The sequence below is a fragment of the Abrus precatorius genome, unplaced genomic scaffold (assembly GCF_003935025.1).
Source record: "Abrus precatorius isolate BTA unplaced genomic scaffold, Abrus_2018 Scaffold2, whole genome shotgun sequence".
Lineage (NCBI taxonomy): Eukaryota > Viridiplantae > Streptophyta > Magnoliopsida > Fabales > Fabaceae > Abrus > Abrus precatorius.
The window spans coordinates 12,568,176-12,640,264 of NW_020874362.1; the positions used below are offsets into that span (position 1 = coordinate 12,568,176).

At 31.5% G+C, this 72,089-nt stretch overlaps 3 protein-coding genes across 4 annotated transcripts; 2 read left to right on the top strand and 1 right to left on the bottom strand.

Annotated features, from left to right (window-relative positions):
• The first annotated feature begins 11,392 nt into the window (after positions 1 to 11,392).
• On the top strand, positions 11,393 to 14,812 carry LOC113858526 (proteasome subunit beta type-7-B). 2 transcript variants are annotated; one of them, XM_027491209.1, is made up of 9 exons: positions 11,393 to 11,438; positions 11,561 to 11,721; positions 11,814 to 11,955; positions 12,038 to 12,134; positions 12,216 to 12,285; positions 12,385 to 12,489; positions 12,786 to 12,884; positions 12,981 to 13,068; positions 14,456 to 14,812. In XM_027491209.1, exons 2-9 carry the CDS (start codon positions 11,581 to 11,583, stop codon positions 14,527 to 14,529), a joined length of 816 nt encoding a protein of 271 aa, XP_027347010.1. In that variant the 5' UTR covers positions 11,393 to 11,438; positions 11,561 to 11,580; the 3' UTR covers positions 14,530 to 14,812. The 2 variants fall into 2 exon arrangements, with proteins under 2 accessions (XP_027347010.1, XP_027347011.1); XM_027491210.1 differs by lacking the exon at positions 11,393 to 11,438 and having other exon boundaries at positions 11,512 to 11,703; positions 14,456 to 14,587.
• A 29,748-nt stretch (positions 14,813 to 44,560) lies between these two features.
• LOC113859480 (alpha-L-arabinofuranosidase 1-like) lies at positions 44,561 to 48,020 on the top strand. Its single transcript, XM_027492243.1, has 17 exons — positions 44,561 to 44,713; positions 44,786 to 44,840; positions 44,962 to 45,167; positions 45,256 to 45,377; positions 45,453 to 45,606; positions 45,696 to 45,765; positions 45,931 to 46,076; positions 46,155 to 46,200; positions 46,285 to 46,337; positions 46,424 to 46,568; positions 46,672 to 46,790; positions 46,885 to 46,956; positions 47,043 to 47,146; positions 47,236 to 47,292; positions 47,386 to 47,581; positions 47,684 to 47,827; positions 47,925 to 48,020. The coding sequence occupies exons 1-17, from the start codon at positions 44,561 to 44,563 to the stop codon at positions 48,018 to 48,020; spliced, it is 1,938 nt and encodes a 645-aa protein (XP_027348044.1).
• Positions 48,021 to 65,465: 17,445 nt separating this feature from the next.
• Positions 65,466 to 69,130, bottom strand: LOC113859482 (cytochrome P450 724B1). Its single transcript, XM_027492244.1, has 9 exons — positions 69,030 to 69,130; positions 68,486 to 68,813; positions 68,060 to 68,212; positions 67,708 to 67,953; positions 67,533 to 67,619; positions 67,334 to 67,412; positions 66,793 to 66,901; positions 66,481 to 66,618; positions 65,466 to 65,577 (listed from the first exon to the last, which is right to left on the bottom strand). The coding sequence occupies exons 1-9, from the start codon at positions 69,119 to 69,121 to the stop codon at positions 65,466 to 65,468; spliced, it is 1,344 nt and encodes a 447-aa protein (XP_027348045.1). The 5' UTR covers positions 69,122 to 69,130.
• Between the last annotated feature and the right edge of the window lie 2,959 nt (positions 69,131 to 72,089).

A 72,089-nucleotide genomic window follows, 5' to 3' on the forward strand; every position in this document is an offset into this window, starting at 1 on the left:
AATAAAATTACATAAATGTTTTATATTAAAAAGAATTACACAAATATCTTGTTTAGCATTTAAAAAAAGATAATTTAAATTGATTTTCTAACTAAACAAAAAATGGTTTGAATTGACTTCAAGCTAACTTCACTTACGTGACTGCGCTGCATTCAGTGAAGAAGAGAAGTCGACTTGAATCGACTTTGGTTGAGGAGGAAAGTCAACTTGAATTGACTTTGGAAGGCCTTAGAATATGACTATAATAGACTTCTGTGTGCTGATATATAGTCATGGCTAACCTGGGAGGAAGAAACATCTTTCAAAAGAATTCCCTAGGAGAAAAGAAGAGAAAGAAGTCTAATGTAACTACAATGGAAATAGATAATAATCTAAACTAACTTAATTTTGTTAATCATATTATAAGTAAATTGTCAATATAAATAAATACTTTTAAAAAATAATTTAATTTTACTTTAATTTAATTTGTCATTAATTTTTTAATTATATAATTAAAAAGATTTGTAAATATTAATTTAATTATTATATATTTAATTAATTTTCTATTATATATTTATTTTTTATAGTAATGTATTATATGATGTATATTGTATATATAAAACATAATGTTTATTACATATTTAATCAATTATCAGTTATAAAATTGTTAGTGTATCAAATATTAAGATTTTTACTATTTGTTACAAGAAATTTGATCATCGTGGTTGACTCAATGTTCTTTAATTGATTTTCCCTTTTCTACAAATAAAATATTTTATTTTATCTAATATGACCATTGGAAGGGTACTAGGATGGAAGTTGAGACTTTTGTGTGCATTCTAATATATTTTGTGTCAGCAAAGTTATGTACTTTTGTATACTTTTTTCTTTCATAACTTAATTCAAATATCTTGATCGCATGCTTATTTGTGGGTCTTTTATGTATAATTTTTTTTTATCTATTTCATTTGTTTGAACTTGTTTAGGTTGCTTTATTATAGAACTTGCATAAGTTTGACTCATGAATTTTTTTAAAAAACTTGACTTCATCCAAGCATGTAATAGTACTTGTTAATTGGAATGCTTTTGTTCTTTAAAATGGATGTAAGGTTTACACATTGATTTGCTCATGAATCTAGTTTGTCAAAACTTGTTTATGTGTGATTCTTGTATCAATGTACTTCTAAATTTTAATTTGTGGCTAAAAATATTAAAGTTTGAAAAGTAAGTTCAAGCATACTTCTTTGAGTTTTAGTGGAGTGGATATCACTTCATCAAATATTTAGTACTTTGTACCTCTATGATAATCAGTAAGATAGAGTAATCTTTACTAAAACCACCATGATGAATTTGTGATACATATAATCTTATCTTGATGTATTTAAGTAATTATTAATCTTTGAAAATTTTAAAAATAATTAAAGATAATAATTGTTAGTTTTTCTTTTCATGTTAGATTCATTGTTCTTCTTACCCAAGTTATAGAGATTTAGTATAAGAAAGGATGATAATATGATTTATGTAATGAGTGTTTCAAGAAACCTAAAGAAAATCAAGACAAATTTTTATTGTAAAAGTTATTAGTAGTTTGTCATTCCTACTCTTAGATGCTTACTATCTTATGAATTATTTTTGAAATACAAAAATAAAATGATTGTATCATACAAGAATGAAATAGGTTTAATGTGCATATTAATGTAATAGATTTTACTCAATATGCATCTTTCATAATAATATTTGAAATTAATAAAGATGGCTCATTTATATATGGTAATAAATACTTCCTCCGGTCCTTTTTATAAGAAACAAGGCTCTGATACCAGAGAACCCTGAGTGGATCAAGGATGAAAAATAAAGATTGAAAGGAAAGTAGGCAGTAACAAGACTATTAAATTAAATGCAGAAATATGTAAATGCAAAAATTTAAAACATTAGAAACTAGAACGGCGGTAGAACCAACACAGATCTAGTGGAGGGGAAAGAGAAGAAAGATGGACGATGGTAATTTGAACAGAACCAGCTAAGAGAGAAAATTGTATAGAAATAAGATTTTATTAAAACTGAAAGAAAAGCTTACAAAGGATTGTATCACTCAAAGCTTCTCTCTCTAAAACTCTCTTGAATGACTTAATGAAAGGGTGTCTCACAACATGGTCGAAGACTCCTTTTATAGAAAATTAGAATATTATTTCTACAGTTCCAACTAATAATAGGAACTATTGGTTACAGTATCGATTACAATTCTTGAATATCTATTCCGAAGCAGTCATTTTCATTTTGATAAAAGTCTTCAGCAATTTTGGACTGAGAATCCTTCTTTGTAGAAGTTTCAACTTCATCTTGAAGAAGAAGTAGGACATATTTAAGATTTTCCTTCAACTTTTCTTTTGAATTAATTCTTGATAATAAAGCTGCAATTCTGGATTTCTGATTTAAAAATTGGAAGGTTGGTAGATTCGCAAGCTTTATTAGCCAAGGATTTTCTGCAAAGAATTTATTTACTTCTACAGGTCTAGCATGATCTGCATTAAATTAATTCCACCATTTTACGAAAGAATACCTGTGAAGAATGGGGAATATGTCTCTTTTCTCTGTCTTGTTGTATCTATATTGTCATGAGAATACCCAGGCAAGAGCAAAGTAAGAGAAATATTTGAGGTCTGTTGGAATTCTTGAATCTTGGGCATACCTATTCTTGAAAGTTAAATATCCTTCCTTTGCTGTAGAAGGAAAATTTTCTTCTATCGATCCAAAGTAATCCCACCATTGTAGGAACCAATTTGAAAAATTAAAATTTTGATTCTTTTTTAAGTAGATTAACCAAGAATTTCGATTAAGCTTATTTTGAAACCAAAAAACTCTGGTCTAGGCATCAATGTAGTCCCAATAGTTGTAACCTACTAGATCAAAGGGCTGGGAGAATTTTTTTATAAGAATTTAAATTTTTCTCAAAGTTCTTTGGATTTAACACTTTGAGGATTTGAATTGTTGAGTGGGTGATGATGGATGGATCTTTCTGATCTTTGTAATGTTTGATGGAAATAGAATCTGAATCCACTAAAATAAACTCATAAAATTGTCTAGTTTTATTCAAAGCATAAGGTCTGAACTGAAAACCAGAAGAGAAGACTTTAGAAATGGCTTTGTAAAGATTTTTATGCTAAAATTCAGGTTCCATTTGTAAGACTGAGGAAAAGTTTCCCTTTGCTGTATAATGTGATGGATTTTGGGGTTTTTTAGAAGCTTGTATCTGTTTTCCTTCTTGGAGAGTAACTATTTTACTAGTTTCTCCAGGGAGGTTAACTGTTTGAGTTAAGGATTGGACAATGGTGTTTAGGCTTGTTAAGTCTAATTCCATTTCGTCTTCAGAGGCAATATCTACCCAGGATTTTTTAGGTAAACTACTCAAGCTTGCTTGTTGGATGACTAAGAGTGTACTAATTGGTAAAGCATAATCTACTTTTGTTTGCTTGGATATTTTGGATTGGGATTGAGAAGAATTGGCCTTGTTGGTTGATTCTTTTTTAGGAATTCCAGATTGTTGGGTAGATGACTCAACAATTTGGATAACTTTCTGGATTGATGACTCAACAATTCAGAGGCATATCTACCCAGGATTTTTTAGGTAAACTACTCAAGCTTGCTTGTTGGATGGCTAAGAGTGTCATAATTGGTAAAGCATAATCTGCTTTTATTTGCTTGGATATTTTGGATTGGGATTGAGAAGAATCGGCCTTGTTGGTTGATTCTTTTTTAGGAATTCTAGATTGTTGGGTAGATGACTCAATAATTTGGATAGCTTTTTGGGTTGATGACCCAGCTGGAGTAGATGACTCCAAAGAATTTGATTGGGAGTTTGTAGAGACAGACTTTGCTTTTGCTTTGTTAGGAGTCAGAGCTAGTCTAACTCTTCCTCTGGATGTTCCTCTTCCCCTTCTATCCAAGATTATTAATATTAGTAAAAGAAACTTCATCTTTTAGAAAGTTAATCTGATTAACTTTCTTTTAAATAAAATTAATATTTAAAGTAAAAGATTTGCTAGAAAATTTAAATGTTATTTGCTTACCTAAATGATAAGTTGAAATTCCTTCTTTTGAAATTTGAAGCGAAAAAAGAGCTTTAATAAAAGGTGTTTCCAAAATAACTTCATTTTTTAAATTTTTAATAAGGAGAAAGTTTGTTTCTACCTTAAAACCTTGATTTTAGATAATAGCTTTAGATAATTTATAATTAATCTTAAGCTTTGAACCACTCGCAGTGCTGAGTTTTTTTAGAGGTTTTCTCAAAGTATTTAGTAGGAATTAATCCTTCTAAAATACAATTTGAATCAACACTTGTATCAAAGATAACCAAAGTATCAAGAACAAAATCATCAATAATGATTCTGATATTAATATAAAACTTTTGAATTTTGACCCTGTTATTCCAGTTGTGAAAGAATAACTTGATGAATTTGTTGTTATTCTTTGATCTCACGAATCCCCCTTTTGAGATTTTTAATCTCAATCAGAAGATCTTGAATAGTAGTTGGTTTTATATTATAATTATTTTTTTAATCTTTTGAAAATATTAGTTATATCAAACTTATTAGATGTGAAAAGTCTTTTGGTTTCTGTTTTGTTTCCAAAATGTCTTTAAATTTACTAAGAAAATTTTGTCTTTCTTAAGGATCAGAAATAAAATTGATAGCTTCAAAAAGAACATCTTGTTCTTTTGTTAAAACATTGATTTTAGGAATTTCATCACTATCAAAAGAAGACATTTGGTCATCTTATTGAATTTGATTGATATCCCCACTTGATCCTTTCACAGAATCATCATCAGAGGATTCAATGAAAAGGTTGTTGATTTGATCTTCTATGGAAGGATCAAGGTTGAAATTACTAATTTTTTTTTAGCCTACAGTATTTACTGATATGGCTAGATTTACCACAGTTGTAACATGTTATACATGTTATTGGTTTTCTAGGAACATTTTTGGGATGACATCTTTCCCGGTTTTCTTATAAGGTTTTTTTATTATACTTCCTTTTATAAGGTTTTTTATTTGCTTCTACAGCTTCTTTCTTAGGAGTTTGTTCTTTTTTTTTAGTTGAACAAGGGGGTAGACTGAAATTGTTTATAGAAAGATCTTAAATCTTTTTTATTCATGGCTCTCTCCTTGGGTAGTTGTCTCTGAATCTTATCTTCTTGATAGACTTTTAGAGCTATTTTTGTGATAATAGTATGGAGTTGATCATAACTAAGACTATCATAAGGAATTTCTCTATTGACAGATTGATTTCTGAGTTTGCTTCTAACCAGATCTCCGAAAGATTTGGAAAGACCAACTAAGAATTTTTCTTTCCAAAAAGGTTGTTAATTGTCTTCTCTAGTATAAACTCTGGATAAAAAGATATCTTTATACCATTTATAGTTGTCTAAGGTTCTACATTTAAGGTTGGATAATAACTCAGCAGATCTGTCTCTCCATAAAGATAGATCTCCTAAGAAATGTTGGGATATAGTGTATAGGAGAGTATACACTGCATCAAGGAGCTGCTCATTATCATTAACAATGACTTTTCACTTATCATCGATTTTAACTGCAGAGAGGATATTTTCTCTATCAGTTTTAGTGAGATAATTATCCCACCATCCTTTGAGTTGGCCGGAAAACCCTGCCATTAAGATATGGACAATAGTATCTTCAGCATAATCATGATTGGTATAATAGCCCATGGCAACAATGGACATGTGTTGCAAAGTAGAAACAATGTTATATTCTAACTTACCATTGATGTTCCAAACATAGATGTCATTTGAATTAAAACTTTGGATATTATGATCATGACCTTCTTCTAATACTAGATCAGGAGTAGTGGCTCTAGTGTAATAAAAGTTTAGAAGAAGATTTCCAGTTCTTACTATTTGTATTCACTGGATTGATATTTAAGATAGAATCTGTTTCAAAAAATTATTTTGAATCAGCTTTGGAAATGACATTGACAGTCTTAGAGAGAGACCTAGTTTTTGGTTTGGCACTAGACTCTTCAGAAGCTTGACGGGTGTCAGGCTTGCTAAGCAACTCGTTCTGGTTCTCCTTTAAGGCTTTCGATTTTTATTTCTGCCTAAGCTCTAAGATTTTCTGTTTAGCTTTGGCATTAATCTTAAAAGGTTTGAAAATAAGTTTCTCTAGAGGAGCAGAATAAGATGTTTCTTCTTCTTTCGGATTGCTAGCAGAGATCTTATCTCTGTTGATCTTATCTCCTAAGACTTGAAGATATTCATTGTATAGTTGGCTTGTTCCATGAGGCCCTGAATATCACTAGAAGTGATATATTTGTCAGTATTCTTGGTTTTGAATGGAATTGCCATAACAGGATTGCCACTATTATATTTTAATTTAGGCAACTAGAATTACATTGAAGGAGGAAGATCACTTTAAACTATTTGTCTATCTTTGATCTGTCAGGAAATAACATTAGCAGAGGAGGTACTAATAATATCTTCCTGCCAAAGATAATCTAAATTGTCTTGATTGGTATAAGCATGAAACCAATCAAAGAAAGGAATATTTTGCTCAACTTTCTCGAGAAATTTATAAAATTTCTCTTGGATGTTGGATCTATTATTACCTTTTTAGATCTGAAAAAACCATTCTCTCTGAGGTTTCCAGTCCTCATAATAGAAATTTTTCTAAGGGTTTCCTTTGTAACATCCTCGTTTTTATATTTATTATGATAGCATTGAATGTTGGTTATATTTGTGAAGTTATTCGAATTTTAGAGAGTTTAAATGATGTAGGTTGCAGGATATCTCGATGTAGCGAGATATCTCTCGCTGTGGCGAGAAGAGCATTCAAAAATCAGGCATTTTGATGCTCTCTCGTTGTAGCGAGGATGCTCTCGCTGTAGCTAGAATGACAGACAACAAAGTGCAATTTGTCTGATTTTTTCGCTACAGCGAGAGGAGGGCTCGTTGTAGCGAGAATTTATCGCTGTAGCTCGCTGTAGCGAAAATGTCGCGAGTCTAAGGGTATTTAAGGGTTTCCAACTTAGAAAACTTGGATTATAATCCAAGTTTCGAGCTCTCCCTTATTCTCTCGACCCCTAACCCTCTCTTCTTAGAAAATCTCTCCAAAACCTCAACTTTCTTTCAAATCCAAGCTTGAAAACTTTATCAATAAACTCCAAGTAAGTTCTTGGATTTTTGTTTTCTCTTTTTGGGTGTTTTCTAAGTTTCTCCTTTCTCAAAATGTTCTCTTTTGTGATATCTAGGAAGATTTTGGTCCTTTCACCTAAAACCCTTCACAAAATCTCTTTCTAAACTTTGTCTCAAGGTAAGGAGAGTTCTATTTTGTTATTTTAAGCATAATAATTATTTTGTAACCATGTGAGTACCTTATGTATGTGTTTTAGTATAATTCTTATAATTGATTGACATTGAATTTTTATGAAAAATATGTTTGGCTGATTTTGGGTGTTAATTATATGTTTGAGTAGTCCGTTTGTTTGGAATTTAGTTCGGAAGTGCTTTACTAAGCACAATCTCTTATTGAATAATGAGTTCAGTACGAAAGGGAGTGTGAGATAAGTGTAAGAAACTGAATGGTTCTATTGTGAATAGTTACAGAGATATACTGGGGGTATAAAGTCCGGAGACGATAGGAAATCTGGGGGAAATGTAAGGTGGTAAGCGACATTCGCATAGCTGTACACATTCTTTCTGAGAGCGAATGCGCCACATGGCCTCATACTCGTTTCCTGACTAGATTCCTGACTATACCTTTGCTAAGAGGCCCGTTATTGTATACGTTGTATCCGTATACATGGGCTAACCGGCGACTATTTATCTAGTTGTATAGGACCTTAAGAACTGCTGAAGGCATCGTATAATTGTTATCACAATGCACTAAATGTCCGTATCCAAAAGAGAGCAACTTAATAATTATGAATATGTGTATGTCTAATATATTGCTTTGAGATTTATGTTATTATGATTCCTTGTATTCCATGACCATGATGGTGCTGTTATATTAGTCTTTAAAGTAATATTATGTTTTAAATGATAAGATAGGTGCTCATTCTTACTGATAATTTTAGGGAACCAGGATGACGAATCCGCAGGGAAGAGTTAGGCAGGTAGATAGTTCTGGAGACTTTAGATTAAATTACGTATTTAATGAATACCAGCGTGTAAATCATTTTAAATTTGCTGTATTGGTAGAGAATAACCCTAGGGCTTATGTCATGATAGAGATGGATCTTATAGTATTCCATTCAACTTTCCTAGGAGTAGGATACACCAAACCTTATGTGTATATATATATAGGGGTACAGTTAGAACCCCAACATGACCACGACTCTCTAGGAAGACCTACCCGTTGGACCTTTGAGCACGTCACGAGGACAAAGGTTAGAGCTGACTCTGGCGACAAATATTTGGGATCTGATGATGACCTAGACTTTGAGGACTTAGCCGAGATAGAGAGTTGAAATGCTGGAGATGAGTATAATTGAGGCTGCTTTGGAATCCTTTTTGTAGTGTTTGGTGTTGTAATTATTATTTTGATCTTTAGATACTCAAACATACACTCTGTAAATTAATATACTGTATTGTGAAGTTTATGTATAGCCTTTTTCTTCACTTTTGATTATGGTAATTTCGGAAGTTTTATGCTATTGCACTATTCTATTGATTTTAATCGAAATATTTGATTAAATTGTAGTAATTACTTTCAGGAAAATTTTATGATATCCGAATTTCATATTGAAATTGAATTGAAAAGGAAAATTATTTATATGTACTAAATTTGAAATAAGGACGTTACATCCTTATCTATAACAAACTTATGAGACAATATCATAAGACTCCTTAAGGGAGGAATAAGTTAGAGATTAGATACTCTGATTTTTATCTTCCTTATCGGAAGTTTGATAAACAGTTCTAAGAATACTAGAAGAGGTATCTAAACCTTGTAGGTTTATATGAGATGGATCATGAGCTACAGATCTAGGTATCTCAGATCTAAAAGTTTAGAATCTAGAAGAGAATGATCTCCTAGTAGATACAAAATCAGATTGTCTGCTAAAAGCATCAATCCTAGAGGAGAAAAAGTTTCTCCTATTAAAGGTTATCTCGACTTTCTTAGAATTATTCTGAGAAATATCTTGAATTTGAGGAGTAGGTTTAGGGATACAGGGCATAGCCTTGTCCATAACCCATTTCTCAGGGAGAGTAACTTCACCCCATTTGATGATTCTAGGAAGAGAGACATTAGCCTTTGTCATATTAGTGATAAACAAAGTAGTCTAACCTTTCTGAGGCTTGAGAATGACTCTGGATGCACAAGATTTCATGACCTTGTACTGGATCTTATAGATAAGAGCTGTGGGAATAGATCCATCTTTCATGTCCAAACTATGAAAGCAAATATTGAAAAACAGAGAGTCTTCGAACTTATTGTGACGAACATCTCTGAGACACATTAAGACAACGACATCTATACCTATGTCTATTAAAGGTTTAATTGCAACTTGAACACATCCTATATGGAGGTATTTGTATTTTCTTTTGTAGTCATTAATCGAATGTTTCGACAGTACGTGAAATTCTTTTCCTATGTCTTGACCTAGGGAAATATTATTTTCAACAGTCTTGATAATGTAATCAGAACTGTTTCTTTTGATTTGTTCTTCAGGAACATATAATGTATCCTGAGAAATTTCTGAAATAGTCCAATCGTCATTCATGCTTTGATTGATTTCTTCAAAGTGAACTTCTTCGTTGAAGAAGTTATGTAAAATTATATGTTACATAACTAGATCTAGAAGAAAAAGTTTTATATATATATATATAATATAACATAATAAGTCTCTCTAGTTTCTTTTTTCATTTCTTCTGTTACATTACAATTTTATGATTAGATTTAGATGACTTTTTGTCCTAAAAACTGATCTAATCTGAAAACACCTTTGCCTCAACCAATATATGGTGGTTTGTGTTGAGAAAAGTTCTGAGTTTATTTGGCATGATATAACTAAAAATATCAAACACATTATAAAAATATAAGTAAGATACAATAGAATTTTTGAAATTTTAAATAAAGGTAAAGAAAAATAAATCAATACTTAGTTTAGATTTTTGGTGAACCGGTTTAAAACTAATTTTAAAATCAATTTTACAAAAAAATTAAAATTGGTTTTAAACTCATTAAGAAATAGTTTTTCTTTTTTCTTTTTTCTTTTTTACACCTAGTTTTTCCTATAATAAACTTGTTTCAAATTCAATTGATGAACTTGTTTTTAACTGATTTTAAATTTATTAAGAAATGCTAGTTTTTTTTTAATTATTATTAAAGAGGAGCCTAAGCCCAAAAAAAAAGGAAATTACACATGAATAGTAGTGGGGGCAGAAATCCCTATAGAATGAATAAGGAGATCCTGATACATATCTTGTTGAGGAGAGTCATATAGGAATAAACCTTATTTTGTACTGTGCAATCATGTTTTGACCTAGGACGGGTATTCTGGCAGTGGACAATGAACTAAAAGAAACTAGATCATCCTGCAATCTTCTATATGGATGACATGAAACAGTGAATTCCCTTAAACGTTGAGGAAGAGTTGGAAAAATCAACACAATGCAAATGGAACACAATTTGGGTTGGATTGGGAGAAACAAGCACCATTTTGATGATAGTTTTAGTAGACCAGTTCGTCTTCTCATACAAGTCTCAAAATAAAATGCTTCAAGTAGGTTCCACTGTAAAAAATATATTGCAGTTGGACATTAAATGGGCACCTCCTCTTGTAAATTAAAATTGGTTGTGGAGATTAATTCGGAATTCTCATGTTATATTAAATTTAGTCCCATTATTTCGTCATTGTGCTGATTTTATTTTTTTAATCTTTATACTTATGCTTTATTTCAGTCTATCTGTATAAAATATTCCACAATTTGACCTTTTCACATTATATGTCATTTGATGTTTTGATCATTCCATTTAAAATAAGCTGATGCAATTACAATTTTAATAAGGTAAATAACGGGAACTAATTGATATATATTCTTATATATATAAAAACTAAAATAAAGCCTATTTTTATATAAGGTCTAAAATAAAAAAATTAAATATAGACTAGAAATAAAGACCAAAATTATAATTCAACTTAATATATATATATATATATATATATATATATATATATATTAATCATATTTAATGATAGATAAACAGCAGTTGAGGGATAATTTTGCAAATCTAACATCTATTTGGGGGGACTGTTTTGCAAAGTTCAGAAAAGTATCAGCAAAGGTAAAAAATGAATCCAGACCATTCATTAGAATATACATATATGGCATCTAACGCTCCAAAATACGCTTTTCTCTTGGCTTAAAGCCGAAGGCAAGACCCAACACAGCACAACACAACACACGAAGACTCGCTATCGAAACACTCTTGTGGCACTCGCTGGTATTCTGGACAACACATTCCTCTACTCGCCCTAGATTTTCACAGCATCGCTTTTATTCTATTTTGTTTTTGGTTTAATTCGGAGTAGTTTTATGGTTACATTTTGGTGACTTGATTTGTAGGGTCAGTTTTGATTTACGATATGTCTACAACGTTAGATCTTCCTCCCAAGGGTGGATTCAGTTTTGATCTATGCCGAAGAAATGAAATGCTTGAACAGAAAGGCCTTAAGCCTCCAACCTTTTTGAAAACTGGCACCACCATTGTCGGTTTAGTTTTCCAGGTTTGTATTTTACTGCATATTTTATTATTTTAGTTTTAATTTGTGTAATATGGTCTGGTGCTGAATTTTCCTGCACATTAATTTTGTCTCAGGATGGTGTCATTCTTGGAGCTGATACTAGGGCAACTGAAGGACCCATTGTGGCTGATAAAAACTGTGAGAAAATTCATTATATGGCACCCAATATATATTGCTGTGGAGCGGGTACTGCTGCTGATACAGAGGCAGTAACGGGTATTGTTCAAAATGATTCTTATTACCCTTATGGATTTGTAAATAAAACCATTGAAAATGACATGTTTGTTGTTTAATCTAGATATGGTTAGCTCACAGCTGCAGTTACATCGTTACCATACCGGTAGAGAATCAAGAGTTGTTACAGCACTGACTCTTCTTAAGAGACATCTTTTCAAGTTGAGTTTGGAACTTGCATACTAAGTGGATTTTCTGTGTGTGTCAACTTCTGATTCTGACTTTTTTAAAATATTATGCAGTTATCAAGGTTATGTCTCAGCTGCTTTAGTTCTTGGTGGGGTTGATATCACTGGACCTCACTTGCATACTGTTAGTTCGTTGCTTAAAACTTTTCTTTTATGCTCAAGTTTCCTTGTTTTGAATGCGTGTGGTTTGATTTCTCACGCCTTTTGATGACTTGTTTTGCAGATTTATCCCCACGGCTCAACCGACACCCTCCCATTTGCTACAATGGGATCAGGTTCACTTGCTGCAATGTCTGTATTTGAGTCCAAATACAAGGAAAGCTTGAGTGTAAGTAAGCGCTCAGAAATCACGCTTTCTTCAATTGAGCTCTTCATTAGAGTATTTTTGAGGAAAGACACCCTTAAAACCTCTTAGACAAGGGCATTTGGTAATATTCTGTCAAAAGTTGTGTTATCTATAATCTCTTTTCAGTGAAATGGTATGAAGCAAATATGTAAATCTGGAAGTGTAAATGTAAAATTTGCATTATATTTTATTTATAGTTGATACTGGTAGTGTTTGTAACTTCTATCATGTCAAAATATTGCAATTTGATAGAGATTTAACTTGCTGATGTTCTGCAGAGGGATGAAGGTATAAAGCTAGTTGTTGAGGCGATATGTGCTGGTATATTTAATGACCTGGGAAGTGGGAGTAATGTTGATGTGTGTGTGATTACTAAGGTTAGTGCCTTGATACCCAATTCTATGAGTTATTCTGCTAGGGTTGTAATCTAACTTTAGACTCTGTTCAATTTCTTCATTAATGACAAATCACAGGGACATAAGGAATATCTGAGGAACCACCTTCTACCAAATCCTCGCACCTTTGTCAATCCAAAAGGCTTTACCTTCCCCAAAAAGACAGGTTGGTTGTGAACTTAACTAATTTACTACACTTGCAGCTGCAATAGCACTGTATTGTTTTTCTTTGTATTGTGTGTCAACTGTCAATAGGTTGCAGTTATACTTGCATAACTTAGTTTCTTACCTTCTAAAAATGTGATATTGGGAATATAATGTTGTGAAGTATCAAACTTAGATAATAGCTCAACTTATATAAGACACACTCAACTTATAATAATGTACATTTTACCTCCTTGTTTGTACTTAAAATTTAAACAATCATCTGCCTGAATGGATATAACATTGTGTAAATTGCATCTATTGTTGCTACTTGTTTAAATAAGGATTTGTGTATGTTAAGAGAAAATAAAACGAAAGAGCATTGAGTGAATCCATGTGTCTCAATTACACACCGGAGCATATATTTATACTAAGAGCATTAATACAAGGATTAATTACTGAGATATTATGGCTACCTAATTACCATAATTACAGGAATATTATTTTCTTAAATACAGCATATCATCTCCCTAATTACAGCATTATTATAATTACATATTTTCATATTTGCATATTTTTAACAGTGTATTTGACATACACTTTTCAAATTTGAGAATATGTTAGATGACTTAGATCCCAATCACCAGGCATAGATTAGGTGGCGTGGAAAGGGAACAAGGTTTACGGGTCATGTATGGTGGGCTGAGAAAAAATGCGACAGGTGATCATTATTGGTATCTGCAATGTAGAAACCTGCACATGTACAGGATCGGAAAGGAGCCAGGGAAGGGAATCAGTTAGAGCAGGGAGAATGGGAGAAGATTGTGGGGAGGAGGGTAGAAGGAGAGGAAAGCCATCTATTGTTTGAGTAGAAGGAAGTGGAAAAGGAGGGAGTGGCCTATGTTTGGTAGTGACAATCATAATCTCTGTATTCAGTATTGGAAAGGCTGTGTGTGGAAGTTGCTAATAAACTACCAATTTGTTTCATCTGGTTCCTTGGACACAAAAAAGGGATGGGCCAATAAACAAGGCTACATGTAGAGGTTGTATGCACAGCACCATGCATGTCATACACAATTCCGTTAACTGTTTAAATATAATAGTAATTATGTTTGTATTATCCAAATCTTGCAATTTTGGGGGCTGATTGTTTCAATTGGAGGTGACAAGGATGCAAATTGCACATAGCCTTAATTTGAAGAGTCTTTAGATAATATATGCCCATAAAATTGTTTAAATAAAGAAAACTTCCTACAGGGGATTGTGAAAATAATTGAACATCAAATGATAGGAATGTCTGATTGTGTTTCCTTATTCCGCTTCCTTTATTTTTTGCTGATTAAACAGTATGGAGTATGTTCCTTTTGAAATTGATATTAGTCTCTACTAATTTATATTCTCCATGACAGAGATTCTCTTAACAAAGATTACCCCTTTGAAGGAGAAGGTGGAAGTGATTGAAGGAGACGCTATGGAAGAGTAGCAAATAATCCAAAAAGTAATTGGTGTTTTGAGTAAGAAACTTGATTAGTGCGATGATTGTGATAGTTAATTATTATTGTGCATTCAATACTTCGGCTTTTGTTACCAAAAAAATGTGTATTTAATTAGATTGTTGCAAGTTATTTCCTCAAATTTCTTCATTTGGTAGGTGACTTCATCTCATTTCTAGTTTTTGGCTAGAAAATATTTCACACCAAATAGAGGAAAATAAGCACTATGTGTTGGATATACAATTTGATTGACGAAAGACGTTACATGTTTTCTTTTGGTTTTTCAAGTATTTGTTATATTCAAAATTGACAACTTTGAGAGGATGTTTTTGTTAGCAAGTGGGGAACTAAAGGAATCAAGTCACATGATGGAAACTTTTGAAAATAAATTTAATGCAAGTAACATCCTTTAAGGACCAAATTGGATATCTATTACTCCGAATAGCACAAGAAGTGAAGAATTAGTTCCACAGAAGTTCTCATAGCAGGAAGGATAAAAAATAAACGAACTTTCTACTGTAAGTTATAAATAATTTTTCTTTTTAAATTTGAAAAAAATTAAACAGGAATTTAGCAAAAAAATAAAAATAAACAGGAAGCATCAGAGAAATAAAAGTTCTTTTTTAACTTATAATAAAAAAAATATTTTTTTATATAATTTTTTTATAAGTCTTCTTTTAAAGTTTATCCAAATAGAGCTTATAATGTTTACTTCTGAAAATAAGTTATTTATTTATTTTATATTATTTAGATTGACATGTTTTCATATAAGTTTTATAAATTAATTTTATAAAATGAAATTTATAAATATTTCATTGTATTATTCTATTTTAATGTGTAATATAATTTTTGAATATAAGTAAATATTTAAATTTAGATAATATACTTATAAATGTTTACATTATGTAATTTTTTATATACATAATATTGAGACTATAAGATGATTTAGTAGGTTTTTGGTGAAGTATAAAATGATTTTGAAAATTCAATATATTTAATTTAGTTATTAAGAACTCTTAAAAATTAACAAGATCAACAAATATGATTGCAATAAAATATTAAGACTATGTTTAGTAAGTGTTGCTTGTGGCTTATTTAGGGATGGTTGGTATGGGTAGAGTACTACAGTACTTATTCCCATACCTGCATTTTAAAAAAATACGCGTATCCAGTCTCATACTCGCGCGGGTATAAACATTAATTCCCGTACCTGTATCCTCTGGGTACATGTATACCCATTTTGTACCCATTATTTGCGCTTATTTGAAAAGAAAAAATATTTATAAAGAAAAATATGTTTATATAACTTCTCATAAGTAACACAATAATACAAAAATTCAATAAGTAGTTGCTGAACAATGTACAAATATAGATAAAAAAATAAATATTCAAAGATTACAAGTGTTAAATGTATCTTAATACAATAATTTTTTAAACTAAAATTCTTAAAATTAATAAGCGAAACTAAATATACAAGTTATTTGTTGGCGATGACTTTATCTTGTGAGAGATTCGATTGATCGGTAACATCAGAGCGACAACGAAATAAATCTGTACAATGATTGGCCCTTCGTTTGGAATCACTTGATAACCTCTTGTAATGTTTTATAATTGTTAGGTTTTAATAAGATAAACATTAAGAATGAGAGTAGAGTTAAGGCAAAAAAGTTCAAGTACTAAACAATAACGAAAAGTGAATACATAAAATATTTTTTTTAACTTTTAAATTTGAAATTGTAAGAAAAATAACAGAAATACTTTTAACTCATGCACTATACAAAAGTATTTTGTCAAAAATACAAATATTTGAAAAATTATTTTAATGAATTAAATATTTATAATGTATATAAATTTTAAAAGAAAGAATTTGAATAAAAGATAAATGGTCACAATAAAATTTTATAATAAAGAAATATATGTGTATATCAAAAAAATTATATTTTTTATCCGAAGAAAAAATTAACAAATAAGAATTAACAATATTTTTTTATAATATGTTTATTATTTATCATTCATCTTATGATTTAAATATCAATATAATTTTATTAATAAAAATATTTATGTGAAAAATATTTTATATATGTGTCATATATAAATAATATTTTAAAAAAAATTAATCTCATATCAATTGTATAATAATTAAATTATATTAGCCTAATTAAACGATATAAAATAGTAAGTGAATTTTTCTATTAAAAATATAAACTAAAATAATTTTTTTTGTTTACTTTATTATTAAATATATTTTTATATTAATCTTATATAACTTCACATAAGTAGTATAATAAAACAAAATTTCAATACATATAGCTGTGAAACAGAGTTTAAGCGCGCCCCCGCATGTACACACACACACATATATATATATATATATATATATATATATATATATATATATATATATATATATATATATATATATATATATATGGATATGAGGTAAGATAGATACTTAGATACCCATACCCGCACCCATGTAGCGGGTAAATATCTTACCCATTGTGGATAAATTTTATGAGTGTCCATCGAGTACTTTACCAATCATCATCCTTAGGCTTATTTAAAAATTTGTAATTTATTGATTTGGTCAATAAATTTGTAAAATTGGTCGATAAATAAAAAATAAAGATTTTAAAGTTAACTATTTTTTATTACATTCTTATTTTTCATTTTTTTAAAAGGCAACTTACTCTTTACACAATTAAAATTTCTCTACTTTTACGATAGTTTTATTTATTTATTTCTATTTTTTTATTTTCTCTCGTGCCACTTTTATCCAAATATATTTTATGTAAAAAAAATATAATTAAAGTATTTAATGTTCAAAATATATATAAATTTTTTTATATAATTAATTAATTAATATTACATAAATAAAATATATATTAATATAATATTATATATCTTTAATTCATTTAAGACAAATCAATTAGTTATCGAATTAGTTTATTAAATAATTTTAATTTTATAAACTATTTATATATAAGCTTTAAGTGTACAATTTTAGTTAGTTTGACGTCTAGAAAGCTAAAAGCTCGCATCCTAAATAATTTTAATTTTATAAACTATTTATATATAAGCATTCTTCTAAATTTTTTTAAAAGCAAAATGAATTACATTGAAATTTCTTTGAAGAAAAAAAAATAAAAATAAAAATAAAAATAGGAACCATACTTTTAGATATTAAGATTTTTCAACTAATTCTAAATGAAGATTCACACATCTGCCAAATAAACATGCAGTACCAAAGAGAGATAGGGAGGAGGAAAAGTCACTGATCACTGACGTCCATATATGGAAAGAAAAGGAATCAAATTTTCAGTTGTAGCATATTATCGTAAACCCCAAATTATATTTACCTCAACTTTGTCGATCGGACCCTTGGGTTGAACTCTTGAAGCCGAAATTGAAAATCCTTAACTTTCTACTGGAACACCGTCCAAAATACTATTAACATAAAAGTGTAATGTAACTAAAATTCAATTCCTGAGTCCAATTAAATAAGCATTGCTAGATATTTGAATGCTTCAAGACACTTAATTCAAGCAATTGTTTCATCCTCTTAACGTGAGAAATCTCTCCTTCATTTAAACTCCATTAGAAAATTATTAAGTACATAAAATATGTTTATATTCAACCAAAGCAAATATAAAATGCATTCAAATAAGGAGTACGAGGGTTCAGAACAAACGAAGAAAAAAAATAGAGAAAAATAAGTAATACACTTTTCTATTGAAAGAATTTAAATATTTTGTACAAAAATTAATCAAGATGTGCTTTTATATACACAATGAATGAATTAATGGATATATATTAACCTAACAAACTTACTATACATGAATTAATATAAAATTAAGATCCTAATATAATTTAACTAATACTTAGTTGTTTCTAACCAACACATTATTATACAAAATACAAAGTTGTGAATATAGATCTATGTATGATCTTTTATACCCTCCTTCAAACTTATTGTAAGAGGAGATGTAATAGTGAGTTTGGGCCTCAATTTCAAAAGGGTTGTAGCATAGGTTGGTTTGATTAGCAAGTCAACAATCTAAAATCTTGAAGCAATATGTTTGACACAAATTTCTCCAATTACCTGACAAACCAAAGATCTAATTCAAAGTGTTTGATTTTGCTATGGAGAACATGATTTATTGTAAGGAGAATAACACCTTGATTGTTACACCACATGAATGGTGCTTTGGTTATTTTGATGTACAATTCAGTTAGTAGGGACTTTATGTAGGAAATTTCTACAACCAAGGATGCTAAGCTTTTTGGAATTCAGCTTTAGTGTTGCTTCTTAACATTACTCTTTGCTTCTTAGTAGGCTAGGATACTATATTAGAACTAAGATAGCCACAAAATCCTGATAGAGATTTCATATCAGTGGGATCAACAGCCTAATTACTATCACAGTAAGTTATGTTATCTAGATTTTTTTTCTAGTTGAATGTAAAAGTATATTATGCTTGCTAAGTATCTTAGAAGCCTTTTTACAACCTTCCAGTGATAATTGAGAGGATTATGCATGTATTGACAAAGCTTATTCACTGTGTAAGCAAACTGTGGCCTTGTGATAGTTGCAAATTGTAAGCTACCAACCACATACCTATATAAGGAACTTCCTTTAAACAAGTAGTGCCTTCTACAATAAGCTTGGGAGAAACTACCATAGGTGTCTTAATTGTCTTTGTTGAGTTCATTTTTAGTTTAGTTACGAGATTACTGATATACTTAGATTGGTTGAGATGAATTCCTTCTTATGAGTCAGATTTTGTTTCTATCCCAAAGAAATAGTGTAGAGGGCCTAAGTCTTAAAGAGAAAAGGTAAGTTACAATTTCTGTATGAGACTACTGATTAGCAATTCAAGCACTTCATCTGACAAGCATCACTCAAAAGGGTACAATACTGGTTAGACCTATCACCATAGTCCATTGATCATTCATTCTCCGCTATCACCTCTAGGTTTTCAGAACCAAAAGTATAAGTCAAAAAGGTGCAATACATGTTAGACCATCGCCAAAGCCCATTGATTATTCATTATTCATTACTGCCTGTTAGTCTTCATGCATTTCATAGACACAAGATCATTATGATTACCAATATAAAAGCCCCAATTTTTTAAAAACTTCGGTTATTGTTATCACCACCATGGTTGAGATTAAACTTTCACATTTGCAGTCTGACCCTTAACCATGGCAAAGTTCTTTACCTTAGAACACCATTTTGCATGATTGTCTGCAGTGAGCTTTTCTTCTTGAATATGTCAAAAGTTGATGAGTGAGACACATGCTAGGACTTTATGGAAAGAAATTGAATCTTTGTATACACTAAGTTTGGAAACAATGAGTTGTATTTATTAAGTTCCATTATAAGTTTGAAGTACAAGGAAGAAACTTCCATTTCAGATCACTTGAATGAATTTTAAGTCTTCTTGATCAAATATTAGAAATAGGCATCAAGTTTGATGATAAGATTTTGGGTCTGTTATTGTTGAATTCTTTACTCAATCTTAGGAGGCATTTAAGGTCTTTGTTACAAACTCAGCCCCTAATGTTGTTGTCTCTTTGCAAATGGTAAATGGTACTATTCTTAATAAGAAGATGAGTAGGAAGTCACATGGTTCTTCATTTCAATTTGAGGTATTTGTCACTAAATATAGGGGATAAGTCATAAAAGAGAATCAAACGGTGGTAGAGATAAGGGCAAACATAAGTCTAGATACAAGAAAGTAAAGTATTGTTATTGTCACAAAATAAGACATACAAAAAAAATAACTTTTCATGAAAAAAGAAGAACAAAGGCAAAAGAGGTAAGTCAAATGAAATAGATCATGATGATGATTATTGTGTCACTACTACTAGTAGTACAAGTGATGATCTCATTATTTTTCGTGACTTTAAGTTCATGAATCTTGTATCAAATAAGAGCATGTGCATAATTGATAGTAGTGCTACACGGCATGTTACACCTAGGAAAGAGTTCTTCACATCTTACACTTCAAGTGACTTTGGAGTGTTAAAGATAGGTGATGATGATATGTCAAAGGTAATTGATGTTGGAGATATTTACTTGCAAACAAACATGAGAGTATAGTTGTTTGCTTTAATTTGATCTTTGTGTAGATACTTGATGATGGTGATTATGATAACCACTTTGGTTGTAGAAAATGGAAGCTCGTTTGAGGTAACTTGGATGTGGTTAGAGGAGAGAACATTTCTAAACTATATTGGACAAAAGCTTTGGTTGTTAAAGACAATGTGAATGCCATGGATATGGAGGCATCTTTGTGGCACTAAGACTTAATCACATAAGTGAAAAATGGCTAAGTAGTTTAGCAAAAAAAGATGTACTTTTAGGATTAAAAAATGTAGAATTTATGATTGACAAACAAACTATAATATCCTTTTAAAAAACATCTTCCCTCAATGAAGTCAAAGTTGCTTCAATTGGTTAAGTCAAATGTTTGTGACATATTAAAGGTAAAGTCATTTGGTGGTGCATTTGTTTTGTTACCTTTATTGATTATTGTTCTAAGAAGCTTTGAGCCTACATTTTTTAGGCTTTGGTTGAGAGACAGTGAGACAAAAAGCTTAAATGTATTCATTCTGACATTTTTTATGAGTATTATGGACCTTTTGATATTTATTGCAAGTGGTAGAGTATCAAACATGAAACTCCTTAGTTAAATGGTTTAGCAAAAAGGAAGAATAAGACTTTGATTGAGAGAGTTAGGTGTATAATTTTTTAAGCAAGATTGCCTAAGAAATTTTGAGGTGAGACACTATACATGGCAATGCATGTTATTATTCTTAGTCCTGCAATTGCTTTAAATATTAAGGTGCCAAACAAATTTTAGTTGGACAAAAATGTTAGGTATGATTGTGCATGTTACAAAGAATGAAAGATCAAAGTTGGATGTGAAGACTAAGCAATGCATCTTCATTGACTATGGTTAGGATAAATATGGTTACAGGCTATATGATCTTGTTGTGAAGAAACTTGTTACAAGTTATGATGTAAAGTTCGAATGTCTATACGTGATTTGAATATTGTTGAGAATAATATCCACAAAGGTGAAACATATGATTATGTTGATGATCAACAACTTAGAGATGATTTAAATGTTTCTATTGATAATGCTGAAGAAGAACTTAAGATGTCATATGATGAGAATCTTAATAATGCTCTCGAACCACCTCAAGCCAAACTTAGGAGGTCCGGTAGGCAAAGAAAATCATCTATCAAGTACTTTTCTTATGAGTATGACCTTGATTAATGGTGGAAAACCTAAGTGTGTTGAAGAGTCCTTGGAGAGTGAAGAAAAAAGAAACAATAGCTAGATGCATTATAAGATGAGATGATATCCTTGTATGATAATCACACTTATGAGTTGGTGAAATTGCCTATAAGAAAGGGAGTATGAGAAAACAGGTGAATATTTAGGGTGAAACATAAGATTAATTCCACATCTCTAAGGTACAAAGCCAGATTAGTGGTAAAAAACTTTAGACAGAGAAAAAGTATTGATTTTAATGATGTTTTGTAAGTTGTGGTGAATAAGTCATCCATTAGAGTCATTTTGAGTTTTGTTGCTACTCTTGATTTGGAGGTAGAGCAAATAAATGTGAAAATGGCTTTTTTTTAAGGCTTAATTATATTTTTGGTCTCTATAAATATAGACTTTTTTGTAATTAGTCCCTACAAATATTTTTGTTAGGAAGTGGTCCTTCTAAAGTTGGTAATTTTGGAATTAGTCCCTGCCGTTAATCCCCCCTGTTAAGTGCTGAGCTGGCTAACAGAGAGTTAGCTCAGCATTCCACGTGGCTGTCTTGAGGCCAGTCATAGCCTATGTGGCATGCCATATGATTTATTATTTATTATTTTTTATTTAAAATTAAAATTTGTAAATAAGCTTTTAAATAATTTTATATATTTATAAATAAACCCTTCTTCTTCCTCAATCAACTCCTCTCCCGCAACCCCACCTCCCCCACCCCTAACCTCCACCACTACCCTCATCTCACTCAACACATATTGAGTGTGCAGGAAAATAAAGCTTTTTAGAATCCATATGATTTTCTTTTTCGGATTTATTGACAGTTATAATGTCATTACTCCAATCCACTTGTGTATCTCTATCTCTTAGGTCATGGTTCCTCAAATTTTTAGCTTTGATCTTATTGTGTCAATGCTCTCATTGTTCCACCAAGGTACCAATGTTCCCCATTGTTCAATGTTTCTTGATTGTGATTCTCGACCTTATCTCTAATTAAGTCTACTAAATTATTTTCAACAAATATTACTTGTTTATTCTTTCTCCACTTTTTCCTATTAATCCTATGTTATCTTGTGTACCAGACATTCATGGCTACATTCTCACTTGCTACTCTTATTTTCTGTCCAATGATTTGTAGCAAAAATCACGTGATCTCTTCTTCAAAAAAATAATTCAGTTTAAAGGATATTATTTGAACCCATAAATCTCCTGATTAATTTGCTCAAGAGTGATTAAAATGATAGTTCTGCTAAAATTATTTACACCAATCATCCACCAAATATTATCTTGGGCAGATTGTGGCAACTCATATATGGGATGATTGAAAAATTATAAACAATAAATGATATTTAGGGGAAGAAAATAGAAATGAGGCTCTTTGGTATCATAGTGAGTGGGGTGAGGGTGGTGGTGGAGGTTAGGTGTGGGGAAGATGGGGCTGCGGGAGAGGAGTTGATTGAGGAAGAAGGGTTTATTTATAAATATATAAAATTGTTCAAGGAGTTATTTACAAATTATAATTTTAAATAAAAATAATAAATAATAAATGATGTGGCATGCCACATAGGCTGTGACTGGGCCTCAAGATAGCCATGTGACACCATGTGAAATGCTGAGTTGACTCTCTGTTAGCCAGCTCAGCACTTAACAGAGGAAGGATTAACGGTAGGGGCCAATTCCAAAATTACCAACTTTAGAGGGACCATTTCCTAACAAAAATATTTGTAGGGACTAATCACAAAAATGTTTATATTTATAGGGACTAAAATCATAATTAAGCCTTTTTTTAATCGTGATTTAGAGGAAGAGATGTATATGAAACAACTTAATGACTTTCAAGTTAAAAGCAAGGAAGACTATGTGTGTAGGCTGAGAAAAAACCTATATGATTTAAAGCAAGATTTGAAGTAGTGGTGTAACAAGTTTAAAACTTGTTGTGAGATTTTTAGGTTGACAATTATCTTTAAATAGTTGCGAGAGAGATATGTTGGATATTAAACTCTCATTCCATGTGGAGAAAGGGTCTAAAATGAGCAAGCCTACTTTGTTTTAGTTATAAAAAGGGAAATGAGTCTTTAGGGTTGTGAGAAAGAGAGAGAAGTGTAACACCTTAATTTAATTTCCAAATAAATAATTTCGTAATAAGAGGGAATAGTAAAACTTTCGTTCAAATAGTTCCCAATACATAGTTTTGATAAAGTATTTGAAAACAAGGGAGAGTTATAAGTTTGCGTCAAAATAAACGCTACAAGACCCATTTAAATACATCACAATTTTTAAAATAATTTTCTAGTGCTATAGCAGTTTCATCCCTCCCGTTCACTGAGTCTGGTGCTGATAGTCTTGGTCACTTGAAAAATAAACATAAGGGTGAGTACTCTACACTATCACAAACAAGCACAAAGACTCACCTCACACATTACACACCTTTCTAACATTATTCAAATCACGCATCAAACGAACATAAAATAATACATTTCAGCATTCCATTCCAATTCACATACAGGTGCGCTCACTACACCATCAAACAATCTACATACAACACCCACGTGCGCTCATTGTAGCATTGTGATCATAGATTCCTGATGCCCTCAACCTTAGGGACTTACTCAGTTTCACACCATGGATGGTCGTCAGATAGCCCCCGATCCATGGATACAACGTGTGCGGTACTGACTCTCCTAGTAAAAGTGTTAGTCAGAGGCCGAGTTAGGAGAAGAGTGTGTGCCCTATGATGTATATGCTTACTGTTGGTGTCACCACCACCCTCTCTTTTCCAAGGTATTTCTACTGCTCCCATCTTCCATACCCCTAGTGTATCGTTGAACCATTCATAGTTTCTAACCAATTCAAACACAATCACACTCAACATGCTATTCACACACATTCTCGCCCATTTCATATTATTCAACATCGATCAATGGCATGTTTACACATACACTCACCCATATTCTCAATCACATTATGATATTCATTTTCACACATGACACATATCCCCACATTCAATCACATTATACTCAAACATCCAATTTTCATCAAAATCCCACCATAATCAAATCACTTCATCACACACATCATCCATGTCTAACACAAAATTTCTATCAAAACATACCCCTTCCCACGCTCTAACTTAATCACAACTCAACAAATAACAACATAAATGAATTTTGTAACACAGAGATAGGGTAGAGTCTCTCTTACCTCGGGATAAATATCCACCACGAATTAACAATGAAAGATGCTCCCCACATTGATTTTTGTCCTAAACACATGAAAAACTCTATGCGAAATCAAAAGAACAAAAAAAAAATATGAAAATAAAAAACCCTAACTCATAATACTTACCTTATAACGTTCCAAACATGATTCCAACCTTCAATCTTGCTCATAAACGGCTTTGGAGGTAGTTTAATCGGTGAAATAGGGTTGATGGTAGAGAGAATCGAAAGAAAGTTTGAAGAAAGGGATGGTAATGAGTTTCCCAAACCCTAAACCCCTCAAATACCCTATAAGTTGTGATACTTTCACTATAACGAGACATTTCTCACTACAGCGATCTCGCTGTAGCAAAAATCTTAGACGAATCTGCACTCTAATTTTTGCAGAATCTCGCTACAGCGAGATTGTACCCCAGAATTACACCCCCTCTGTTGCCCTCTTGCTACAGCGAGAATGCAACAGATGCACATCCTTTGCTTAGGGCCTTCTCGCTGCAGCACACACTCCGGCTACATTCCAACCCAATCAGTTCAACTGCATCCAATCTCAATCCATAAGCAACATTCACATTATCATACAAATCAAACACACATTATACTTACGTGTTTATCTACATATATCCATATACTCATGTAAACATCACCTTATAAATCAAATGCATATTCCATTAGAAATTCACAATATATTTATATAATAACAAAATACTATTACAAAACTTAGGGCGTTACAACTCTCTCCTCCTTTAGGGAATTTCGTCCCCGAAATTCAATCAAACTATACAAACAACTCCAGATACAACTCTCTCATTCTACTCTCCGTCTCCCATGTGGCATTTCCTCATTACTTGCACTCCACATTACCTTCACCAACGATATCTCTTTGCCTCCCAGCTGCTTAACATGGTGATCCGCAATCCTCATCGGGTACAGATCGTAGGACAAGTCCTTCCTCACTTGAACCAAGTCAAGGTTGATCATGTGAGAAGGATCTAACACATACTTCCTGAGTTGAGACACATCGTAGGACAAGTCCTTCCTCACTTGAACCGGGTCAAGGTTGATCACGTGAGAAGGATCTGACACATACTTCCTGAGTTGAGACACATGGAAAATCGGATGTTGGTTTGAGAAATTCAGAGGTAGCGCTATTTGATATGATGTAAGACCAATTCTGCTCAGCACTTCAAATGGCCTAATGAATTTAGGAGATAACTTTATGAACTTCAGAGCTCCCCAACTCCGGTCACAGGTGAAACCTTCAAGAACATATGGTCACCTACTTGAAACTCCAAAGGTTTCCTCCTTTTATTATTGTAGCTCTTCTGCCAATCTTGTGCAGCTTTCATATTTTCTCTAATCATCTTAATCTGTTCATTCTGCTTCTGGATCATGTCCAGTGCACACAAGGTATCCTTTCTAGTCTCATACCAACACAGAGGAGTTCTACACTTTTGCCCATACAAAGCCTTAAACGATGTCATCCTAATGCTGACGTGATAGCTATTATTATCGTGAACTCTACCAATGACAAACATTCTTCCCAAGTTTCCTGTTGCTCAATCACACAAGCTCTTAGTAGATCCTCCAAGGACTGGATGATTCTCTCCGTCTGACTGTTAGTCTGTAGATGATACGTCAAATTAAGTCTCAACTTAGTACCTAACGCCCTTTGCAAGATCTCCCAAAATCTCGAAGTGAACCTTAAGTCTCTGTGAGATAACATACTAGTTGGCATTCCATGCAGCCTGACTATCTTCGTCACATGTGTCTGCCAATCTCTTTAACTTATACTTTATGTTGATCAGGAGAAAGTATACAGCCTTGGTCAACTGATTCACTATCACCTAAATGGCATCATGGTTGTTCTTGGTCCTCGGCAACCCAGAAACAAAGTCCATGAAAAAATGCTATCTCACTTCTACTCAGGGATCTCCAAAGGTTGCAACCATCCAGTGGATGCTGGTGCTCCACCTTCGCCTTCTAGCAAGTCAAGCATCTCGACATATACTCTGCTATATCCTTATTCATTCCATTCCACCAAAAGTTCTTATAGAGGTTCTTATACATTTTGGTCACATCGGGGTGAAAACTCATTCTGCTCTTATGCGCCTCCTCAAGTATCATTTGCTTCAACTTATCCACTTGGAAAATGCACACACGATTCTGAAACTTTATCACTTCGTTCTCATCATAGTGGAACTCCAAGTCCTTCCCCCCACTCTTCTGCCTCATCATATCTTTGAGGAACAAATCTCCTTGTTGAGCATCTCAGACGTATACCAAGAAGTCATTGTGGATCATTATTATCCTGAGATACAAGCTCCTTGGCCCTACGTCCATAGTCAGATTCATGTCCCGAAACTCCTCAATCAACTCCATCTCCTTCACCATCATAGTTGCCGCATGCAATAACTTCCGACTCAAAGCGTCGGCTATTACATTTGCCTTGCCAAGATGGTAAGATAATGTGAAATCATAGTCCTTGAAGAATTCCATCCACCTCTTTTGCTGCATGTTCAACTCCCTCTGGTCAAATAAGTACTTCAAGCTCTTGTGGTCACTGAACATTTCAAACATTGCTCCATAAAGGTAGTGTCTCTATACCTTAAGAGCAAATACCACTACGACTAACTCCAAATCACCCGTCGAATGACTTCATGCAAGGGCAATTGCCTTGAGACATAGGCAACAACTCTCTCATGCATCAGAATACACCCAAGTCCATGTCCAGATGCATCACAAAACATATCAAACTCTGCTTCGAGTTAGGCAGAACCAACACAGGTGCTGAAGTTAACTTCACCTTCAGCTCTAGGAAACTAGCTTCACACCCTTTGCTATACTTGAACTCTTTCCCCTTGCGGATAATCTTCGTCATGAGTAAATCTATTTTAGAAAATTCCTCAATGAACTTTCTATAATAGCTCGCTAGTCCTAGAAAATTGCAGATCTCCATCACATTCATCGGTCTCGGCCATCGGGCCACCGCTTTCACCTTTGCAGGATCTACTATAATTCCATCCTTAGACACCACATGCTCCAAAAATTAAATTTGTGACAACCGAAACTCGAACTTTGAGAATTTTGCGTACAACTGCCTCTTCCTCAAAATCTACAAAATGATCCTCAAGTGCTTAGTATGCTCTTCCTGAGTCTTCAAATAAATTAGGATGTTATCAATGAACACCACCACAAACTTATCCAAATCATGGAAGATTCTATTTATGTAGTCCATAAACACTGCAGGCGTATTGGTCACTCCAAACAGCATCACCAAGTACTTGTAGTGACCATAACATGTTCTGAAAGTTGTCTTAGGTACATCTTCATCCTTCACCCTGATCTAATAGTACCCCAATCTCAAGTCAATCTTTGAAAATACTGAAGCTCCCCTCAATTAGTCCACCAAATCATCAATTCTAGGAAGAGGGTACTTGTTCTTTATCGTTACCTTGTTTAGTTGTCTGTAATCGACACACATCCTTATACTCTTATCTTTCTTCTTCACCAAGAGCACTGGTGCTCCCCATGGTGACACACTCGATCTCACAAACTGCTTCTGCAATAAGTTCTTCACTTGCTTCTTGACCTCTACCAATTCCACCGATCACATCCTATATGGTGCCACAAAAATCGGGCTCGCTCCTGTAATGAGATCAATAGTGAATTCTATCTCCCTATCAGTCGGTAATTCTGAAACATCTTTAGGAAAAATTTCTAAGAAACCTCTCACCACTGGAATGTACTGTGACTCCCCTCCACTTTCAGCTTCTATTGAGAACATGACCATGAAGGCCTTACTAACTAGGTTAAGTTTGTAACGCCCCAGATTTTGTAATAATATTTTAATTACTATATATGTATATATATGGGGTTTTCCATGTGTTTGTATGATTGATTATGTGATGATGTGTATTGGATGGTAGTGTGAATGCATGAGATTGATATATGCATATACGTGAGATGAATATGGATGCATATAAATGTGTTTGTATATGATTTGACTGGATTGATTGGGTTAAGAAATAGGTTAAGTGTGTAAAATTGGGGTGTTCTCGTTGTAGCGAGAGGGTCCTGGGAAGAAGGCGTGAAACTGTCGCCTTCTCACTGTAGCGAGAAGTCACTTGTTGCAGTGACAAAGCGACAGTTTAAGGTGCAATACTAAGTGCAGTCTTGCTGTACCAAGAGAGTCTTACTGTAGCAAGATTCTGTAGAAACCAAAATGCAATTTCCTCTAAGATTTTTGCTATAGTGAGAAAAGGTGTCGCTGCAGCGAGAATATCTTGCTATAGTGAGAATATTGCGACGCCTTGTGTATTTAAAGGGTTTAGGGTTAATGAAAATACATTTCCCATTTTCTCTTCGTTCTCTCTCATTGGTTCTTCATCCCTCTTGATTTCTCATGGATTTAGGGCAAGAACCCGTGTGAAAGGTGTTTCTACCGTTGATTTCATGGTGGGTCTTCATTCTAAGGTAAGGGGGAGTAAATCCCAAACCCTAACCTCTCTTGGGTAGTTAAAATGGGAAACCGGTAACTATTTTGATAACTCTTCAAGTGAAATTTGTAATAAAGGCTGTAAATAAAACTATTTTTTGAAGGAATACTACATTTTCAGTAAGCAAACATGGTTTGAGGGTAGTTGGAATGATGCTAAACCTTAGGGTAGGTGACTTTATTGATATTATTCAGAAATATGAGTCTAGAGGTGTCCGACCTCTGACATATTGTATTGATTGTGTGATGATTTTTTGTGTTAGATGAATATTTAATGATGATTGAGGTATGTTGGTATTGGTTAAACTAAGTTGTAATGGAAAATGTTAAAGTATTGTGAACGAACAAGTTGGTTGGTGGTTCCGTGAATTGCCAAATGTTGTGATGTTTAGGGCATGATATATCTATGTTGTTTGATAATGGGTATGCCAAATAAGTGAAACTATATTATTGATATGAGTGTTTAACTATTTTTAAATAAAAAAAGGTTTTTTGTGTGATGTGATCACGGTGCCACAGTGAGCATGGTTAAGTGCGGTGAGCGTACGAGAGTCAGAATAGATGAGTGGATGTGATTGCAATACAGGTATTGTGGTACGACTCACAAGGGTGCACTCATAATATATGTATTGTGTAATACACCAAGCTGGTGGGTCAAGACTCACGTATTATGACACGTTGCTCTATAAAATTGTGTGGAAAAGAATGAGAAATATGGTGGTGAGTTTAGATAGCTACAGTGATACAATTGGGGTATAGAGTCCGAAGAAGATTTGAAAAATCTTGGAAAAATAAGGGTGGGGGATGCTAGTGTGGATAGTGCACAATGATTTGTTGAAAATAAAAATATTCACAAGCCACACACTCATTTCTTGACTCCTGACTATACCTTGGCTAGAAGGGGTTGGGTCGACACACGTGTATCCATGTTGCTGCGGCTAACCGACAGCTATCTAAATTGTGAAGTCCTCAAGGGATTCCAGGGACATTGAATATGAAGTTGAAATAAATGTGAAAGTGCAATATGTATGAAGTGGTATAGAAATTATGTAGTCATAATATATGCATTGTAACATTTTGGTTGATGTTGTTATGATATATGTGTTGTAATACATCAATGGGTGCAATTAGAACACATGTGTTGTGACATGTTGATTGACGTTGTATAATACCTATATTAAGATGTGCAGATTAGTAAAAAGATGCATGATTTGTGTAACACCTTAATTTAATTTTTGATTTATAATTTCGCAAAATGGGAGTAATAAAAATTTCACTTAATAAACGATCCCATTACAGAGTTTTATAAAACGGTTCCAAATAAGAAAGGATTATAATTTTTATCAAAGACTACTACAGGACTAATTCAGTTACATCATAAGTTCAAAATACAATCTAAGTCTTATAGCAGTTCATCCTTCCTTCACTGAGTCTGGTGCTGATCATCTTGGTCGCCTGAAAAATTAATATAAGGATGAGTACTCTACACTATTCAACACACATTACTAACATAGAGTCTCACCATACATATCTATAGGTATTCTAGCATATTTACTCATGTCTAGGTAATTACAAGTAACATTTCAAGTATTTCATTCCAATTCACCATCGATGCACTCACGGCACCATAACAATTTACACATATGCTCTTACCGCACCTAGTCACGCTCACTGTATTACTGTGATCATAGATTCACACCATGAATGGTCGTCGGTTACCCCTGCCTCATGGATACCACGTGGGCAATCACTGGTCGCTCAACAAAGATAGTGGTCAGAGGTCTAGTCAGGAGAAGAGTGTGTGGCCCGTGATGCACCCACGCTCATTATTGGTGTCACGACCACTCTCTCTTCCTTAAGGTATTTCTACCGTCCTCATCTTTCACACTTTCAGTGTATCATTGAACCATTCATAGCATCATTACAACGACATTCAACATGCCCCATTCACACACATTTAAGCACACACATTACTCATCCACAACACCCGACACAATTATCCATAGTTATTAACATTACACGGCACATAGGCCCACATTCATTCGCAACACGACACAAGTGCCCACATTCATCCACAGTATACAGCCCAATGGCCAACATTCATCCGCCACACACGACACACATTACAAAATATAGTAATTAAACAAGTTTTCAAGCAAAATTAGATAAGGTAGAGTCCCCCTTACCTCAAATGAAGACCCACACACCAAAATAACAAGATAGGTGCTCCCCCACACAAACTTTGACCTAATTACATGTGAAAACCTCATGAGAACCCAATGAGAAATGAGAAAATAGTGAGTGAAACAAGAAATCATAAACCCTAACCATGGAAACTCACCTCCAAGCGTTCCCAACACAAATCCAACCTTCAATCTAGCTCACGAACAACTTTGGAGGCAATTTAATCGGTGGTTTGGGAGTGAGAAAATCAGAGAAATCTCGAAGAAAAAGTGAGAAATGAAGCTTTCTGAAACCCTAACCCCTTTAAATCCCTTTTTGGTCGTAACACTCTCGCTACAGCGAGGGGACCTCATTGCAGCGACATCCTCTCTCGCTACAGCGAAAAACTCAGACAAAACTGCACTATGGTTTCTGTAAAATCTCACTACAGCGAGACCCTCTTGTTATAGCGAGATTGCACCCAGAAATGCACCTCAAACAGTGGCTTTATCACTATAGCGAGAGACCTTTCGCTATAGCAACAAGGCGACAATTTTAGCCTCTTCTCCCAGTGCCTTCTAGCTATAGCGAGAACAGCACAGTTTCATGCCTCACTCCTAGTGCCCTTTCACTATAGCGAGAATGCCCTGTAACAACATCTACACTATATATATATATATATATATATATATATATATATATATTCAATCTATCCAGTCCAGTCAATCCAATCCATACATATATGTACATATATAATAAATACACAACACATCAAAGTCCACGTAAACACTTATATTAATAAACAAGCTATATAACAAAATTTAGGGCGTTACAATTTGAAGTGGTGAACATGATTGATTGTTTGTCTTGTGTGTTCCTTTGTGATGGCAAATTGAATGATTTGAGTGTTATTGCTAATACAAATCCATGTTAAATAATACTCCTAGCATTGTATATATATATAAACATGTAATTATCTTGCTTAGGTTAACGAGAGATTTAGTGGGGTGGGAGATACTCACCCGTACTAATATTTTCAGGTCGAGAGAGTGAAGAAATAAAGATGTTTGGTCCATCTTAGAATCATAATCCAAGGGTATTTGAAGGAAGACTGCTCTGTAGGGATTGAAGTCATTTGAGAAATTGCATTGTTGTATCTAATTATAAATTGTGTTAACCAAAGTTTGTAAATGACTTTAATGTTAGATTTTAAAATTTAAACCATTAAGCAAAATTTCATTTGTAAAGAATATTTTGAAATGGAAATCCAAAGTTATATGTATTCAAAATAAACTAAATGATTTACTAGAAATAAAATTAAGTTTATTTAATTGTTTCAAAATCTCAAAGTTTTACCCTTCGAAGTTTGACTCTTTGTTTGGAATTTATGAAACTTTCATAAGAAGGAAATATACAATTTTGTTTTATTCTATTATTAAATTCGTGAATATAAATGAATTTATTTTTATCTGCCATAAAAATTTGTTTATTTGGATATAGAAAATAAAGGTGTTACAAAGTTAGGTCATGTTCCTAAGAATCATTGGATGATTGAAAGAATATCAAACATCTTCCATGCATTATGTTTAGAAATAGGGGGTTTTTAGATTGATTTGGTAAAAACAGATTAAAAAATCAACTTGGATTAAATTCAATGTAAATGAATGATCAATTCACTAATTAACAATCTAATCTAGAGTTCTTCGTTGGATTTAAATTATGTTTTCCAATTATTAACCTAGTCTCAATGTGATTATTGCAGAATTAGCATTCTGAATTCAATCTTAAACCTAGATCAGGCAATTAAGCAATTCTTAATGAAGGATTAGCATCTCAAGCATGGAATCTTATCAACTCTCTCAATTCAATTCAACTCTTGAAAGAATAACACTCAACAAAATTTGATTTACATGCAATATAGAATCTTAAGTAAACTTCATTTAGAGGTTCAATTACGCAATTAATCCCAAATCAATAAAAGATCGTGCACAAAATTGAGAGAAGAAGAGAATTAGGTTGAAGAATTAGAAATTTTTAAGAGCAATACCTTAGATCCCTTTGATTAGAGTATTAATTCAGTGAATCGATCTAAAGAACTAGCCTTCCATTACAAGGAATTGCAAAATTTCAGAGAAAAATACTAGAAACATTCAAAGAAATGGAGAAAAAAAGAGAATTGACAATGAAAATCCTTTGATTGAGCACTTAGAGATCTCCCTTAAGCCTCTCTCTCTCACTCTCTAAACGTTTAGGAAAAAAAAATGACAAAAGATGACAGAAGATCCCAAAATTTTGAGCTTAAGATCTTTTTATAATTTCTCCTACTTTTTTGGTGTTGTTACTTTTGTGAGGAAAGTAACCACACATAAGGTTTTTTGGAATGCTAGAGTCTGGAACAATCATTATTTATGAGAAAAGTGGCAACGCAGAGGTGAATTTTTTCATAAGGCTTGGGCGTTATCACTATTGGCGCAGAAAGGAGCCACGTGCAGCCTAGTTCCTCTAATCAGGCTTGTGCGTGGTTACTATTTGGGTGGAAAGGAGTAATGTGCAAGTCCTGCTCTTAAATAGTCCCCTGTAATGCTCACTATTTATGAGAAAAGTGATAACGTGCAACTATTTTCCTTTGAAACCCTTCAGCATTGGTCCTTTTGGCTTGGAAAGTGACAACGCGCATATTCTGCCCTTGGATGCTTCTCTGGAACGTTCACTTTTGATGCGAAAGTGATAATGCCTATCATATTCCTCATGAAACAACTCCAAGTAGTCACTTTTTGTACCAAGAGTAGCCACGCCCTGTACCTTAGTACTTTATACCTTTGAAGTTGTCATTTTTTGTGCTTAAAGTGACCATTTTCATTTTATTTTTCCTTTGAAGGCCTTCAATTCATGATTCTTGGCTCATAATTTCTTGTAGATTTATTCCAATCAATCAAATTACATATGAAATCTAGACAATTTGAACTATTTTATCAAAATTGAATTTATTTGAACAATTATCATTTTTATGGAATTTTAATTTTTCTAATTATGTTTTTCTATGAAAGGGTTGATAAAATCTAACTAAAATGCAAATAAATTATAGATTTATCAATCTTCCACTAACAACTCTCACTTTTCTCTTCAAAATTTTTGTAACTATGATTTTAACTTGGTATTTAATTCGTTTAATAAGTTCACAATGATAAAAATGTGTTTTCATGTTTGTTGATTGCTATAAACAATTAAGATCAATACACTTTAACCTTAAAGGAAAGCCTGGAGTCATTTTTGGAAGTGAGATACCTTTAACACCAATGTTCAAACAAAATTGTTTGAACAATGTGAAAACATAATCTCTTTTTTAAATTTTATTTTTTAATTTCTATACATTATAACTTCTTGCCTTTATTATATGTCCCCTTATATCTTTAATTGATACACACAATAATAAAAACTTGTTAATTTTTCTATTGTAAATTTTAAATTTTAATTTATACACATTCTAACTTACATTTTTTTTAAAGAATAATGCTTCTTAGATGAAGAAGTTGGTACAAATGCAGACGAATACAAAGTGGTTGTATTTTATTGATTAAATGGTAAATATAAATAATTAAAGAAATTACAAAATTGGTAGAAATTATTCAAAACCACTTTCATAAAAATTTCATTAAAACTTTAGTAAATTCTGTGGTGCCTCAACATTTGACGAGGCATTAATGTCTTTTTAGATAGATAAATCTTATTCACTCATCCTTAGATGATATTTAATATTATGTTTTATTATATATTATTTTATTACATAATAATCCTTCCTACGTTAACCATTAAAAAAAATAGAGAAATCAATCATCATTTACGTATAGAAATTTGCATTCGTAAAAAAAGCTCAAGGTTGTGCTCTGAGTTAAGTTGTAGTTTCGACACTCGAGAAGATCATCAAGAACGCTTTATGGCGTGTAACGTCCTGAATTTTGTAATATTAATTAGTGTGTATTTATATATGTGTATTTTTGGATGTATGTTGTGGATTTTGAATTATGCATTGAGTAATTGTTGTGTTGAACTGTTGAAAAGTTGGTAAGTATATGGTGCAGAGTGTTCTTGTTGCAGCGAGTGAATTATCGTTGTAGCAAAAAGGCTCTGGGAGGAAAGGGCGAAATTGTCGCCTTCTCGCTGTAACGAGAGAGGTCTCGCTATAGTAAGAGAGTGATAGAGGGGAGTGCACTTCTGGGTGCAGTCTCGCTGTAGCGAGATTTTACAGAAACCAGAATGCAATTTCGTCTGTGATTTTCGCTGTGGCGATAGAGGGCGTTGCTGTAGCGAGAGTGTCGCGATATGAGGGGTTTTAAAAGGGGGTTTAGGGATTTGAGATTCATTTCTCAAATTCCCTCTCAAATCTTTTCCGATTTCCTAGACCTAAAGCCCTATTCTACCGATTAATTACTTCCAAAGTCGTTCGGGAGCTTGATTGAAGGTTGAATCCGTGTGAAGAACGCTTGGAGGTGAGTTTTAATGGTTAGGATTTTTGTTTTTCAACCCTTTTCTCTGTTTTTTGGTGTCCTTGGGTTCTAATGGAGTTCTTCCATGTGTTTTAGGCCGAAATCTGTGTGGAGAATACTTCTGTTGTCAAATCTGAGTGTGAGTTGTCAATCCAAGGTAAGGGGGGACTCTACCTTACTCTTTTTATGTGTAATTGATTGAATATGGAGTTGTGGCTGAGTTAGAAGGTAGAAAATGTGTAAAGAATGAAAGTTGATTGTGAAATGTAATGAGGGCCATGTGCTGTGAAATCAATGTAGGCCTAGTGCCGTATATTACAAATGAAATGTGGATTGGGTGTCGTGTGAGGCATGAATGTTGCATGCGTGTAATGGGGCGTGCTAACGCCGGTATAATATGCTGTAAATGGGGCAGGTAACGCCGGTATGATATGTTCTGAATGGGCGTGAAACGCCGGTATAATATGCTGTGAATTATGTAATTAAAATGTGCTGTGAGATAATGATGATTGTGATTATACTTATTTTAATGTATTTTAAATGATTCAGTTGTGAGACTCTATGATTAATTGTTGTGTTTTGGTAGTGTAGGGTACTCACCCTTATGTTCATTTTTTAGGTAATTAAGACGATCAGCACCGGACTCGGTGAAGATGGAACTGCTATAGGACTTAGAACAATATTTTAAAATTTGTTGTATTTGAATAAGTCATGTAGTGGTTATTTGATAATGAACTTGTAATCCTTTACTTTATTTTGAAATATTGATGGAACCACGTACTGAAGTGGTATTTAAAAGTGAAAATTTATTATCTAGAATTTGTGAAAATTTATTATTTTGAAATTAGATTTAAGGTGTTACATGGCGAGACTACACAAAGCTCACACACAATAGAAAATTTGTCATAAAAAGGTTCATTCATTATGTGAAGAAATTATTGTAGCTTAAGGACACTTTTACTTGTGATAATGTCAATTTTGTTGTGAATTCACAATGATTGTTTCATGGTTATAATTCATCAACAAGTGAATTCACAACTTTGTTGTTGATTAAAATGAAGAAAAAAATTACTGAATTAAAAAAAAGGGCCTTTTCACCTTTTGTATTAAAAAATTAATGGAAAAAACCACTAAATAAAAAGAACCTTTTTATATTGAAAGAAAATTTTAAAAATCACTAAATAAAAAGGACTTTTTTGTATTAAAATAAATTTTAAAAAATAAAACACTAAATAAAAAGGACAAATTTGTATTAAAAGAAAATTTAAAGAAAAAATCACTAAAACAAAAGGAAAAAAAATCACTAAATAAAAAGGACCTTTTTGTATTAAAAGAAAATTTAAAGAAAAAAACACACTAAATAAAATAGACCTTTCTATATTAAAGGAAAATTTTAGGAAAGAAAAAACCATTAAATAAATATAAGAGTAAATTATCAATTTGGTTGCTATTGTTTCTAAAATCTATCATATTAGTCCCTAAACTAATTAAAACATCATTTTAGTTTTTAATATATGCAATCATCAATCATTCTAGTCCTTATAGTTTCAAGAATTCATCAAAATAGTTCATAATTTAAACAAATTGTAATTTTAACATAGCGAGTCTCATTTGACTCCTATTCACATTTCTAGTCTACTATGGTAGATGAGACTAAAACACAAAGGTATAATTATACTAGAGTGTAGAAGCACTTAGAAAAGTATGCACATGTTCAAACCATAATTACATAAAATAATCCAATGAAAAGGAGTCTTTACTGGGTTCATATTCCATTCCATCGGAGGAAGACATGTCATTCCCCGTTTAGGGTTGAAGTGAAGGTGGTAAGTTATCATCGCTATTTATTTATCCCACGATAGGAGGTCGTGAACAGTAGGCTAATTATGACGGTGGTGATGGCGAGTGTTTCATGATGGGTCCTGCCCCATCTGGTGGTAGGGGAGAGCTCCCACTGAACGTCAAGGTATGGGTTAGATAGACAGCTCCACGACTGCTATGTTCTTCCACTCAGGCTCAGGAGTCAACTTGAGGATAATGGGGGGTTTAGGTTCCATAGGGGCCTTTCTTTTGTTGCGGTTCTTAAGAGAATCACAAGATGGTGCTTGGTCTGAAGGTAGTGTAGGGGCAGTAGAAGTGGAGAAGGGAAAACTCGTCTCAGTTTCTCGCAACGAAAGAAAAATCTCTGCAAAAAGGCTGCCACTCTTGTAGGGTTTCCAAACCTCATCAGTTATGGACCCACGCCCATGATGACTAATCCCCAGAAGATGCATTGGTAAGCATGTGGCTCATATATCCATATCTCCTTCTCACTATGCAGTATCCAAATCTTCACTTAGTAGGTGCACATCTATATACACGCACAAAGAACATAACAAGGAACCAAAAAGAAAAAGAAGACAAGCTAAAAGGTGAGTCCTACACAATTACAATCATAATCCATATTATAAGTATAACTATTTAATACAAAACTAGTAAGTAAAACACTTAAACTCATTCGCTATATATATGATTCGGGGTTGTCATAAGTCAGGTTATGTATTCTTATAAATTTAAATATCATTAAAATATGCAATGTATGTCACTCGTGATCTTATACTCCCTTAGGATTTCATTTCTTCCCTCCAATCAACGTGGTCGGAGGGCTCCGTTCTTTACTAGTTAGCACGTCCTACTTTAGTTCACTTACTGATTCATACTACCAATATGGTCTTCAAGAGTGGACCTACCACGACCTTGGCAATGGGTGTCCATGTTAGGATTAGTAACGATCCCTTGGCAATGTGGCCCGACTGTGGTAGGTACTCCATGCCATTAGGCCATCTCCCTTAACTACCTTCAAAGGTTCTCCATGAACCTGGACACAAGCATTCCATAACGTGTCAAACTGTTACCTTGACTCTCCTATCCTCGTCCACTAGAATGATGCAATGAGTGGTTATGTAAATGCATGGTTGTCCTTTAAGGATGTTCATGTGTTATCAAATACCAATGAGTGATACTGTCCATTTAAACAATATAATGTCCCATGGGTTTAATGATCCTTAACGAGCTCTTAATTCATATTAAAATTTCTAAGAGACTAAGGGGGCTGAGATAATCATTCAGAGTTCCAACAAAAACACTGCATACTATAGTCCACAAGCACAGTTATAATTAGTTTTAAAAAAAATCAACATCAATGTTTTAAATTGCAACTACAGGGAAATTTCCATCTATATTATAGAGCAATCATTCATTTATAGTTTGAACTTGATGTAGACCTAAAAGAAATAAAGGTTCAGAATATCACCACCTATCATACATGTTTAAGATTCAGAAGATTGGATTGTTAGTTACTCAAATATGCACATATCAGAAAATATGTACACATACTTTTTAAATTCTGCAGAGGTTCCAAATTTTCATTAACGTGGACAAAATATTGAAGAAAAGAATATGTTCAATAGAAATAATTTTAGTAAGGCGCTATGACATATGGCATAATTTTTGCAGAAAAGGCTACTAAAGTTTAGGCAAAGAAATCATATTATACAGTTGCAAAAAGATAACCAAAACACTTAGTCCAGAATTTGAATGTGTGTATAAGAAAAATATAAATCAACAAATTAGACTACAGCATAAAACACACTTCAGCATTCACGACAAGGATTTTCTTCAAGTGTAACAAAATACCTTCAACGAGTGGCATTAAAATTTGAATGCATCAGACAACATAACTTTACATCCAAAATCAGTAAGGAAATTTTCTCCCTTTGCATGAAACCTGTATTTTGTAATCTAAGTGCACAATAACAACTACAGATTCATATATATCATTCCATTCTTTTCTTTTGTTGATTCAAATTGTAGTAATATACAATTTTCCATTTATTCTGTAGTAGGGGTTCAACTTCTACTTTCTCAAAAAGAAAGAAACGTGAAGACTAATTTTGAATTGAAGTAAGGGGAAAGAATCGAAGGGACATAGTAATTACTACAACTTCATCATACAGTTCAGATTATGCATGCAAGATTTTTGTTTCACAGCAAGAACTCTCTTTATTACCAAAAGATGCGTGGTTCATTCTTTCACATAGGACGGAAATCAAACTCACAGTGGTAGAATGGCGTTCTCACTAACATGTTTGTCTCTAATAATATAACTAATAAGGACTGACATTTGCAGTTTGAAGAATATCATTACTGAAAGCACATTTCAGAGTTTTACCAATAAAAGAATTCGTATTCTCTATATTTCTGCACTATTACTCGTAGAATTCAACTAAAGGAATTCATGTAGAGGACAAAATTTCATAAGAAAAGAAGAAAGTGGTACATCCAGAATTAGTAGTATTATAATTGTCCAACCTACAAGGAATCTAGACCACTTTTTCATTCAACAGTTCATTCACGATGTAGAGAAAATAATAATAATAATAATAAAAAGGAGAAAAATGCATGCAGAATTTGTAGCATCACAATATGCAAGGAATCCAGACTACTATTCACTCAGCGATTCATTCACAACGCAGAGAAATTAAATAAAAGAAAAGAGAAACATGAATGCAACTATTCAGTCTTCATTCAAGGGTAACAAAAGTCAGAACACACACAATCACACAGCAGTAGGACTCTCCCAGTACCTTAATTCAATCACAAAAGAAAGGAAAAGGTGGAGTAAAAGAATTCTCTTCCCTGCAGCGAAACCTTAAATGGGACGGTTGCAGTTTATTCATGTAAAAGTCAAAGGATGAAGTGCAAGGGTGAGGAAGATGGCGAGATTAGTGTGGTTCAAGGAGTGATGGCTTTATCCTCTTCGCGTCCTCAATGCTTCCCTTAACCAGTGTCTCATACGAAAATAAGGAAACGAAGCAAGGGAAGTTAAGTCTCCCCCTTTTTTATAAGCATACCATTTGCAAGGGGGCTGATGTCTCCCTTCCAAAATGCCACCTAATTAGTTATGGGTGCTCTCTCTTTTCCCACTAAGGGGCTGGTTAAAGGACATCTCTTCTTCCTCTATAATCCTTAAATTTCTTTGTGCCTCTTTGATAATCATTCACACGTGCATAACATATTCATTATGGGAATACCACTTAGCACATTGAATGTGGATGCGCAACGTTAAAAGAGGAACAATTTAAAAAAAATGGAATTTGAATTTGGCTCGACAAAACACGCAAGCTGTGAGGGACAAGAAGAATAAAGCATTTATTAGACTACTTAGATGGGGTGGCTGGTCTGCAGGTATGATTCGTGGACAGTCACTCACGTTTCTAATTTGCTGGAGTTCCCCCCTCCCCCTTTTTTTTATAATCAATGCAGGGAATGAGGCAATTTAAGGGTGATAGCTTACTAGGAGAATAACTAAAGCATGCATGAGACATTGAGGAAGTCACGTCTACGTGGTTCATGAGGATAGAAAAAATGCAGAATAAACACAACCAATTTATAGAACACCGTTTTTCTTTTGCGGGGCATTTAATAGGCATTTACTAAGGCACCATTGTAACAACAGACAGTAGTAAGAATAAATACAGGTAATAAAACAATCCAAAATTAAACACATTGAAACGAAATTGGAAATCAAGAAACAATCAGAGGAATTAACAATGACTGCAGAAATAACAAAATAAGTTTAACATAATATAACATGAAAAAGTAAAAGGGAGGTAAAAGGGAAAGTGAAAAAAAAAAAAAAAAAAAGGAAAAGGAAGAGAGAAAAAAGGAGAAATTTTTTCCTTAAAAATACATTAACAACAGTAGTAAAAGTTCAGGAATTAACCTAAATTTTCTGAGGATGTTATACTTAATATCTAAGTGATGATTGACATTTATACAATTGAGAACTAAAATAATTGATGATTGTATAAATTGAAAACTAAAATGATATTTTATTTAAATTTAAATTATAGACTAATTTGATGACTTCTCAAAACTAGAAACAAAAAATAATTGACAATTGCATATATTAAAAGCTAAAATAACATTTTTCTTAGTTTAAAAATAATAGGAAGCAAATTAATATAAACATTTTTATTACATTTTTTAAGAAGGTTAGAACACATGTTTTCTTTTAAATTAATATTTTTCTTATAATTTTTAATAAATTTAATAATAATAAAACATGTCAAAGATGACATTCTTCTACTTTTTATTTTCAAGTGAACAAATTAAAATTTTCGAAAAGGGAGAATGTCCTAGCAGCCGTTTATTAATTTTGGTATTCAGCACGGGATATAAAAATTTCAATTGTAATTGTCATATTTACTGACAACTCTATATTTTTAAACTAAAATTATTTGAAAATATTTATCTCCTCTTCCTATCACAGTCGCAACAAACCATTTTAGAATTTGTCGATCGCATGTACATGACAAATAAGCATTTACAAAATTCACAATAATACTATGCAAAATAGTATTTATCGTTATAAATTTATTAACAATGATCACTCTCAAATTTTTATATTTAATTTCTATTTTTTCGAATTTCATGCCAATTCATTTTCTTTTATCATTAATCTCAACCCATATTAAAATTGAAATAAGTTAATTAAGTAACTTGATTTTATACATACTTATACGCATACATATATTGGTTCTAGCTACTTTAATAATTTTTTTAATATAGTTTTCTAATAATTTATAATAACAAGGTTGAAATATAACTTATCCAAACTAATTCCATCTTTCACCATGTTTTCAATGTGAATATTTTTAAGTGTTACTATATATTTTTTCTTATATCATTTGCATTATGTATCTTTTCCATTCATGTTTTATTTTATTTTATATTAAATGCAGTTAATTAATTCCACTTTAATCTTTTTTACATATAATTTTAAATTAAATATAAAATGTATTTATGAACCTTTATATATAATTTGTAAATTTTAATTCTTGAAGGAGAAAATTTTAAAGATTTTTTTCGATTGGAGGAGTAAGTTGGATGTTATACATTTAGATATTAGAGAAAAAACAATGGCACAAATAGAAATTTTCGTAAAAAGCTTGTAAAAAAATAAAATAAAACGAGAGATAAAATAAAAAATTATAATTTTTAGAAAATTAAAATCTTATTTAATCGGGCTTGATTTTATATACAATACGTACTCTTTTTAATTTATAAAATTTAGTAAACTTAAAAGTTGTCATACAATATATTTTAATTAATTATTGAAAATTTTACTTTGATTAATAATATCCATACATTACACAAAAATTTATAAGCTAAATTAAAAAATTATAATAAAATTATCATCAATAAATTAGAAAAAAAGCCCAATAATATAAAATCCAATCCAATCAAATAAGACATTGTAACATAGAAAAGATTCCCACTACAAAGGTTTAAGCAAAACAACACCTATTACCATTTTGGCAAACAAACTCTTGATCTTTTCACCAGTATTATAGTGAAATGAAAACCGAAATATATAACAGAACACAAGTTTGCTAAAACTAACCTTATCCAAATCAAAACATGAGTCACCTCAAACATATAAAAAAACCACAACCTTTTTAATATACCCTTACTTTAATTATGAAAAATCCTCGTCAAGTGAGAATCAAAGCAGAAGACAAAATGACACTCGTGGTTTTACCGTTTGTTTGCTCTTTCAAAACTCAAATCCACTTCAGCATCCTTTACTGATATTTTTTTTTTTTTTACTATTTTGATTATTTCTCAATTATTCTTCAATCCATTTTTACTTCTTTTTCAAAAAAAAAAAAAACGTAAACAAATCAAACTATTCAAAGAAACCCAAAAAGTCTAATAAATAAAACAACACTCCTTATAGATATTATCAAATAAAAAATTGAAAACTATCCTAAATGTCTCTGATTAAATTATAGGATTAACAATGTGTCGCACTTAAATAAATAATTTCTTAATGTAAGAAAATACCTACAAAAATATAGAATTCAAAATAAAAATAGAAACATTTTATGAAAAAAATTATTAAAAAGAAGCATGTAAAAATTATAAAAGAAAAAAAATTTCAAAATTAAAACAAATAAAAAGCTTATATATATAGCACATGATAATAACAAAATAGAAACAATAATGATACTAAAAAGTGATGAAACAAAAAAGTAGTTATTTTTTAATTCTGTTTTTTGCACTTATTCATTTACCTTTCTTCTTCTTCGTCGTTATTATTATTATTAGAGCTAAGATTCTGAATAAAAATTAACTTTATCCCGATATCTTCTGCGGTGGTTGGAGATTTTTATTAAACTCTGTTGAAAAAAGATTCTGAAATTTGAAAATTTTATTTAAAACTAATTCAATTAAAATATCCTATTTTGGATAGGTGGGATGGCTCCTCTATAAATACCATTGAAAAGAAGAAACTTAAAACTATTCAGGAATACAACACTCAAAAGATGTCCCTCTCTTCTAAGATTTTTCTTCTCTGCTTAGTTTCCTTTGCTTTCGGGTACTTTGGAAATGCAACTGAGAATTCAACATTAACCGTAGATGGGTCCAAAGGTTCTGGAAGACAAATTCCAGATACATTTTTTGGAGCATTTTTTGAGGTAACTTAGCACACTTCAGAAATGAAGTTGTTACTCATTATTTTAGTTCAACTAAGCCAACTCTTCATGCAGGAAATCAATCACGCTGGCGCCGGGGGATTGTGGGCGGAACTTGTGAGGAACAGAGGTTATTTTTATATGTTAAATTTTGTATTCATGTTCTCTCTATTATGATGTTAATGATGAATGATGTCTTATCATTTTTAAGGAAAGTTAATGTTTTTGTTTATGATAAATGTATACTTCAGGTTTTGAGTCTGGAGGCCCGAGTGTTCCTTCAAATATTTATCCCTGGTCAATTATTGGAAATGATTCAACCATTCTCGTGTCAACTGATCGTACCTCTTGTTTTGAGCGTAATAAAGTTGCATTACGTATGGAGGTTATCTGTAATGGACCCAAGTCTTGCCCACCTGGTGGTGTTGGCATCTCTAACCCTGGTTATTGGGGCATGGTGAGTAATGTAACATTTCTTTATAAGATATATGAATTCAACATATATATAAATGTTATTTCTCATCATTTCTAATTTTCATAATCAGAACATCGAGAAGGGGCACAAGTATAGAGTAATCTTCTATGTCAGAGCACTTGGTCCAATTGATCTAGATGTTTCATTTGTCGGGTCGGATAATGGTGTGAATTTGGCTTCAAAGAACTTCAAGTAAGTTTCTCAATTTGAACATCCTTTGGAAACTACACTCTATTTATAAAATTAATTAATTTATTGTTCTTTCAGGGCATTGGGACTTTACGTTTCAGTGTGGAGAAAGATGGAGACCATACTGGAAGCCAAGGATACAAATCGTAATGCAAGTCTTCAAATAACAACGAGCTCAAGAGGGGTTGTGTGGTTAGACCAAGTGTCAGCTATGCCTATGGACACACACAAGGTCCTAATTCACAATCATTGGCAATGTATTTTCTTAACAAAATTCATTTATCTTAGCTCCATTTGTTCAACAATCTTGTCCTTCCGCAGGGTCATGGTTTCCGAAAGGACCTTTATCAAATGGTGGCAGGTCTTAAACCAAAGTTTTTCAGATTCCCAGGTGTGTGATTTTCTAACATACTCTATGCGAGAAAAATATCTTGCAACTAACTAAATGGTAGAGTTTCTTAATAGTGGGGAAACGTGGTATCCGTTTATTTTCTGTGATTTTGATTATGTAACTAATAAATAGATCCTCATAGACCTAACATTGTGACATTATTAGGGGGGTGTTACGTTGAAGGAAGTTATCTAAGGAATGCATTTCGGTGGAAGGAAACAGTTGGGCCTTGGGAGGAGAGACCAGGACACTTTGATGATGCTTGGAAATATTGGACTGACGATGGATTCGGTTATTTTGAGGGCCTTCAAGTATGTATTATTTTATTCAAATAATCGATTCTTCTTTACATTATTGAAAATTCTAATTATTTTTTATTTGTTGCCCAGTTATCAGAGGATCTTGGTGCACTGCCAGTCTGGGTGTTTAACAGTGGTATATTTTGCGTTCTGATTATAATTCATAAAAGCTTTTTGCCATAACCATTGTTTAAGAGTTTTTTCTTTTTCGCTCAAATAGGTCTCAGCCTTCATGACCAAGTTAATACATCTGCCATCGCACCTTTTGTGCAAGTACAATTCTCTTCTATTTTTCCTTTGATCTTTATTATTTTTTTAAATTTTTACAATTTTTTTAATCTCTCTCCATTAATTAACAGGAAGCTCTAGATGGTATTGAGTTTGCAAGAGGTTCACCCAAATCAAAATGGGGATCTCTTAGAGCTGCCATGGGACATCCTAAACCATTTGACTTGAGAATTGTTGCCGTTGGAAATGAAAATTGTGGCATGTTTAACTATCAAGGTGTGTATTTTAGCTTAGCTAACATGATTCCAAAACATTTGGAACATGAACTGCTTTAATTATCATATTTAATTTATTTTTATTGGCATTTTTGTTTGATTAGGAAATTATCTCAAGTTCTACGCCGCTATAAAACGCGCTTATCCAGATATTCAAATTATTTCAAATTGTGATGCTTCCCAAAAACCGTTGGATCACCCAGCTGATCTCTACGATTTCCATGTAAAATGCGTATAACTCTTCATTTTTTTGTTTCTTCTTTTCAAATTTCAAAAATATTGATTTTCATGTTTTTGTTTATGTTTTTTTTCATTAGATTTATACAAATGCTAAGGAGATGTTTTCGATGTCTACCAAGTTCGATAATGCACCACGATCTGGTCCAAAGGTTTGGTTATTCATATGTTTTGCAGAAATATTTAATTGCATATTATAAGTAAATAACACTCAACTTTGAACAAAAATAATGTTCAGGCGTTTGTTAGCGAATATGCTGTTTGGAAGCAAGATGCTGGAGATGGAAGCCTTTTGGCGGCTGTGGCTGAAGCTGCATTCCTCATTGGACTTGAAAAGAATAGGTTAACTTAGTTTTTTCATATTAAGTTAGTGTTGTTAATTTGAGTTAACCCTAATTTATATATCTTTTTATTTATCTCTTTTCTTGCAGTGATATCGTCCACATGGTTAGCTATGCACCACTCTTCGTAAACACAAATAACAGGATGTAATTTTCTTATACTTAATTCACCATTTATGGTATTCTTATATGAATTTTATTATTAATCTTTTTTTTGTGTGTTAATTTCCATCACTATAGGTGGACACCAGATGCAATAGTTTTCAACTCTTATCAGCACTATGGGACTCCAAGTTATTGGCTTCAACATCTTTTTATAGATTCAAGTGGATCAACTTTACTTAATTCAACACTTGAAACTTCTTCTAATGCTCTTGTTGCCTCTGCAATTGAGTACACATCTTCTAAAGATAAGAAGAATTATGTAAAAATAAAGGTAATTGATTATCATAAAAAAATGTTAAGAATGAATGTTAAATTAAATTCAATATAAAGTATAAGTACTGTTTACTTATTTTATAATTATTAACATTTGTAGGTAGTAAACTTTGGAAGTGAGGCAGAGAAGCTTAGAATTTCTATAAATGGATTAACTTCAAAAGTGCAGCAATCGGGTTCAACAAAAATAGTATTAACCTCCTCTAATGATATGGATGAGAATTCATTTTCTACACCACAGAAGGTAAATTTTGATTTTTTTTGCTTATTTTGATTTATTACTATTATTATTATATATTAAAAATATGTTAAATGTGTATTTTGGTTTATTTTAATTGTAGATTGTACCACAACAAACTTCACTCGAGGATGCAAGCGAGGACATGAACGTCGTACTTTCTCCTTATTCCGTTACGTCATTTGATCTGTTGAAGTAGATAATGGAGGAATATTTTGTAAATAAATGAGATGGAAATTCTAGAAATATATATCTATTCTCAATAAATAAATTTAAGACAATTTCTCTTAATGATTATATTTATTGCTCGTCTTTAGATTCCTTTAATATTTATTTTATTTTTCATCTTTTAAAATATTTAATATTCATGTCATGTCTATATGTAAAATTTGAAAACGCACATAAAAAGACATGAGGTAAAAACTATTAAAAATAAATAATTATTTCACAAGGTTAACATCTCTTACGACATCAAATCAATCTATTATTGACTAAATAATAAATATATTTTAATTTTTTTTATAGGTTAACGTTTTAGCTTTGGTATAGGTTAATCGACTTTTATCATCCAATGTTGTGCGGCATTCAATTTAGTTTGTAAGATGAAGGACAAATCAACTAAAATTTGAGGACCAAATTATTCATTATTGATAAGTATAAATTATAAACTGATGGACTTTATAATTTTAGGAATCAAATTAATTTGGTTTTTTTGTTTTTTGGGTGAGTCCTTTTTGGCTTTGAGTAACTGGATTTATATTAATTAATAATCATCAAAATTAAGAATAAAAATATAATTCCTATAATATTAAAGACTAAATTGTCTGATATTTATAGTTTTTAAATTATTTTAACTTATTTTTCTATACTTTTTAACTGACTCAAAAGGTACGTTCTTACTATATTTGTATTTTAAATAATAATTAAAATAATACAATAAAATGAATGATAAAACATCTTGTTTGAATAAATAAATTATATTAATTTTTTCTTTCTAAAAATTACTTTTTTATGATAACCTATCTTTACTATTAAATTTTTTATTTTTTAGATTATATAACAATTCAAAAGTGCATAAATTGAGATTGTGTACACATATTAATCTATCAAAAATATTTTAGTTGTTTATCTTTTATTTTAAAGCTTGGGGTTAGGATATGTGTTTAGAGTTTAGAGTTTATAAGTATATATATTAATATATTACAAATACCTTAGATGATTTTTTTTTTGTTCATTTTAAACATAGATTGTGCTGCAATAAACTACACTTAAGAATACAAGTGAGAATATGAACTTTGTTCGAGTTGATAAAATGGATAATAAATAAATAAATATAATTCAGACTCACAAAAATATGAAAAAACAGTTCTTAATTTTTTAGGAATTTTTATGTGCTTAGCTCACACCAGTTTTGGTTAAATTGGGATTTATATTTAAATTATTTTCAAAATTTAATGTACAAACCATATATTTTATCAAACGAATTTGAATTAACCTAATTGGTCAGAATGGAATAAGTAACACTTATGGCATATATTTTTTTTGTAGGTTAATAATAAATATATTTTTAATTTTTTTATATGCTATGCTTTTGAAATAATTACTTATTTTAATCTTTAACTTGTATTAGTCAATTTTAATTACCGAGTACTATGTATCACTCAATTTAGTTTGTAAGATTAAATTACGCTTAAATTCAAAGACTAAATAAGTTTAAATTTAAAGATCAAATTAATAATAATTGACAAATACTAACTATAAATTGATTGACTTTATAACTCTAGGAATCAAATTAATTTTGATTTAAAGTAATTGATAATTATTAAAATTACGGATAAAATATGTAACATCTTTCCAAACCGTACATTAGTTATTCATGAATATAATATGTAGTTTCATGATTTTTATTTTTTTTGGAAAGATAGAATTAAATTTAAATAAGTGTGTCTTTTGACAAAGTTACTAGGTATATTTTAAAAAAAAAATTGCTAATTTTTAATTTTAAAAATAAACAATTTCAAAACTTTACTTATTTAATAATAGTTTAAAATGCTTAAAAATTTAAACAATGACATTTTTAATCTAGAATAATTGTTAAAATAATCCAAAAGAAAATGAGCGTGGCACAGAATAAATAGAATAACTATTACACCAGAAAGAAGAAAACTATTAGAATTTGAAGAAGAGGATCATCTATTTTGTGTGTGTATTATTATATTTTTAATTTAAAGAGCTTGTCTATAAATTTCATTTTTTTAAGTTTAAAAATAATGTTTGAGTATCAAAGTTTCAAATATGTTAATATATTAATTATATTATAAGATTAATTTTGTTGAGATTATACTTTTTTAAAAGATTTGGTAAAAATTAAAGAATTTTGTTAACCTCAGTTCTTAGAGCTGAATTTAAGTATCCATAAATAAAAAAAAATTTATGAAAAAAAATATAATTATTGTATTAAAATTATAAAAGTACAATAAATACTTATCTTTATAATGAAATTTTATTATTATTAGTTATTTATTAAAGCTGAAGTTAACAAAATTTAAAATTAAAAGTCACAATTGGGATAGACAACTGCACACAAACACAGGTATTGTTACTTTGTTTATTAGATAGACATGGTCTAGTCTTAGAGCTTCACCTATTCTCATCCCCATTGTTGTAAGATATACTTCACTATCCATATATCTACTAGTAGTTGGGCCTAATGCCTCCACATTTAGGTTTCAAGGATATTTGTCTCATTACACCACATATTTCCTCCCTAATACTTGTCATAGCACTTACCGCTAAACATGTATTTTCTCTTGTTCTTCCACATGTTCCTATCTCTCTAGATATTTCTTCTTCTTTTGACTCATCTAATCTTACTCTTCTTAACTCTTCTAGTTCTCTCCCCTTCTAGGTAAAAGAGATTAGTTGATGAAGTTAGTCCTCCTATAATACCACACAATGTAACACCCTACATTTCTTAACTTTAAATTAAGTTTACTTTCAAACAAGGCAATAATAATATTCTCTAGATTTCCCTTTATCATCTTTGTTTTTAACCTTGTCAATGGTCCTCAAAACCTTTCTAATACTTTTAAGCCTTTGTCTTCAACGAGCTTTCTTTAATTCTCATAAAAAACTATTAATACAAATAATTTGTCAAAAGTTACATTCAATTTATATCCTACACAACAAACTATGCATCAAACATCAAATTAGTTTTAATTTATTTATGTTTTATTACATTGAATCACAAATGTCCTATTAGGTAATATCACCTAAAATTTAACTAAAAAATAAGTCAATTTTGCAATTGCATTGTTTGGATCTATATTAAAAATAAAATATGTTTAATTCTTAAAAAAAAAAATACAATTTTAAAATGTAGTTTTAATTCTCTCAAAAAAAATTTCTAGGTCTTGATTTTTATAAATTTTAAAGCTTTACAAAATAATCCCTATTTTTTGTTAATTATGTGACATATAAAATTTACTTGCTATAAAAAAATAAAAATTAATATAATTTGATGTATATCATATCATCATGAAATATTAATAGGAACATTTTTAAAAATTCAAAATTTTAATTTTAACATTAAAACGAAACAAAATCTTTAGAGGACTAAAATTATATTTTGTAAGGTATAATTTGTGCATGTTATTCCTTCATACAATATCCTCTTAGTATTAAAGTAGTAGAATTTATTAAATAGAAAATTAATCCTTTCTCTCATTTAACTTTTTATCCATATTTATCTAGACTCGGATGCCATTTAATTGTGGTGGGAATTGAACGTTTAGTTCCATTTTTAATTAAAAAATAGTTTAAATATATCTTAAAAAATATATAAAATTCTCTTAAGAAAATTTATATAGTTTAAGTATATTTCCTTACGCATATGTCTCTTAGCTCATTTCTTCATTTTCATTGTTTTCATGTTCTTTTTTTTACTTTTATAACTCCACCACCTTCATCTAAAAAGTCTCCCTATAGAAGGGTTGAGGCTAAGATTAAGAGGGGAGCGAGTGAAGGGATCGGGCTGAAAGAATGGAAGGGGAACAAGGGAGTGGAGAAAGGTTAGACTAAGAGGGGAGAACTGAGTGAATGTAGAAAGGTTGAAAGGATGGACAAAAGGGGTGAGATGAGGGAAGGTGGGAAAAGGGATAAGAAGTGGGAGACGGAGAAGAAGGTGGGAAGGGGTAATAGAGAGAAAAGTTTGACAAAGAGCAACTTATAGTTTAAGCAAGTTTGATTTCACTTAAACAAAAATATAATTAGACATCTAGTTTCTGCTACAATGGGAAGGAATCTTAATCCTATTTATATATGTTTATCATGTAATAATGAATAATCCTCTCAATATAAATGCTGCATGGTAATTTATCTAAATTTATAACTTTTCATATTCTTTCAATTTATTCTTTTAACTTTTTCAACAAACAGAAATTAAAATTAAATTGATTTTTTCAAAAACTATAAACTTTTATCTCATTTTATAAATTAAGTTTAAATAAAGAAAAATACAAAATAATTTTAATGAAATAATTATTAACATTACTTTTTGTTTTGTTACCAAAAACTATTTTTTTTATTTATAAACTTTATTATCCTTCAATTTCATATTTTCAAACTCTAATACATTTATTCAATTTATTCTTTTAAAAAAATTTAATAATTTATTAATGTTTCTGATTATTAATATATTCTTGTATTATTTTTAATTAAATTTTATTATAATTTTTTTTCATTTATTACATTTGATATTTTTCCCTTTAGCTCATTTATCATTATGTTTGTTCCATAAATATTAATTTATTGTACTTAATCCTAACACAAATAAATTTCATAATCTTATTTTTTTTATCATCATTAAATTATTAAAAAGTAACTTCGAATATTTCTATAACATTAAAATTTCACGTTAAAATATATTAAAATGTATTGATTGTTACAATATTAATGTTTTAATTTATTGATCAAATATAGTTTTTAATGCAAATTATTTCAAAATAAATAACATTAGAAAGAAAATTTATATGAAAGATATTTTATGTTTATATTATACTTTTATATTACGTGAAAACGTAAAGTAAAATTTTGAGACCTTAACATGTTTTCAAATAATATTGATTAAAGTATTAATAAATGCTTTTTTCTTTTAAAAAATGTTTGAAGTGCATTGAAAATTATGAAAGAAGTGCAACATTACACTTGCCTATAAAATTTTTTCACTTTTAGTTCCTTAAGATACGAGTTAACGTTTTTCTAAATTTATTAAAATATATATTACAAGAATGAAAAGTATGTGTAAATAAAATGTAAAATTAATTGAAATTTTCTTTCTAATAGGCATTTTCATCATCGCATATTTTTAGAATTATATTCTTTATAATAACCAAGAGGTCCATCAGATAGTATTGCATAATGAGATAAGAATTTTAGTTATTAGTATCTATATATTTGGAAATAAAACCTTTACAATAAGAGATAATTAAATTATTAAAAATTTAATTGATATAAAAGACCTTAAAATAAATTCTTCAATGAAATTATTTTTGGCCAATAGTTTCTACTAAATATTTACTATTTATTATTTATTTTCTCTGTTTAAATATATTATTTAGTTTTGTGAGTTCAATTAAATATACATTAATTCTCTATAATTACATGGCTAATGAAATTTCGTTTTCCTATATTTCTGTAACTTTTTATACTTAAATTCATTCAAAAGTTTTTAATACAATTAAATATATGAAGGGAAAAAGAAAATAATATTTCATAAGCTGAAGTAGAGTTTAGATGCAGAAGTCTAAGACTAAAAAGGTAAAATACCTTATTTAAATTTATCCAACAGTAGTTGCTTATAGTAAAAATGAATTGTGACCTCGAGCAAACTTTACATATAATGTTTACAGCTTCAAACCCTAAAGTAGACGACTATACTTAATTATCACTCCTAGCCTAATGGCACTCTCACAACCTGTGAGAAATATTCTCAGTCAAAGAGAAAAAAAAAACAACCTCTTAAACTTAAATAAAAAGTTTAAAATAAAATATTATTTTAAAAATTTATAATTCTTATAAACTATTTTAAATTTATTTCAAAATTTTTAATATAGTTTGTAAAAATAATCTTTTTCAACTTTTATCAAAAGTTTTATATTTGAAAGCACTATTTTGAAAGAGATTCATGGCAAAAAAAAGTCTATAGATGACTTTTATTGAGTTAATATCTGTGATCATAGAAAATAAAAAAAAAAAAACATTGATGCGAGTTTTGAGTGAAATAAGAATTCAAATATACATTGTTAAAGCTATAATTATTATAAAATGAACGTAAAATTATAAGGAAGAATAGAGAAAAGAATATAGAGAGAAAGAGAGAATCTCAATTTTATTTCACATATCCTCAATACAAATGAGACACCTATTTATAGGTCTAAAACTATAACTGAAGAATCGTATCTCTTTGAATGAAAATTAAACAAAACAGTTACAAAATCGTAAGTTATAAAGAATAAGGAGGAGTTATGAATATGGACATTCATTCATATAATAATTGATAACACTTCCCCTTGAATGTCCATTATTTGAGAATATGTTTCATAACATCTAACTAGGAAAAACTCAATGGGATAAAAGCCTAAGAAAAATACATTATTATTTACGTTGTTACATGTTGCCTCATTAAAAACCTTGCTAGGAAAATCCAATGGAAAAAAACTATAGCTAAGGAAAAAAGAGTGCAGAGCGTATTAATTCTCCTTCTCATGTGGACAATCATTTCGAAGACGACGAAGTCCAATCTTGTGAACTAGTTGTTCAAAAGTTTTACTTGGAAGTGACTTTGTGAAAATATCTGCTAGATCCTCACATGAACGAACTTGTTGAATATTTATATCACCATTCTTTTGAAGATCATGGGTGAAAAAGAATTTTAGAGAAATATGCTTTGTTCTATCTCTTTTAATGTACCCTTCTTTCAATTGAGTAATACATGCAGCATTATCTTCGCATATAATTGTTGGGGTCATTTTTCCTTAAGATAAACCACAAGTTTCTTGCACATGTTGAATCATACAATAATGCAAAAATACATCAAAAATAAATTTTAAGTCTCCAGTCATACAATCTCCAATCCTACAACTCTATCTTAGGAATTTTAAGTCTCTAAAATACATCAAAAATAAAAAAATTAAACCGATTAAAAGTTAGAGTATCGTACCAGGAACACAATGATGCAAATTATCTTTAAAATGGATGCTCTAATCACTCGCAAAGGCTAAAAAATTGAAGCTCCTTGAGAGAGAGACAGAGAGAGGCGAGAGAGAGATTTATGAAAAATGAGGAAGGGGAAGGGGGAGGCGCAAATTTATGAGTTTCAGACATTGCAGACGGAAAAATCTGTCTATAAATGGTTTAATGAAACAGTGCGTTTTAAAGATCCAGTTACAGACGGATTTTTCCGTCTGTAAATTGTCACATGAAAAGTCAGTTAAAAAATGACAATATTTACAGACGGAAAAATCCGTCTATAACTCCCGCTCCAAATTTCCCTCCCTTTTTCAAATTACAGACAGAAAAATCCGTCTGTAACTGTCTATATTGTTTCGTGCCACATGGCGGGCAAACTACAGACAGATTTTCATCTGTCTGTAATACAGACAGATTTTTTAAAAAAATAAAAAAAAATAAAAATACAAATCCGTCTGTATTACAGACAGATAAAAATCCGTCTGTAATATCCGTCTATAATCAGCGCTTTTCTAGTAGTGATCCAAGACAAAACTTTGTCCTTCCAAGATCCTTCATTTCAAATTCTTTCTTTAAGCAATTTACTATTTTTGAAATCTCTTCAGGAGTTCCAATGATATTTAAATCATCAACATAAATAGCAATTATTACAAATTCATTATAAGATCTTTTTATAAAAATGCATGGACAAATGGGGTCATTTTTATATCCTTTCTTCAACAAATATTCGCTAAGGCGATTATACCACATGTGTCCAGATTGTTTCAATCTATAAAGTGATTTATTCAACTTGATTGAATAACCTTCTCTAGAATTTGAATTGTATGCATCTGATAAATTAAAACCTTCAGGGAGTTTCATATAAATGTCATTATCAAGTGAGCCATACAAATAAGCTGTAACAACATCCATTAATCGCAAATCAAGTCTTTCATTTGCTGCTAAACTGACTAAGTATCGAAAAGTATTTGCATCCACTACAGGTGAATATGTTTGTTCAAAATCAATACCAGGTCTTTGCGAAAAACTTTGGACAACAAGTCATGCTTTATATCTCACAATTTCACCCTTTTCATTTCGTTTTCGCACAAAAACCCATTTATATCCAACTGACTTTACATCTTCAGGTGTACGAACTATAGGTCCAAAAACTTGACGCTTTGTAAGCAACTTTAATTCTTCCTCAATTGTAACTTTCCATTTTTCCCAGTCACTTCTTTGTCTACACTTGTTGACTGATTTTGGTTCATAATCCTCTATATCAGTTATCACATCCAGTGCTACATTAAATGAAAAATATCATCAATATTGACTTCATTTCGGTTCCGTTGTATTCTATTCATGACATAATTTATTGAGATCTCTTTATTTTCATCATTTTCAGGTACCTATGTTTCTTCTGAAACTAAAATATTAATTATATCTTATGACTCTTATGGACTCCTTACATCCTCATTTTGGTCACCTTGATTCTTAGTTCCTTTTCTTTTTCGAGGATTTTTATCTTTGGAACCAAAAGGTCTACCACGCTTCATACGTGATTCAGATTGATTTGCAACATTAGATTGTCCAATCGGAACATTAATTTTGATTGGAGCATTAGTAGCCGAGACATATGATTTAGTCACTATTTTTGGATTCGTAAACACATTTAGTAGTTGGTTAGCTAAACCTTGCAAATGAATTATCTTTTAAACTTCCAGTTCACATTGTTTTGTTCGAGGATCAAGATGATATAAAGATAATTTATTCCAACTTATCTCTTTTTTCAAATGTTTATTTTCTCCTTCTAAAGTAGGAAAAAATGATTCATCAAAATGATAATCAGCAAATCGAGGAGTGAATAAATCTCCTGTCATTGGCTCAAAATACTTTATTATAGATAAAGATTCATAGCCAACATATATTCCTAACCTTCTTTGAGGACCCATCTTAGTGCGTTGTGGTGGAGCAATAGAAACATACACTGCACATCCATAAATTCTAAGATGAGAAATATTTAGTTGTTGACCAGAAACTAATTGCAAAGGGGATAATATATGATAACCTGTTGGTCTGATGTGAATAAGTATTGCAGCATGCAAGATTGCATGTCCCCAAGTAGAAATTGGAAGTTTTGATCTCATTAGTAATGGTCTTGCAATTAATTTTAAATGCTTGATCAATGATTTAGCAAGTCCATTTTGAGTATGTACGTGTACTACAGGATGCTCAATATCAATCCCAATAGACATACAATAATCATTAAAAACTCGAGATGTAAATTCACCAGCATTGTCAAGGCGTATTTTCTTAATTGGATAATCATTAAAAGCTCAATATCAATCCCAATAGACATACAATAATCATTAAAAGCTCGAGATGTAAATTCACCAGTATTGTCATGGCGTATTTTCTTAATTGGATAATCAGGAAAATGAGCTCTTAAATGAATTATTTGTGCAAGTAATCTCGCAAACGCCTAGTTGCGAGTTGACAACAAACAAACATGTGACCATCTCGTTGATGCATAAATCAAAACCATAAAATATCTAAATGGTCCACATGATGGGTGTATTGGTCCACAAATATCACCTTGTATGTGTTCTAAAAATATGATAGATTCATTTCCAATTTTAGCTAGTGATGGTCGACTAATTAGTTTTCCTTGAGAACAAGCAACACATGAGAAATTATTTGATTGAAGAATCTACTGGCTCTTCAATGAATGTCCACATGAATTTTCAATTATTTTTCGCATCATGATTGGTCAAGGATGGCCTAATCGTTCATGCCAAATAAAAAAATTATCATGATTTGTAAACTTTTGGTTTACAATAATGTGTGTTTCAATTATATTTATATGTGTGTAATATAAGCTAGAAGAAAAAGAAGGTAATTTTTCTAACACACATTTTTTATTTGAGATAATTTTTGTGATATACATGTATTCTTCTCTTCCTTCATTTGTTGTTTCAACATGGTATCCATTTTTGCAGATATCTTTGAAACTTAATAAGTTTCTATGAGACTTAGTGGAGTATAATGCACTAACAATATGTAATTTTGTTCCACCAGGCAATAATATATTAGCTCTACCAAAGCCTTCAATAATTTTTGTACTACCAGATATAGTATTCGCATTAGCTTGTTGCATTACTAAATGAGAAAAATATTTTTTATTTTTTAGAATTGTGTGAGTTGTTGCACTATCAACAAGACATATGTCTTCATTGTTGGTGTCGTCTATATTGACATTTATTCTTCATTGCAAAAATAAATAATAAAAAAACTAAATTAGATACTAAAAGAAATAGTGAAAATTTATTCTTTTATTATTATTTATTTACAATGACTATATTAATATTTAATTTAAATAACAACTATATCAATGAAAAAAAAGCAACTATAATACATGACAATTTATTTAATCATTACTATATTTTTTTTAGAAGAAGAGAATACATTAAACATAAATTAACATATAGAAAAAAATATAATAACTCAATAATAATAAAAATAATAATAAACTTATTTTAAACACTACCATATGATTATAAATAAAATTATTAACAAAAATAATAATAGATCATTAATGAGATGGTCATTTTTTATTTTTTATTTTTATCTTGATCAGCAAAATGATTAGCAACATCTAAGTAGGTAACGTCCATATGATCATAAAATTATTATCATTTTTATAAATAAAATTTATCTCTATCTTTTTCTATTATTTTTAAGTGATTCTTGACAAAGATAAATAAAATGCTTTGGTGTACGACAAATACATGATCAGTGACCTTTCGACAACGAATATATTTTTCGTATTTTCACCACTTTGGATACCTTTATCCTTTTCAATTTTCTCACTATTTTTCCACTTCTAGTGTGAAAAATGTATATTTCTGATTATTGCAACGACCATGTCCATAACCATTATCACGATAGTAAGTTTGTGCATAGTTACAATAGTCACAAGTTGTTACATTCACTTCTGGGAATGGAACAATGCCAATTAGACAAGATTCATGATTTTTATCAAAATCTTTTTATTCAGCCACAAGGAAACAAGAATAAATTTAGAATATTTTTGAATCATTTTTCACGATATTGCTGCTGCAGGAGCACGTGCGTGAAAAGTTGAGAATGTTTTTTTTCTAATGTATACTCATCAAAAATCTTTTCTCTATGCAATTTTAATTGAGATTACAATAAATAAATAATGATATATTTCTATAAGAAAAATAAAAATGAAATAATATCGTACCTTTATTCAATAATGTTCCTTTCATGAAAAGTGTGTATTAGAGTCTCGTGCTGATAACGTGTTATAAAATAAATGTAAAATTACAAGGAAGAATAGAGAGAAAAATATAGAGAGGAAGAGAGAATCTGAATTTCATTTTACATATCCTTAATACAAATGAGACACATATTTATAAGCCTAAAACTATAACTGAAGAATCGTATCTCTTTGAATGAGAATTAAACAAAACAATTACAAAATCGTAAATTTTAAAGAATAAAGAAGAGTTATGAATATATACATTCACTCATATAATAATTCATAACAATAATTACCATAGTTGTTAATATCAGACTTTTCCTCTGACGGATTTTTTTAATAGATTTAGATTATACACATTTCAATTACTCTTTCGGTGCCTACATAATACTCTTTTGGTACTTCTTAAGACAAGAGCATATAAGACATAATGATATCTTGTAACATGATAAGATGAGATGATTCACCATCACCCTTAACAATTTCTACGTAGTAAACAAATATTTTTAAAATACTTTTTATTTTAACTAATTCCAATATATATATTTATATTTTTTTTACTTTAAAATCATATAAAAATTATTATTTTTTAATTTTTAAATTATTTAAAATAAATATTTTATATTTTTGTGGGTTAACATGTTTTGTGGGTTAACATGTTGTCTTCCATTTAACCCGTAAATTACAAAGTTAATCTACAATAAAACGGGCCATATATTTTTATTAAAATATTTTATATTTTTATTAATTTCTAATTTTATAATATAAAAGAAAAGTCAAAATTTTCTCTTTTTTTAGTTATTAAAGGAACGAATGTAAGGGGTACCTAAAAAAAGCAAATGTGAAACTAACATTGAAGTTTCTCTACTTTAGAGCATACTGCCTCCTTCCCTGCTTGACATATTGTATTGATATAAAAATCATCAAATCACCGAAAAAGCCAAAAACAAAAAATTTTGGAGCATCGACAATTTTTTGTGGAAATAAACTGTATCGACTCTCGAGTAAAGGTATTTGTTAAGTTGTTAAGATTCGTCTGTCACGTGCTCATAAAGTTCCCCGCTCTATAGGGTTGAACTGGTCTTAGGTGGTTGCGTTGTTATTTTATTTACGTGCCTATTTTACTGCCTTGCAGTACGGCACTTTCAATTTTACAGTTATTGTAAAGGCTTATATAAGCCACCCCTGTTTATTGAATAAAACATTCTCTCATTGCCTCATTTTGTGTCTTTTATACCTTGAGTTTCTACAATTGGTATCAGAGCTCCTTCATAAGGGGCCTGGTACAGAGTGTGAGTGTGAATATAGAGTGTTGTGAGAGAACCACAAAACATCCAAGTGTGAGAGTACAGTGTGCGTGAAAAAGGATGTCTACCTCAGATAAGTTCGTGCAACCAGCCATACCAAGGTTCGATGGCCATTATGACTTCTGGTCTATGACGATGGAAAACTTCTTACGAAGCAAAGAATTGTGGCAGCTCGTAGAAGACGGCATACCAGTGTTTGGAGCCACAGCCACTGAGGCTCAACGCAAGAGTGTGGCTGAGGCCAATCTAAAGGATCTAAAGGTAAAGAATTACCTATTCCAATCTATTGATCGGGAGATTTTGGAAACCATATTAGACAAAAATACATCGCAGGCAATCTGGCAATCCATGCAGAAGAAGTATCAAGGCTCAACGAGAGTAAAACGTGCTCAGCTTCAAGCACTACGCCGCGAGTTCGAGCTTTTAAGCATGAAAGAAGGGGAGAAAGTAGATACATACCTGGGACGCACTCTCAGTATCGTTAACAAGATGAAATCAAACGGTGAGAAAGCAGATTCTAGCACCGTAGTTAGCAAGATACTCCGATCACTAACCGCAAAATTCAACTACGTGGTGTGTTCCATTGAGGAGTCTAACGACTTAAGTGCCCTCAGAATAGATGAACTTCATGGCAGTTTACTCGTCCATGAACAAAGAATGCAAAGTCTTCAACCATACGAACAGGTATTGAAAATAACTCATGATGATCGATCTGGAACAAGCCGTGGTCGTGGTCACAGTCGTGGAAACAGTCGTGGTCGTGGAAGAGGTCGAGGACGACAACCATTAAATCGAGCACTCATTGAATGCTTTCAATGTCACAAGCTCGGCCACTTTCAGTACGAATGTCCCGAGTTTGAAAAGAAGGCTCACTACACAACATTTGACGAATCAACAGAAGCAGAAGATGAGCTACTACTAGTAACATATGAGGAGACGACACAATCTGTCCAAGAGGAAGACTGGTTTTTGGATTCCGGCTGCAGCAATCACATGACCGGAAACAAGCTTTGGTTCACAGAAGTGAAAGAAGAGGGATTTAGTCGATCTGTTAAACTCGGAAACAACACAACAATGGCTGTCACTGCGAAAGGTAGCATTCAGGTGCAAATTAATGGCACATCTCATGTCATCACCGATGTTTACTATGTTCCAGAGCTTAAAACCAATCTCTTAAGTCTAGGGCAACTCCAAGAGAAAGGTTTAGCTATCCTATTTCAAAATGATACGTGCAAAATATACCATCCAGATCGAGGACTGATCCTTCACACCAACATGAAAGGCAACCGAATGTTCTATCTGACAGCTTCAATGACTTCTCAACCTCTCAGATGCCTTCAAACTGAGGATGCTACCGACAGGGAAACACAACTGTGGCATAGACGCTTTGGGCATCTTCATTTTAAAGCACTAAACATACTTGCGAATAAGCAAATGGTGATCGGTCTGCCACAAATGAAACTTCCCCAAACACTATGCACTACCTGTCTTGTGGGCAAGCAACACAGAGACATTATACCAAAGCAAAGCTCATGGAGAGCTTCAGCAAAACTTCAATTGATTCATGCCGACGTCTGTGGTCCCATCTCACCTGCCTCACACAGCAACAAAAGGTACATATTAAATTTCATTGATGATTATTCACGTAAAACTTGGGTCTATTTTTTACATGAAAAATCCAAAACTTTCACTGCATTCAAGAGTTTTAAAGCCAGTGTTGAGAAGGAAGCCAACACCCACATCACTTGTCTCAGAACAGATCGAGGTGGTGAATTCACATCCAAGGAGTTTGAGAACTTTTGCACACAACAAGGCATCACTAGGCAATTGACGACTGCCTACACCCCTCAACAAAACGGTGTTGCGGAACGCAAGAACCGTACCATCATGAACGCTGTACGAGCTGTGCTACACGACAAGCAGGTTCCAAAACCCTTTTGGCCTGAGGCAGTGCGTTGGCGTATACATGTTCAAAACAGAAGTCCCACTTCTGCCAATGATCAGCGAACCCCAGAAGAGATTTGGAGCGGAATCAAACCACGAGTTGATTATTTTAGAACGTTTGGTTGCATTGCTCACGTGCACATTCCAGATCAAAAAAGAAGCAAGCTTGATGACAAAAGCCACCTATGTATTCTGCTGGGCGTAAGTGACGAATCCAAAGCATACAAACTATTCGATCCCATTACAAGGAACGTGATCGTGAGCAGGGACGTGGTGTTTGAAGAAGACAAAAGCTGGAATTGGAACGAAAATGCAGAAAAGAGCAAAACTGATGTTCTGGATTGGGAAAATGAAGCAGTCGCAGTTGACCCAGTCAATAAAAATGCAGAATCTACATCATATGAAATGACAACTAGTAATGACGAAGTACATAGATCAACTTCCAATTCAGAACACATTGACTCCTCAACTGAAGTCCAGGCTCCAAGATCACGAAGACAACCTGCATGGTTGTCTGATTATGAAACCACCTTTTCAGTAGAAGAGGAAAGCTTGCTGGCACTGATGATGACCGAGTCTAAAGATCCCCAATCATTCAAAGAGGCTTGTACAAATCAACAATGGAGAGAGGCTATGAATGCAGAGATGAAGGCAATAGAAAGGAATCATACGTGGGAACTTGTGAATCCGCCAGAGGGGGTAACACCCATTGGAGTCAAGTGGATTTTCAAGACCAAGTTTAATGAAAGTGGCCACATAGAGAAGTATAAGGCCAGACTAGTGGCCAAAGGCTACGCTCAACGATTTGGAATAGACTATACAGAAGTCTTTGCCCCAGTTGCAAGACTTGACACCGTGAGATTGCTATTAGCTCTAGCTGCTCAAAATGCATGGGAAGTAATGCAACTTGATGTCAAGAGCGCCTTCCTACATGGTGAGCTTAAGGAAGAAGTATATGTCCAACAGCCTGAAGGTTTCATCAAGAAAGGGAAAGAAGATTATATCTACCGTCTCAAGAAAGCACTATATGGGCTTAAACAAGCTCCACGAGCTTGGTATAGCAAGATCGAAGCTTACTTTGCAAAAAAACACTTTGAACGATGCCCTAGTGAACACACCTTGTTCACAAAAAGGATTCACGCTAATATTCTAATTGTCAGTCTCTATGTTGACGATTTGATTTTCACCGGCAATAGCAAATACATGTGTGACGAATTTAAGAACTCAATGAAGAAGGAGTTCGATATGACTGACTTAGGCAAAATGAGACATTTCCTTGGAATCGAAGTTATACAAAGTAACACAGGAATCTTCATTTGTCAAAGACAATATGCTCATGATGTACTAGCTCGATTCAACATGACTGAAAGTAACTCGGTGCGAAATCCAATTGTACCAGGCACAATACTCTCCAAAGACATTGAAGGTGCTGCATTCGACGCCACAAAATTCAAACAAGCCGTTGGGAGTCTCATGTATCTAACAGTGACCCGGCCAGATTTAATGTTTGGAGTAAGTTTAATTAGTCGATACATGGCAAACCCAAAAGAGTCACATTGGGCTGCAGCAAAACGACTATTAAGATACCTCAAAGGAACCCTCGAATATGGTCTATTCTATCAAAAGGAAACAAAGACTGGTCTCATAGCTTATAGTGACAACAATTATGTAGGTGACTTAGATGATAGAAGAAGCACTTCTGGAGCAGTCTTTTTGATTGGAAGTGGAGCAGTTTCGTGGATGTAAAAAAAAACAGCCCGTGGTAAGCTTATCTACCACCGAGGCTGAATATATTGCCGCAGCATCTTGTGCCTGTCAGTGTATTTGGATCCAAAGAATTTTAGAGCACCTTGGATCAACAGAAAAGGAAGCAACTGAAATTTTATGCGACAATAGCTCTACCATTCAATTATCAAAAAACCCTGTCTTTCATGGAAGGAGCAAGCATATAGCAGTAAGATTTCATTTTCTAAGAGACTTGGTTAATGATCAAGTAGTTCGATTGACGTACTGCTGCTCCAATGAGCAAGTAGCTGATATAATGACTAAAGCATTAAAGCTTGATCAGTTTGAAAAAATCCGACACATGCTTGGAGTTACAGCAGTCAGTGAAATAAGCTAAAATGCAGTCATTTAGCTTACGGGAGGGAATGTTAAGTTGTTAAGATTCGTCTGTCACGTGCTCATAAAGTTCCCCGCTCTATAGGGTTGAACTGGTCTTAGGTGGTTGCGTTGTTATTTTATTTACGTGCCTATTTTACTGCCTTGCAGTACGGCACTTTCAATTTTATAGTTATTGTAAAGGCTTATATAAGCCACCCGTGTTTATTGAATAAAACATTCTCTCATTGCCTCATTTTGTGTCTTTTATACCTTGAGTTTCTACAGTATTCAAGTCATTTTGTTTAAAGAATATTTTTTAAAGTAAAATTTAGTTTTAGTGTATTATCAATATAAACAATTTTATATTATCAACCAATTAAAATAAACTATATATATATATATATATATTATAAATATGATTTTGATATAAATTATTAATTTTTATTGATATGATAATCTATTTTTGAATTACAGATTTTTTTAAAAATTTGAATATATTTCAATCAAATTATTTAAAATACGTATTCTTCATAACCTGTTATATGGAGAGGAATTGCATTTTTCAAATAATATTCAGTTACGTCTGAATTGATTGGATAAATACGTACTAAGCCTAATTATTAAATTGATTGATAAATATATTGTTAATAAATTTCCTAATTCGTAAAAAAGATATAATTAAAACAATTATTTCCATACATATATGAATAATAATTAGTTTTCTTTTTTACATTTGGTTTTGTCCATATTTTGGGCACATATAATACCCACACGGCAATCAAGGGTGTTCCCCAAAAGTAATGCCCGTGGGCTCAAGGTCCAATAGCAGCCCTCCGGTGAACTCCACGTACGGGAAAGCAAGTGGTGGGTCATTAGGCCTGATTTTCCACCTGTTGCAAGATAATACATATGAAAATTATTGATGTATTTAAGATGCGTGACCAGTACTGTCACTCGATAACAAAGATAGCAAAAAATAAAGTGGAAAAAATGTTATACCAATATTATTATAATGTAAATCACTATATTTCATACAATTATAATATTTTTATATCTTTTTTTCACCTATCCCTGCAGCTCAAAGTAAAAAGACTTAACCTGAACAATTAAAATTTAGAAACCAAAATCGCACATAGTAAGCAAACCTGAAATTAAGCCTAAATTTTAAATACATTGTACTGCCCTCTCAAAATGGTAATGTACAATGCTTTTTGTACTATATACAATGTAGGTTATAAGCACTATACATATATTGTAGTGTTGGTTATATGCACATTAATATAATGTACATAGGTATATAAGCAGTATACATATATTGTAGTGTAGGTTACACGCATATTGCAATGTACATAGGTGTATAAGCAGGGTGTTGTCATATTTGCAGGGTACCTGTTTTCGTTTTTTGTATTATTTTCGACATTATAACAGGATTAGTTAGGAAATAATGCCAATCTTGGGTAAGTAAACTTCTTGTTAATTCCGTATAGAAAAGATGGTGTAAAAAAATATTAACTGATATTTGATAATTAAGAAAAAAAATGTTTTCTAGTGAAAGTGTAATAGAGACCATTGTGAAAAAATCATTTCTGAAAATTATTTAACAGTAAATCAACGTAGGACTATCAGTTTTGTAGACTTACTATTATATATTAAGCCAATCATAGAGATTCCCAAGTGGGGCGCAAGGAGATAGTTAATTAATGGATATACCCATCTTGCTAACCATAACCTGTGCATGCTATGATCTCTGAGGATAGTTTTGCCTAGTTTAGCTAATGTAATAAGTAAAGTACCTATAATTAAGGACAAGATGATGAAGGAAGAATGCTATCTCCACTTTAGCTAGATCAGCCCCTGGACAGAGTCGTGGACCCCCACCAAATGGTAGTGCTTTCTTGCTTGTCGAATTGTCCTGCAAATAGAGACAAAAATTAGATGTGCAGCATTGTAGGGTAACAGATTAAAGGTGTTACTCGTGTGTTCATTGACATGTATGCAATGAAAGAATAAATTATATAAGTCATATATAAAATACAAGTGTTTGTCTTATGCATTTGAAAGCTTTTATGATTGTTTTTCTTTTTGAGCATGTACTGCAAGAACATACATTCCACCGAAAGGGATTGAACTCCATAGGATTTTCAAAATGGGTGGGATCCAAATGTCCAGAAGACAAGACAGGAAGAACCTTCCACCCTGCGGGTATCACAAAATCTGCAACAATTTTTATATTGCGTGAGAAAGGCTTCAATTAACAATAGATACTTAAAAAGAGGGTTTACGTGGTACATTTTCTATGTCATACTCCTGCATCATTGACTGCTATTGGACTGCAGTAAAATTCTACTTCAGTCCTTAGCTTTATGAAACTTTTGATTTATTCCCTAACTTTGTAAAATATAACAAAATATCATTTAGTTTAGCATTTGATACTTGTAAAAAAAATGTAGCGAAACCACTGAGGTAAAATATTTTGCAACATTTTAGTTAGAAACTAAAATAAAAGAACAATAATGTTCTCAAGTATCAAAGTGAGTCTAACAATCATCGAACAGTATGTCAATAATACAAACAAATTTGAGAGGCATACCATAGAATTCCCCTAGTGTTAACTCAATTGCAAAGGGCTATAAACCTTGTCAATACCTTTGAATTTGACATCTTGAACAGCTTTCCTGTGCACAAATTTGACTACATTACCACATCTCATACCTTCATTTATCACCTATTGTCAAGAATTTTGTTGAATCCATGTGTGAAAGAATAAACTAGAAAACATAACTTTAAGAGGGAAAAATTAATTTGCTACAGGTTACTCAATTTAATTAATTAGTTTAGCTATTACATTTTGAGTGAACTCCATTTGCTTGTAGTCTTCCCAGTTCAGGAGTTCTCCCTCCTTTTTTCTTTTCCTTATATCTTGGTGTTCTTCCTGAAAGGCTCTTAATTAGTTAATATAATCAAATAAGTAATGATTATGAAACATGTGTTGTTGTTTCAAAAAGGTTACAGCTAGGTACCTTTAAACTTTCTAAAGCATTAGAGGCTCCACTAAGGAAATAGACAATCATGGACAGAAGTTTTGCTGTTGTCTCATAACCCCCAAACAAGAGGTCCAACACAATGCTCACCATCTCTTCATCACTCAGGTTCTTCTTTGACAAAATCAAATTCAATAGGTCCCCTCCTTCCACAGGCCCCACATCGTTACCTTTACGCCTCTCCAATATAATACCTTTGATAATAGACGAGAGTCTTATTCTAGCCTGATAGAAGCCAAAAAGTAGGAAAGTCTGGTATCAAAATCAAGACACTTATTTTGCAAAAGCACTTGGATTAAATGGTTAATAACTATCGTCATATTAGTAGTACCTTCAAAGCCTTGTAAAATGCAGTCCCTGGTATATTTAGTGGCAATGAAACGAAGCCCTTGACGTAGTTCTCAAAGTTTTCTAAAATCTTCGAAGCTAGGGGCTCATCAGGATTAATGTTCAGTAGGTGCTTCATCATAACATTGATCGTAAACTGTTTCACGCAGAAGAAAAATACACGTAGAGTATGTGTTTGAAACTGGCAAATCGTTTGAAAACAATAACTTTTTTACTACTAAATTTCTCTAAGAAAGCTAAAAAAAGTGATTACTTTTCCAAAATAAGTTAAACTAAACATGCACTTGGTCTTTAAAATATACCATTACATTCGGTTCTTCTACTTCATCTTGTGTAAAACACAATAAGAGTAGAAGGAACCAATTTGAAACAAAAGTAGAAACAAACTAGCAAATTGATGGCACCATACCATTTTAGCTTCTTTATAGAAAGCAACTTGTTTACTGGTTCGATCCCATGAGTTAATCCTTGAGAGTGCAAGCATTTCCACACAGTGAAGAAAGTTGGATTCGTACTTTGTTGCACTCACGAAACTAACAACGGTGCTTCTTAGCTTCCTGTGAAGGCCCCCTTTAACAATAAGCAAAGAGAACTTTCCCAGGATTTTATGCATCACATTGGGGTAATCAACAGGGAATAATTTCCCTTCATTCTGAAGAATCAACAAGTTGAGCTCAAAGTCACAGGACACTATGGTGGGAGAACCAAACAGATGCGACTTGAAAACTTTGCCATACCTGCATAACAACGATTGCTTAGTCATTTAGACCTATAATATGTAAACTCCACAACCAACCTTTCATAAAGTACAAAACACATATCACTCATGTAATGCTTTTGAGGATAATTACGTGACTATGATTGGCAAAGAGCACAAGAGAAAAGCCTTAAAGGAATTAAATGGTGAAGATAGATGGATAATGGTGTATATACGAAGTTGATAATTAAGTTACCTAGAACAATGTTCTTGTAAGAAGCTTCCCAATGAGTTTGATGTATGTGACTTGAGGAAACCAAGAGTCTCCCCCAGAAAGGGCCACCCCATGATTCCATGGGGCACTTTGTGTGGAGAATATCGTTTGCTTTTGTTAAGATATTTGAGAAGATAAGCAAAGGCAAGGACTGAGAAGAATGTTAATAAGATGGCCAAAAACTGAACCATTGTGGCTATGATATCTCTCACACTGTATGAGAAGGATGCTTTGGTTTGTTGAAATTTCGCAGCACATTTTCTGTCCCGAGGCTTTCTATGCCCACCTGAATATATAGATGCGGAAACAGGCAGCTACTCTGATATTCTTTATCAGTATTATTCATTTTGGATAACCTTCTGCGTAAATAATTATAAAAGCATAAGATAAAATGAATTATTCTTTTATAAATTAAAGTTCAAAAATAGACACTTAACGCTTTAGAAAAGTTTTTATTTAACTTATTTAAAAACCAGCCTTAAATATATTTTTACTCGGTCATTTTAAATATATATTTTTATTTTATTCCTTATATTTTAGTAAATTATTGTTTTCTTTCATATATACTAATATAATTCAACTAAAAATTACATATGACATTTGACAGCTGACAGCTTTTTAATACACTGAAGCATTAGTGAAAAAATCGTGAAAACATAAGAATTAAAATATGAAGATAAGTGAGTTTGAATTTAGAAAAAAAATAATTTTTTATTTTCATTTTTCTTTAAATGCTAAAAAATTTATTAGAGTAGACCCGTATAAATATTTAATCTATTCTTTTTTTGCATGCTGGATTCCCATTATAAAATTTCTTAATATATTTGTATTAGTTATACTATAATTATAAATCTATACATTGAATGTTTATCAAATATCAATGCATTTTTAACTTAAAATTAAATACAATAAAGTTTTTTAATAATTAGAAAAATTATCATTAAAGAAATAAATGTCATATATTAAAAATATAGTATCTATCCAATAAAAATTAAACTGTTATAATAAATATTATACGTTTATAGTAACAATTACAAAATAAAATAACTATATTAATATAAAATTTTAATATAAACACTAAATACATCAAATAATAATAAAATATATTAATTATTAATATTGATTAATGATTTTATATTAATAATTTACTTTCCTTTAGATAAACAATTTTAACACTTGACATTTTTTCCGTAAGTAAATGAAATTATTTTATCATGACCATATCTCTCCTGTACTGTACTCTAAGAGTAAATTAAAAATATAGATTGTGTTGATTTATATATTTTTAAATTTAATAAAAATATGTTAGCATAAACAAATTAATAAAATAAAGAAAAACATATTTATAATAAAAAATAATTTATTTATAAATAAATATAATTTGTTAAACTAAAATATAAGAATCTTATTTATTAGAAATTTATTTAATATTTTTTATAAAAATTTAAAGTATTAAAAGTGTGTATTTTATATCCTTATACCTAAGATATACACGATTAGAAAGTACTAATGAATTGGATTAATTAAAAGTGCGGATATAATAAATTCAATACAGTTATGTCAAATAGTAAGTAAAATATTGTCTTAACAAGGATTGTTTCATTAACTATCAAATAATTGCAATTTAAAAAATGCACACTTGGTTAATGACTAATGAGATAAGGATAAAAAAATGTAAAAACTGATAAAAAAATTTTTAAGATAACTTAAATAATACTATTAATTTAAAAAGGATAAATTTAAATTCTAACAAACTTTAAGAATTTAGCTTCACCACAAATTAGAAGTGACGAAAATAATTAAAATAAATCTTATATTAATTCTTAATTTATCTTAATTTAATTAGACTAATTCTTACTTTAGTCTTAGTTGGATCTAATTAAACTATTAATTTCTTATAATGATTCCTCAAGAAACCCACCTTTGGATTTTTAAGTTCAATTTTGAGGTTTACAACATAATTTACCTTTCAATTTCTTCCTAATCATATAAATCAATGATTATTAATTTATTACTAGATTAATATTGAACCTCCATAGTCACATACTAATGAGTGTTCTAATATTTGTAAAAGAAGAATTTTATTATTTGATAATTAAGATTGTAAAATTTATTTTATTAAATAAAATAAATTTCTTTACAAAATGAAATATTATTATATTATTTGTTAGCATCAAGAATATTAATAACAAGACAACAGTATAAGTATAATGTAGTTTGTTGTTTGATAACAGATTAAAATTCAATTGTTACAAGTACATTTGTTGGGTTAAGCAATTGACTTAGTTAATCAAATTTTAATAAAATAAGGAAAAACAAAGTAACAGTTATAAGATAGTGGAACAAATATATTAGGATTGGTAAAAAGGGTTGCCAGAGTTGGTAAAATTGTTGCAAATATATTACTATATATCTTAAGCAAAGTGTTACACATTAACCAGTTAGAAAACAAAAAGGATCAACAAAGTTCCTTTCCTTTCTCTCATATTCTACTAGTGATTGTTTCACCGTCAAAGAGTTGACACAAGAGGATTAGTCTTACAATTTGAAAAATCATCAACAAGTTCACAATTTAAAGTTTTTCCATCTGATATGATACATTTTGATACAAAATAAATCCTATTTTTCTGCTGCTGGTGTTATAAACACCATTTTATCAAACACAATATCCAACAATTACTATATCGTATTTCCTACAAAATTTCCACCAAAACACACAATTCCCTACCTTCTATCTCCACCACATTGCAATACATAGCAAAATAAATGGCATTCAAACACAACGAGATAGGGTAGAGTCCCCCTAACCTCAAATCGAAGACCCAAACACGAAATCAACAAGGAAAGTGCTCCCCACACAAATTTCATCCTAAATAAATGGAAAATCTCCATGAGAACCAAGGAAATCAAAAAGGGAATGAAACCCCAAAACCCTAACTCACTAACTTACCTCTAAATGCCCCAAACTCGTTTTCAACCTTCAATCTTAATCCCAAACAGCTTTGAAGGCAATTTAATTGGTAAGAATGACTTGGGAATCTA

Excerpts from the sequence above, each read along its gene's own strand:
- LOC113858526 (XM_027491209.1), top strand. The coding sequence starts at position 11,581 with ATGTCTACAACGTTAGATCTTCCTCCCAAGGGTGGATTCAGTTTTGAT. Across the intron at positions 12,885-12,980 it reads ATGTGTGTGTGATTACTAAG|GGACATAAGGAATATCTGAG; the intron begins GTTAGTGCCTTG and ends GACAAATCACAG. Across the intron at positions 13,069-14,455 it reads TACCTTCCCCAAAAAGACAG|AGATTCTCTTAACAAAGATT; the intron begins GTTGGTTGTGAA and ends TCTCCATGACAG.
- LOC113859480 (XM_027492243.1), top strand. The coding sequence starts at position 44,561 with ATGTCCCTCTCTTCTAAGATTTTTCTTCTCTGCTTAGTTTCCTTTGCT. Across the intron at positions 44,841-44,961 it reads GGAACTTGTGAGGAACAGAG|GTTTTGAGTCTGGAGGCCCG; the intron begins GTTATTTTTATA and ends TGTATACTTCAG. Across the intron at positions 45,378-45,452 it reads TTGGCTTCAAAGAACTTCAA|GGCATTGGGACTTTACGTTT; the intron begins GTAAGTTTCTCA and ends TTGTTCTTTCAG.
- LOC113859482 (XM_027492244.1), bottom strand. The coding sequence starts at position 69,121 with ATGGGGTGGCCCTTTCTGGGGGAGACTCTTGGTTTCCTCAAGTCACAT. Across the intron at positions 68,213-68,485 it reads TCTATAAAGAAGCTAAAATG|TTTACGATCAATGTTATGAT; the intron begins GTATGGTGCCAT and ends TGCGTGAAACAG. Across the intron at positions 66,902-67,333 it reads TCAAGATGTCAAATTCAAAG|ATTTTGTGATACCCGCAGGG; the intron begins GTATTGACAAGG and ends AAATTGTTGCAG.